Source organism: Siphateles boraxobius, unplaced genomic scaffold (genome assembly GCF_051911475.1).
Source record: "Siphateles boraxobius isolate OS27281-9 unplaced genomic scaffold, OSU_SipBor_1 3, whole genome shotgun sequence".
NCBI lineage: Eukaryota > Metazoa > Chordata > Actinopteri > Cypriniformes > Leuciscidae > Siphateles > Siphateles boraxobius.
In genome coordinates, this window is record NW_027508919.1 from 1,698,743 (window position 1) to 1,758,844 (window position 60,102).

Consider the following 60,102-nt stretch of genomic DNA (forward strand, 5'->3'; position numbering starts at 1 on the left):
ATACAAGGCGCTGCTGATGACAGCCGCGAGACTAGAAACCGCCCACCAGCCGCCCGAATTTAATTAAAATATTTTTTTTCGTCACGTCTTCCACCCGATCCGCGGTTTATCCGCGGAGTCCGCGGCTATAACCGCCAACCACGGATCTCTACCCTGTAGCCTAAGACTGGTTGCCCACTGAAGCTAAGCAGGGTTGAGCCTGGTCAGTACCTGGATGGGAGACTCCTGAGAAAACCAGGTTGCTGCTGGAAGAAGTGTTAGTGAGGCCAGTAGGGTCACCCTGTGGTCTGTGTGGGTTCTAATGCCCCAGTATAGTGACGGGGACACTATACAGTCAAAGAGCACCATCCCCCGGATGAGACGTTAAACCGAGGTCCTGACTCTGTGGTCATTAAAAATCCCAGGATGTCCTTCGAGTAGGGGTGTAACCCCGGCATTCTGGCCAAATTTGCCCATTGGCCTCTGTCCATCATGGCCTCCTAATCATCCCCATATATATATACTAATTGGCTTCATCACTCTCTCCTCTCGGCCAGTGAGCTGGTGTGTGGTGGGCATTCTGGCGCAATATGGCTGCCGTCGCATCATCATCCAGGTGGTGCTGCACTTCGGTGGTGGTTGAGGAGATTCCCCCTTCCATGTAAAGCGCTTTGAGTACCTAGAAAAGGTATTTTAATTAATAAAAAAATAATTAATGTTATGAAGCGACGAGAATACATTTTTGTGCGCAAAAAACCCCAAAAAAAACAATTTTATTCAACAATTTATTCTCTTACGTGTCAGGCCCTGTCCCAAATCGCACACTTCATATGGACTTTCGGTCTTGTGGACTTACAATGGCTGCCACGTGAGCGCGTCTGTTAAGACCATGAGACCGAAGTTGGGTGTCCCATTTGTCATTTTAGGTCTCAGAAGGGTCCAAGTGACTACAGTGGCTCAATCTTAAGTTTATCAAGCGACGAGAATACTTTTTGTGCGCAAAAAACAAAGAAAAATAACGCCTTTATTTGCAACTATTAATTTCCTTCTCTATGGGCCTTTAGTCAGTTAACGTAGTGTGATTGCGTAGAGCTACGTCACACATAGGCTCACTATTGGCCGACGCTGGTCATGTGTGTGATGCGTGTGACCAACAACAACAGAAGCTTGCGCTATTACACTAGTGAACTGACTCGAGGCCCACAGAGAAGGAAATGAATAGTTGAAATATAAATATTTTTTTTTTGCACAAAAAAAGTATTCTCGTCGTTTGATAAACTTAAGATTGAGCCACTGTAGTCACTTAGACTATTTTAACGATGTCTTTAATAACTTTTCGGGGCTGGCAAGTAGGGGTGTGCCATATCATACCGTCCACGATAATACCGGTATACATTTTTACATGATAAAAAAGTGTCATATCGCGATATCAATGATATAGCGACGCAATGACATATGGCGCATTTACGTTCCCTAGCACGCACAACAACAACACCTGTCTGAGCGCGAGAGCAGCCTGTCAGCCTCCGATGATGATTTAGCAATTTCACAAACAGCTTGAGTGTTCAGCGGGGCTGCCGACGCGCGTCTTCTCACACGCGCGTTTAGGAGTCGGGACATGACTGAATGGTCTCTTGCACAATCGGGCCATCAGTGCATCGTAACTAAAGTTTATAATTTTCAAGTCTTCTTAATTCTTATCTGTTTAAACATTCAAGCGGTTTTAAACTATCCAGTTAGCTACTCGCGCACTCTCTGAGAGAGTTGCACTGCGTGCATACATAGAGTACAGCTCGCGAGAAACTAAAGTTATTTTTCGCGGATTATATTGATCATATTAATGGGGGGGAAAACGCAAAATTGTGTAAAACTTCCGGTCTTGGTAAGTATACTCATAAACACAGTCGGTTATGTATAAAACGCATGTGACAGTGTGACAGACAGTATAATGAAAACAGCAATGGATCCGTGCACTAGCTGTAAAAGTGACAGCAGCCATAGGCTATGCGTCTGTCATTAATGTTGTCGTCAAAACAACAAAAGATAGCTTTAATTGTAATGAATGAGAATTATTAGCCTATGTATTTAATTTAATCAGGAAACAGAACTAAAAGACTATGTGTTATTTTACATTTGATTACTTTATTATGTTTCTGTAGTATTTCTGAATACTGGTGTTAGACCTACATTTAACATTTAATTCAAAGATTGAAATCAAGCTTCCTTGTGTTGTGTAAACTCGTAACAACAAAATTACCACATTGTAAAAACGCAATAAGTGAGCAAACATTTAGGCGAGATAAACATAATAAGAACATTTTCAACAACAACAAAAAAAATGTCTATATCGTCATAAATATCATTATCGCAAATATTCTTGAAATATCGTGATATAATTTTGAGGCTATATCGCCCAGCCCTACTGGCAAGTTTCAATCCCTGAAGAAGCCTATGGACTAGTATGGAGGAGTGATCCAGCTCTCATATTTCATCAAAAATATCTTAATTCCTGTTCCGAAGATGAACGAAGGTCTTACGGGGTTGGAACAACATGAGGGAGAGTAAATACTGACAGAATTTTCATTTTTGGGTGAACTATCCCTTTAATGCTTGGATAAAACAAATACGTCTTCTTCGATTAATAATAATGGACGTGATTTCGAAAAAAATAGCGAAAGTTTTGCGCAAGCCTGTAATGGAAACGTGCCTTTTGTCACTGTTCACGTTGTAAACACAGTGCACCGCTTCCGGATTGCGCTAACATCACATCCATTCACTCTGAGCAGAGTCTGACACAGAGGGACATGAGGGTGAGTCATTAATGACAGAATTTACATTTTTGGGTGAACTAACCCTGTAAGAACGTAAATATGGTCAATCTAATTCATTTTATATGTTGAAAAAAAGAACAAAAGATCTTAGATAAAACTCACCCCATTGAGTTAAATCATTATAGAAAGAGAGAGAGAGAGAGAGAGAGAGAGAGAGAGAGAGAGAGAGAGAGAGAGAGAGAGAGAGAGAGAGAGAGAGAGACACTATCGGGGAGAGATACTGAACAACACTTTCGGCTCCACTTCAATGAAGTGTTTATCGCACAAACCAAGACAAGACAGGATTTCTGGAGGACGAGTCTGGGATAATCCACAGCCCACGGGCTACGGTTATTATTTAATCAATCAGGCGCTTTAACCGGCAGCTCATCAGGAGCGTTCAGGCTTGTTCTGCCTGGATGAACTCGGGTCAGTGTCAGTCGAGCTGGAGTCTGTCTGTGGGAGTCCAGTGACACCTAGCGGCCGCTCTGACAACAGCTGGGACATCATGCTCTGCACGTTATTACTACTGGGGGTCAAAGGTCATATTGATTGTTATTGATAATCAATTAGGATTTTCCTGAAACGTACACTGTTAAATCAAAGGCCTGAGGTCAGAAGCATACTCTAAACCAGTGGTTTTCAAACTGGGGAGCACTGCAGGGTCTGAGGAAAAGTTGGGAGAAAAACGGTGTAAAAATGTAAAATAAATAAAAATAATAAAAAATAAACATTAATAAATATAGGATTAAAATAAATACATTATAAAGTAAATTAATCTAATAGTAGCCTACATTACTAAGAGAGGAACAACAATGTAACAATAGAAATAAATATTCTCAGATAATATTTTAGACTTAAAATATATATTTTTTTCATTGTATGAATTGGGTCTTTCAACAAAAAATGGTATAAATGCCTTTTTAATTCTAGGTCCTTTGCACAAAGATGAAATATTGCAGTCCGTGGCATCTAAAATATCGAAAACCACTGCTCAATGAGTTATCGTTAACTAAAACTACAACCATAAACATTTTCACTATTGAAAAAGACAAAAATAAAAAATAAAACTAAACTTTTGTTTAAAGTTGAAGTACTAAAACAAAAACCTAACAAAAAAAAATACTAGAACTTTAAAATAAAATAGTACAAAAATAAAATCAAATTCAAATATTAAGAAAAACTATTTCACGGATACTAAATTAACACTGTAACATACTGGATTGCAGTATTCAATGTGATTGTTTCCTTGTCTGACTTGTTATTCAGGTATGGTTAGCTTAATTAACTTTAACAAACCTGCTCAGGAAGATTTGCTTCACACCTCTGCTCATGACAGTAGTTGATCTGATCAGACAAAAACACAATTGCATTCAAATGCAATTTTGGACCGCGTCATGGAAATCCAGCTTATAAACATTTGTGCTCTTGTGTAGAGTATGTTTCAGACCTTAGACACACACACAACCAATACATCAACCATGGTCAAGTACTTTATTCGCAATATTTTTTCTTAAAAAACTCTCTTTTTTTAATATACAACACAATCTGACAAGACAATTCTGTTTACAACTAGATTCGGCCCTCGATGAGCAAGCAGGCAGAGAGAAAAAGAAACCAGACATTGAAAGACACAGACGTACAATGCCTAGCAGAACCAGACTGAAAACATGAGGCAAATTAAATAGAACAAAATCATAAAAACTAAAGACAAAAGAGGAAGAGGTATCAGAGCAGACAGTCATGCATGCTGACCACACCGCCATCCTGAAAAACAAATGTGTCCCTGGTCCTGAAGAGGCATGAAATCAACAGCGAGTGGGCAGAAAAGGCAACAGATGTCCTTAACCATCACCACTCTCTTTTCTTTTATTCCTGCGAGAGTTCGCAACTGTCCGAGTCTCTTTCTCTCACACAGCTGATCGTAAAGTCTTTCCTGGTTCATTTCCCTGTCCATCATCCATACGTCACTCCCAGAATCCCCAGCTTCTCCATAACAGAGTGATCCTTGTGTAGATATGAGCTGTTAGTAGTGCAGAGCTTGTGAGTACGAGATCATTGGTTTTCGGGTTATTTGAGCAGCAGTGGTAGTACAGATAAGGTTTGAAGCTGTCAACATCGGTGTGTGTGTGTGTGTAATTGTGCTTCTTTTTCCCACTAGATAAAGCAGAACAGCGTTTTGAATCTTTAGAGCAGCATGTGTCTGTGTGTTTGGCAAAGCATGGATCTGTGTAGGACAGAGAAGAGGAGGTGGATTCCTAGGCACAGTTCTGTGATGGACACGGCCAACAACCAATCAGCTCTCAGCTCTCCCAGGACACACTGGCACATAGAAGAGGCACCTGGAATGGAGAGACAGACCATAAACAAACAAACAAACAAATACAACATATGATAAATAAATTGAAACCATAATAACTACTACAATACAAACAAATTAATATTTTATTGCTTTAACAATATATACAATAATAATGACGACTATAATAAGCAATAATATGAATGAAAACTAAAAAGTATCAGACTAAATAGACCTTAAATAAATAAATAAGCTTAAGAAAGAATGAAAAGTTAATTGCAACTATAGTAACTAGCACAATATGAATAAATGAAAAAAAATCATATTTAATATGATATTGCTTTAACATAATAAATAAACATCAGCAACAGCAGTGCAGAGCCAGAGGAACAAAAAAACAAACAAACATCTGGTTCAGAAGTACGGGTGAGACTGAACTCAAAATCAACAGAAGTTCAGATGAGAAAGAACACAGAATGAACAAAAAACACATTTCTAATCCAAGAGGAAGAAAGATTTGTTCAACGCTTATCCAGGTACAAACACACATTCTGACAAACTGTTCAAAAGTTATGAGCAAAAAAAGCTATTTTTTAGATCTCATATCCTTTAGGTAGTGCTGTTCCCAAATTTGGCATGGATCCTCAGATTACGGTTATGATAAAGCATAAAAAATTTCGATTGATCAAGTTTGATCAAACTTTTGAAAAGTTTCGATTGATCAAAGTTTTGCCGCGATACAGCCTCTGAACCAATATTGGGTCCACATATTAAGTTCATGACACTTTTGAACAAAGATGAATTAAAATAATATGTTTAGCCATATCTGTGCGGCTCGGTCCAAAGATCATTTAGTGGAGTAGCATAAGAAACAGATTACTGTACTTTTCAAAATGGCTACTACTGTAATGCTCGGAGTCTTAAAGTAAAATGTTGAATGTGATCAGACCGTTGAGTGGAATCAGGTGTACTAAGTTTAATTTTTCTAGAACAACGTTTTCAAATGTTATAACCTTTTGAAAAGTGAATATTTGAACTGATGGTGGCGCTATAGAGTTGGTCAGTTTACCATTCATTACCATAACTAGAAGTGTGCCAATTCTTATAATTTTCCTACTTGTGGTTATATGGGATGTCATCGACTATATCCACCACAATATGAACAAATGAAAAAAAATGTTTTTAATATGTTATTATATCATAATAAAATTACTATAATAAACAATAATATGAATAAAAATTACATAGTTATAGAAAAAAAAAACATTTTAATTTATACATAAATATTTTTAAATTCTTTTTAAATAAAATTTCAAAATGACAAAATAAATTGCAACTATAATAACCACTACAATATAAACAAATTGATAGAAAACTAAAGAGAAAAGTGTTTATTAAAATGGGGGGGGGTGGAGGACAATTATTTTGGATGATCAGTGTATTTTGTCAACTAGAACCCCACAGAAGAACCATAATACATAATGAAATAAAGAGCTGGTGAATTGTTGAAAACTCTGGTCTGTGTGTACCTGCTATCTGGATTCTGGAGACGTATGTGTGTGTACCTGCTATCTTGAGACATATGTGTATGTCCGTGAGGGCGATCGCCCCTCTGACTGTCCATTGGTGGAGACATTCAGGAAGTCCCATATAAGGATTGTGTCATCATGGGAACTGCTTATAATCTGGAACTCATCAAACTGCAGTCGGAACACACGCCCAGAATGCTCCTGCGAGAGGTTGCCATGAAAACACACACTTAAAAGAACACAAAAACATACAGTACACACATGCAAACACACTCCAGAGGTTTGTCAGAAACGGTGAGTCCGGTGTTGGGGAGTAAACGCAGCAACACTGTTTAAATAATCACTTGGTTAACCTTTATGGAAATATATGTAAAACAGAATTCATAATTCTCAAATGAGGTGTCACCTAGGGTTGGGGAAGTTGGCCAAGCTACTAGAAGTACTAGTATTAAAAGCACAGGGACTGAATCGATTCTTTTTGAAATGGTTCACTGAATCGAACTGATCCACTAAAATAATCTGATTCCTCGCTATCCTATTTAATATTGAAGACAGGAATCCTATTCCTTCAGTGAATCAGTTTGTTTCAAAGTTTGTTTATTAGTAGATCTAGGAATCCTATTTTTTCAGTTTTAACGTTCCAAAAAGAATTGATTAACCAATTCATTTGACTCCTCACTATGTTCCTGTAAGTCCCTGTGGTTTAACTACTTGGATTTCTAATATCCTGCAGTTTCTCAAACTAGCTTCAAGGTAGCACTAGGTGACAGTTAGTTTGAGAATAACGAATTATGTTTTACATTCGTTTCCATATACATTAACTAAATGATCATTTCAAACTGTCTGAGGTAATTAGCAGTGTAAATAAACCTGCAGTGACCTCTTGTGGCTGTTGGTTTTATCATATGTGAAATTTACTTGCATGACAATGAAAAATGTATCCATAAGAATATGGAAAACCTATGGAAGCTTGTTTCGCCAATGAATACAAAAGTAAATAAACAGTAATTCCAATTGGGTCCTCACACCATCGGTGCTCGGGCCCTAAAAAGGTAATTGCAACATTTTATCTCACAATTCTGACTTTTTCGCAGAATTGCATGATACAAACTCGCAATTGTGAGTTATAAAGTCAGAACTGTGTAATATAAATCACAATTCTGAGAAAAAAGTCAGTCTTTTTACCTCAGAATTGGACTTTATAACTCGCAATTGCCAGTTGATATATCACAATTCTGAAAAAAAAAGTAAGATTTGCGAGATGTAAACTCAATTGCGAGAAAAAAGTCAGAATCGCAAGAAAAAAGTCCAATTGTGAGATGTCGCAATTGAGTAAAAAAGTCAGTATTGCGAAGATGTAAACTCAATTGCGAGAAAAAAATAGAATTGTGAGAGAAAAAAAGTCAGAATTGCGAGAGAAGTCAAAATTGTGAGATATTAACTCACAATTCTATAAAAAAATAAAATAAAATAAAAGAGTCGGAATTGTGAGATAAAAAAATCGCAATTATCTTTAAAATAGTTTTATTCCGTGGTGGAAACAAGCTTCCATACAAACCAGATAGAGAAATTTTACAAAACATAAATTAAACTATTTATAAATATGATAATGGAATTATTTTATTCACACACACACCACGAGTGTGCGCAGACATAATGTGCTGGCGGGGGCCCGAGGATCCAGAGCTGCCTGTAAATCCCAAACTTTAATTTTCCTGCAGAGGAACAGAGAGAATGTGCGGGTGAGTTATGGGTGCTCGATATTAACCAGGCTGACAGATGAACGGCCTGTCAGAAACAGATGGTGCTTTGACTGAGTGTGTGTATTCACCCATCATACGCTCCGCTCACGATCCTCTTGTTGTCGAATCTGATGCAGCGCACAAGCTCCTCATGACCCTCCAACACACGCAGACAAGCACCACACTCAATGTCCCACAGTCTGAAAACACACACACACGTATGTATCTACACTTAATCCGGATGCATTAGAGAATCTTTTTCTATATGTTTTGTCCTTCCATCCACATTGAGATGGCATTTTTGTCCTGCAAAAACTGAGCTTTTTTTCTTTCCAAGCTGTTTTTGTGTTGTAGTGTGGATTGACTATTCGAAAACGAGACACGATTTTCGTCAAAAAGATTTGTTTTGTAAGAAATTAGTACTTTAATTCCGCAAGGATGCATTAAATTAATTAAAAGTGACAGTAAAGATATTTATTATGTTACAAAAAATTCTGTCAAATAAATGCTGTTCTTTTTACATTTACATTTACATTTATTCATTTAGCTGACGCTTTTATCCAAAGCGACTTACAATTGCTATATTTCAGAGGTCGCACGCCTCTGGAGCAACTAGGGGTTAAGTGTCTTGCTCAGGGACACATTGGTGTCTCACAGTGGATTCGAACCCGGGTCTCTCACACCAGAGGCATGTGTCTTATCCACTGCGCCATCACCACCCCATTTTTAACTGTCTGTTCATTAAAGAATCATGAAAAATGAATGGATCATGGTTTTCACAAAGATATAAGGCAGCACAACTGTTTTTAGCATTGATAGAAATCAGAAAAGTTTCTTGAGCAGCAATTCATTATATTATAATGATTTTTGAAGGATCCTGTGACACTAAAGACTTGACTAATGATGCTGAAAATTCAGCTTTGATCACAGGAATAAATTACATTCAATTACAAAATATATATTCAAATATAAAACAGTTATTTGAAATTGTAATAATATTTCACAATATTATTATTTTTACTGTATGAAAAAAGTTAAACTGTATTGATGTTAAACACACATTTTCTTGAGGAATTAATAAGTCAAATATGTTTAGTATGGCGAGAACAATAACCATTGAAAAAAATAATTATTTATTGCAAACAGGCACAAAGATAAAACAGTTCAACTGCAAATCATACAGACACACATCGTCTCACCTGATGGTGTTGTCCGAAGATCCGCTGACCACGAGTCTGTCTCTGTACTGAAGGCAGGCGATGCCACGCTTGTGACCGTTAAGTGTCCGTACAAACTCACACGTGCTGGTGCTCCACACCTGCAGACACACACGCTCTCTTTTATCTACATCTGCCAATCATCCAGCGCTAAAGCTCCGCCCACTCACTGACCACTCCCACCCGCTCACCTTTATGGTTCTGTCTCCAGACGCAGACACGATGTATTTGTCGTCAAAGTCCACCACGTTGACAGCAGCGCGGTGACCCACGAGCACGCGGCGCAGACTGATGTCGGTGGCGGACGCCATGTCCCACACGGCGATGGAGCGATCTTTCGAACACGTCACCATAAGCCCGTTACAGAAGCGCAGGTGCAGAACCGCCTCGTTATGATGGATCAGAGTGTTGAGAACCTCACCAGAACCAACGTCCCATACCCTGACAGAGACAGGGAAAATATTACAGATTAGTGCACAAGATGAGGGAATGTGAGCTTGTGCACAGCTGAGACCTACGGTTATTATAACTAAGCTACAAAATAGCATAGCTACAAAAATGTGTACTGATTAAAGATTTAGTTAAATAAATAAAACACATTAAATGTGGACAATTTCTCATTGATCTACACTACTTTTCATAAGTTTACGGTTGTAGGATTTTTTAAAATGTTTTTTTGAAAAGAAGTCTCTTCTCAGCGAGGCTGCATTTATTTAATCAAAATACAGGAAAAACAGTAATATTGTGGAATATTATTACAATTTAAAATAGCTGTTTTCTATTGTAATATATTTTAAAATGTAATTCCTGTGATCAAAGCTTAATTTTCAGCATCATTACTCCAGTCTTCAGTGTCACATGATTCTTCAGAAATCATTCTAATAGGGTGAAGTGATGATGTACATTTGTAGGCCAACCCGAAGGTTTGCAGCACACTGGTTCCCTAAACAAAAACCCAATTGGATTTCTCTATAGGCTTTTGGATTATCGCAAAAAAAAAAAAAACTCTGTAGTCCCATTTACACCTATGTTAGCAACCTCCTCTTTCAGGACACGTGACATTAAATCACGAGTGGGCTGATAATGATGCATTTTATGTTGTAGAATAAAAACGTGAATGTATCTTGAGCTCATGATCACCACAGACCTTATTTCAGTCATTCAAAAAACCCATCAACCCTGGGATGATGAAACCGGAAGTGCTAACTCGTTTCCGAGTTTTGGACTACAAAAATGCGTCATCCCAACAGCACTATATGCTAATTTGTTGCTCAAGAAACATTTCTTAATAATCAATGTTGTGGAAACCGTGATTCTTTGTTTCAGGCTTCTTTGATGAATAGGAAGTTCAAAAGAACATATTTAATTGAAATAGAAATATTTTGTAACATTATAAATGTCTTAACTGTCACAATTTATTGCATCCTTTCGACACTTTGATTGCCCAGAATTTGCTTAAAACAGAACAAGCTGAAGGAATAACAGATTCCTTCACTGTTTTTCAACAGGTTTCATGTTTGAAAGCAGTAAATATCTCCTGTAATAACTGCTCCGCTTTATTAGCATAGCTGTTGGTAAAACAAACTGGACCGTAAATGACATGTGAACGACCTCACCAGCAGCTGAAACACCCTGCTCGAGCTGAACGCTGCCAACTGATGTGTTAATGCTCTTTAAACACGATCACATTACAAAGCCGTTTCCTTCTCCAGGTGTTAAACGTCCAGCCGTTCGCGCTTCCACTCCGAGTGACGTAAACCTGATTTATGCAGCTGGAGAGTTTGTTCCACAAAACTCTCTCAGGTGAGAGAAACACACACACACTCGCGCTGGAAAAGGTGACAGAGCTCCGGATGGAGCTTTAAACAGTTGCTAGGGAAGTGAGGTCATTGTTTTCATTGAGATTATTCAGCCGGAGGGAGCTAGTGTGTGTGTGAAACATTTTCAACTTGTTTTCTAATAAAGTTCTGATATATAGTTCTGTTATAGTCCTCATCTTTTTATTTGCATTCCTAAGGATTCACACACTTTTAGACTAAGGACTTTTCTAGTCATTCAGGATTACTGGATAAGGATTTTTTTAATCATTTAAAGACTCCCTGTGGTGAATGTTTTTAATGTTGTTTATATATCTATGTGGTGTTTTTAATATGCTTTAAGACAAACCATGTGTACATTCATAAATCAACACCATTGCGGAGTATTTTCTCCTTAAAACTGCAGTGAACCAAAAACACGAAAATCGCTGGTGTTTCTGACGTCACAAACTACCTTGTAATCAATCAGATCAACGTGAGTGGAGGCGGGGCTCATTTGCATATTCATAGAACTGCGTATACTAAAAAAGGCATGGGTGTAGTTACATTTAAACTATTTTAAGGCATGAAGAATTATTTAAGGACAAAATATTTAATTATGGCATTTTTTGTGATCAAAGATTAGTTTTGAGGGATAAAATGATTGACTACAGGGAGACTTTAAAAATATATACTTACAAAGAGTGTCCTCAGATCTAAAATATTTCTTTAGCCAGAAATCATAGGATTTCTTTAATCAATACACATCTCTTTTTAGCATTTATAATAAAATATTTAACATTAAATTTGGGAAATTTCTCATTGATGTACACTAGCATTCAAAAGTTTGGCTGGGGTCGGAGGGTTTTGTTAAGGTTTTTAAAAGAAGTGTCTTCTGCTCACCAAGGCTGCATTTATATGATCAAAAACACAATAAAAAAAACAGTAATATTGTGAAATATTATTTTAAATTTAAAAGAAAAGTTTTCTATTGTACTATATTATAAAATGTAATTTATTCCTGTGATCAAAGCTGAATTGTCAGCATCTTCAGTGTCTCCAGTGCCACATGATCCTTCAGAAATCAATATAATATCCTCATTTTAATGAAGAACCGCATTTATTTGAATAAATCTTTTGACATTATAAATGTCTTTACTGTCATTTTAGATAATTAATGCTTGATGGAAAAGTGTTAATTTCGTTTAAAAAATTCATACTGACCCCAATCTCATGGTGTTGTGTGTGTGTGTGTACCTGACAGTAGAATCAGAGGAGCCTGTCACTATGACTCTGTCATCATACTGCAGACACAGAACCGAACCAGTGTGACCCGTCAGAACCTTCAGACACTCCAGAGACTGTTTATCCCAGATCTGAGAGACAGAAGTTAAATGATGTACTATACACTTCTACTATGTACTATGTACTCAACTGTGCAGTGCATTAATATAATGTTATTTTGTCATTCAACATTGGAGGCTGATAGCCCCTCCCCCTTCGCTATGTAACAGTGCAACAGTGCCCACCCACTTTTTTAGTGGCGCTGGTTCCCGAAGTATTTTTCGCTTTCTTTTTTAACATAGGGATTTGAAAAAAGTCTTTGTTAAAGTATTATAAGCCATTAATCAAACCAAACAGCAACAAGGTGAATCATAACATTACAAACTTTGATTTGAAGCAAAAAAGTATGTCAGACAAAAGTACTGTGTAATTAACAGCTTTAGCGATAGAAAGAACAACAATCCCATGAAGCACTGAGAATAGCATAATCGAATTGAAAACGATTGAGAAATATAGAACTACTCATTTACAAAAGTTGCTTATTTATATATATATATATATATATATATATAAATTTATTTCAAGTTTATTGCAAAATATGGATATATTCAAATATGTATGTATTCTGAGAACGTAGGGACACCGACTTGAATACGTGATTCGAGGTGCTTCAACAAGATCTTTTGATGTGTTTTGCTTGTTTCGACTCTGATTGGTGGAATTTTTTGTACAGCATCAGGGGTAATATAGTTTTTCCCCCACGAATACTTCTGTTAAACACGATTATTGAAATAATACAGGATAACTTCTTCAACAGAAGCAAATACTGTAATTTGTCTTTAAAGGTTTATAAGTTATTGTTAAAAATAAATTTCCCTATGGAGAGTTTTCCCACTTCGAGAAAGCAACTGTTGAGTGCATGAAGTGTCCAACATATTTTGGAATTTTTAGTGCGAACACACTAATCACACACTATTTATACAACTAAATGGCACAGAATAGTGCATAAGTATACAAATTAGGACGCACACAATGTAACGACGATAACAACAGACATACAGATAGAAAGACAGACAAGTACTTTAATGGAGTTGTCTCGTAGGCCGCTGATGATCTTGTCATCGTCGTACTGAAGGCAGTAAACACCTTTACTGTTCTCTGACCGGCACTGAATCCGCTGAAGATTGTGACGCCCACAACGCCAGTTCGCCTCAATCGTCTAGAGAGACACAATGAGAAAACAGGAGACCGGATGAATGAATGAGGCTGGGTGGAGGGATGGATAGATGGATAAACTGACCACTGAATAAATGAATGAGTGATGGGATGGATGCTTACCTCAATGTCCTGTATAATTTTGGGATAGAGTGAATGGTAGTATGAATTGGGCGGGACCTCGTTTGTTCGGTTCTTAAATAAATATTTCTCCCTGGAGACAAAAAACAAAAAAGAAAAATACCAATCAGATACAAAGAAAGTAAAAACTATTTAAACAACCCAAATAATACTGAACTGATACATGATTTCATGATCATGAATCGGTTCACATTAATTTGATACTTCATTAATATTCTCAGCACATATTTTACACACAAACACACACAAGTAAAATACTAACAGCTTCTGCTAAGGATTGAAAATCATCACATGCATTTCTGGGTTTGTCAGAACTAATTATGTTTCACACTGATGCACGGATGTCGTCATATTTAGATCATAATAGATCATATTTCTACAGAAAAGTGATCAAATTTGTACCACTCCAGTCAACAAAAATTAGTTTTTAAAGCCAAAATTAGCAACATTGTTCTTAGCAGACTGATATTATCATTTTGAAAATGTTAGTACCTGACCAGGACAACAGTGTACAGATATTCAGCACAGCTCTGGCAGTATAACGTGAAGCATAAAAGTTTATGCATTGCCATTGATGTGTGAAATTAATTAAATATTTTTATGTATTTACCAAATGAAAAAAGCTATGATGTGTACATTTTAACAATCGAATCCAGATGGGATGTGTAAGAACAGTAAAGTCAGTTACACTGCAAATAGTGCAACTGACTTTACTGTTCTAAGTATTATCAAAGCTCAGCAAATATGAAAAAATATATATAAAAAGAATTGAGAAAGTTGTTACATTAGCTTAAGTCAAATCTGCCGCAATTAAGTTAATGTTATTATCATTAACTAAAACCATTTAAAAAAATTGTTACCTGAATAAAATAAACGTTAAAGGTAGGATAGACAATTTTTTTCATAAACACTTTGTTATTCTGGTTGAAACTATCTTCACATGCTGAGAAAAATCAATAATAGAAGTGGTCTAACTATTAAAACATGTACATATATCTTCTGTGGAAGACACAGGACCAAAACATGTTGGTCCAATCATCGCACACTCTCTCGTCTCGTGAAGCTTCGCAGACTCTGTGTTTGGGACGAGGCGTGGCTTTGGAGACACTCTGAAGGGAGGGTGGGATCTCACGCGTTCAAAGCTAGCTCGCTATTGCTAGCCTCTCCGAAATTGCCTACCCTACCTTTAACTGAAATAAAATAAAATATAAAAATATAATATTAAAAAAACAATATTTTTACAGCTTATTGTTTTACAGCTAGTTTCCAAAACAATATATACATATATAATATGTCACGTGTGTATATATATATATATATATATATATATATATATATATACACACACACACACACTATGTCATATAAATGTGTTGCTGAACCCAAAAAAAATTATCTTTTTTTTTTTCCATATAAGATTTTAGTGTTCATGACTAATAATTTTATTGAACTTGTCTTGTACAACGACAATAAAGAGTTTAGACAAAGATTGCACAGTTGTAAACACGTGCGTTCAGCGTAACAATGCAAATGAGCGTCTGCGTGTGTGTTTTTACCACTGATGCCGCTCTGACAGGCCTTTCCACAGCGGGTCCGTGCGCACCATCCTCTCGATGAGCTTCTTCCAGAGCATCCCGTCTGATATGACCCGCTGCCATTCTCGACAGACCAGCTCAGCTGAGCACAGAGAACGAGCGTCTAGAAACGAGAGGATGTTCTCCGCTATGTGATCCAGCCCCTGAGCTGGAGAAACAGAGAGATGTAGTGAGATTCAGTGGTTCAGGGGCGGCAGTGGCTCAGTGGTTCATGTAGGTTGTCTACAAACCGAAAGGTTGGTGGTTTGATCCCCGGTTCCACCTGACCAAGTGTCGAGGTGTCCATGAGCAAGACACCTAACCCCACCTGCTCCCGACGAGCTGGATGGCGCCTTGCATGGCTGACACCGCCGTCGGTGTGTGAATGAGTGAGTGAATGGGTGAATGTGAGGCAACATGTAAAGCGCTTTGGTGGTCATTGGGTCTGTGAAAGCGCTATATAAATGCAGTCCATTTACCATTTAGTGAGATTCAGTGTAGGTATGTGAAGTCACACATATCATGTTCACGAATTCGGTGAGGACGTGGGACACTGATGACTCGGCGACGTGAAAACCCCCTCATTGTACAGCATTACTACTGGTATTTGAACAACAGCAGAGCTGATATCTTTCTGACATTACTTGTAATGTAATTTAATGTAACTTATGATAAATACTTTGCTTGTTACATACAGTATACGTTAGGGCTGAACGATTAATTGCATTTGCGATAATATCGCGATATGATGAAATGCGATTTTGTAACCGCAAAAGCTGCGATTACACTGGTCACGTGACACGCAAAGAAAAGTAGTATGCAGATAAAGCATCAACTTGGCACGCTACGCATAGGTCTGCCATACAGGAAAGAACCGTTTATTGTTTATGTATGCGATACTGTGTTATTTATTCTCTCTCCAACAATTCTGGATCGATTCAGAGAATTTCAGAATCGAGTCTGAGCTTAGTTTTTAAACACAGATGCGTGGCTTTAGAAACAACAGTATTCTGCTTGCTTCCTCTCTCGCTCTCTCTCTCTCTCTCTCTCTCTCTCTCTCTCTGTGCATGCTGGGAAGTGGTAGGGTGTGGGAGTGTGATCACGGTGAGAGGGAAATTTGAAACTTTTTTCTTAACTATTCTTTTGGGAGCGTATTGGAAGGATTTCTATGTATTTTCTTTCGCAAAACTAGTTTGGTTTTAGTCTGTTATATTCTCAGTTTTTTTGGTTCGTGTAATAGTCTAGTAGCCTATTGCGTGACGGGGACGGAGATGGCGTCGCACGGGAGTGTGCAGACGTCGTCTCTGTCGCTCCGTCACGGCATCAGGTGTGTCACGAACGCTGGAGAGTCTGTGGAAGACGTGTTGTTGGATGTAGCTGAACGCGTTGGTCACAACAACATTGTTTCTGCATCCCGGATGAACAAAGCGGTGGTGGTTTTTCTCAAGGATGAACACCTCGTGAATCGTTTGATCGAAAGCGGGATCTCGGTAAGTGGTGCTTTTATTCATGTTCAACCGTTAGTAACACCAACAAGTAAAGTAACCGTTTCCAATGTTCCACCGTTCATTCCCAACGCTGATATTGAGCGCGAGCTTTCGCGTTTCGGTAAACTTGCTAGTGGGATCAAAATGGTTCCACTTGGCTGCAAAAACGCGGCTTTGAAACATGTGCTGTCGTTTAGGCGACATGTATTTATGTTCTTAAACTCGCAGACTCTTAATGTGTCGTTTCGATGCATGTATGAAGGCAAGTCGTACATGTTATATGCGACCGCAGGTGAGATGCGATGTTTCGAATGCGGTGGTGTCGGGCACGTAAGGTTATCATGTCCCAATAGAGCCGAGGCAGGCCCGAGTGGAATTGAAACTGGAGTGCAAATAGATACACATAAAGATCAGGTTGTTGTGATTAATGCTGAGAATATAAGGAATGATGAGGAAATTCTTACTGAGAAAGTAAATGACGAGGAGGTCTCTACTGAGAGTTTGAGGAAGGATGAGGAGTTGTCTGTTGAGAATGAACAAATGGATGAAGGTGGTGTTGAAGTACAGATGTCTGAAATAAATGATGACGTGGGGATGGAAGGTCAAAAAAGAAGAGATTGTGTAGTGACTGAGTCTGGAAGCACCGAAGATCAGAACAGTGTCAGAAAGGTAAATTCAGGTGAGCCTAAAGAAAAAGTACAAAAATTAGGTGAAGCTGAAATAAATGAGGCGGATGATGCGGATGATGAGGATGGTGTTTTATCTGATACTTCAGATTTGTCAGATATCTCCCAGGTACGTTGTGATCAGATTTACTCGTTGGATGAGATTAATTCGTTTTTGGATGAGACTTTTGGAAAGGTTGCTGAAGTAAAGAGTTACTTTTCAGATGTGAAGAAATTTGAATTTTCAGTTCTATATTGGCAAAAGAGGGTAGGAGAAGAAAAACTGAGTACACGAAAGAGGTTTCGCTTAAAAAAGATTCTCACTAAACTTAGAAAGGGGAAAACCCCAGTTAAATGTAAACCAAATTGATTTTGTGAAATGAGTTACAAATCAAAGGTGTCTTTGCAGTGCTTTCTGTTTTTTCTTTCTCTTTCTTTTCTCTCCTTATATCTGCTTATGGATATTTTGAGAATAGGATCTTTAAACATTAATGGAGGGAGAGATAGGAATAAGAGAGCAGTGATCTCAGAATATGTTCATCTCAATGATATCAATGTTATGTTTTTACAGGAAACACATTCAGATAATCAAAATGAAATTGAATTGAATAAATGGTGGGATGGTGAATGTATTCTGAGTCATGGAACAAATTTGAGCGCAGGCGTAGCGATTATCTTTTCTAAACATTTGGATTTAAAGATCCTATCTTCTATTGAATTAGAAAAAGGTAGGGTTTTAATAGCTATAGTAGAAATTAAAGAGTTAAAATTTCTTTTTATTAATGTATATGCTCCAAATTTAGGTTCACAAAGAATGGAATTATTTGAAAAGTTAAACAGTGCAATAAGAAAATATGATGATGGAAAAATGTGTGTAATAATGGGAGGAGATTGGAATTGTACCACTAATTTTGTTTTGGATAGGAATGGGCAAGAACCTCACTTACAGTCTAGTAATATGCTTCTTAAGATAACTCAAGAACTAGAACTGAATGATGTGTGGAGAAATAAGAACAAATTAACGAAACAATACACATGGGTTAAAATTTTAGATTCTACTGTGAAGGGAGCAAGACTGGATAGAATATATGTGAATAAATCAGACAATAATAGAGTCATGAATGTTGCTATATCCCCTTGTGGGTTTTCTGATCATCATATAGTGACTATTGATTTTAGTACGAAAAGTGTGTCACATCCAAGATCTTATTGGCATTTTAATGTCAAACTGGTACAGGATAAGTTATTTTGTGAAAAATGTCAATGTTTTTGGGAGAGTTGGACACTAGAAAAAGAACGTTTTGAAAATGTAATTCAATGGTGGGAGGTAGGAAAAGTCCAAATCAAGATTTTTTGTCAGCAGTTTTCTTGTAATAATACTGTGATTGTAAAGAGAAATATTGAATGTTTGGAGAAAGATATTAATGAAATGGAAAATGTAATTGATTTGAATGTTTCGGGTATGACTGAGGATTTAAAGAAAAAGAGATTGGAGTTAAAAACACTGTTAGAGGAAAGAGCAAAAGGTGCCTTAATCCGAGCCAGGATATCTTCCATTAAGGAAATGGATGCTCCAACAAAGTTCTTTTTTAACTTGGAGCATAAAGTAGTCAAACAAAAAAATATGCTTTACCTTCGGAAGGAAAATGGCACATTAACTTCAAACCCTATTGAAATGAGAAAAATCACAGTGGACTTTTATGCTGAACTTTTTGGGCCCAAAGATTGTGATCCTGAGAGTATGGATCAGTTATTAAAAGGACTGCCTAATTTAAAACCTGAGGACAGAAAAACATTGGACAAATTGATTACATATGAGGAACTTTCAGAGGCTGTAAAGCAACTGTCCACAGGACGTGCCCCGGGAGTAGATGGTCTGCCTGCTGAGTTTTATAAATCTTTTTGGAATATTTTAGGAGAGGACTTTTACATTGTAATTGGTGAATGTTTAAAAAAAGGTATTTTACCTAGCAGTTGTCAAAGAGCAGTACTATCACTTCTGCCTAAAACTGGTGATTTAGGGCTGTTGAAGAATTGGCGCCCTGTATCTTTAATGTGCCAAGACTACAACATATTGTCTTCGTATTGTAGACAATATTTACGTAACGTATATTACGTAACGTATTGTGTTCCAGGACGTACAATAATGGATAATCTATTTCTAATAAGAGATGTAATGGATCTTTCTATGAGTGATGATTTTAATATTGGGTTCTTATCAATTGATCAAGAAAAAGCATTTGATCGTGTGGGTCATGATTACCTTTTAAATGTGTTGAAAGCATTTGGGTTTGGGGAAACATTCGTTTCTTGGATTCAGTTACTGTACAGAGGGGCCTCAGTAATGCTTAAGGTTGGAGGGGGACTGAGTTGTCCAATACCTGTTAAGAGGGGAATTAGGCAGGGTTGTCCAATTTCTGGACAACTCTATAGCTTAGTTATTGAGCCTCTGCTAATTAAGCTGAAAAATAATTTGAAAGGTTTTCATATACCAGGGGATTTTAATGGGTTAAGTGTCTCTGTTTCAGCTTATGCTGATGATGTAACAGTGTTTATTACTGGACAAGAGGATGTTCAGATACTGTCTAGAAGTCTAGCTTTATATGAGAGAGCCTCTTCATCAAAGGTAAATTGGGCAAAGAGTGAGGGTTTTGTTGTGGGTCCCTGGAGAAATGGTGGGCCTCCTAAGCTTCCAGGGGGTTTACAATGGAATACAGAAGGAATAAAAGTTCTTGGAGTATTTCTGGGTAAAGAAAATTATAGACAAAAAAACTGGGAGGGAATGCTGGAGAAGGTGTCAGCCAAGTTGTCTAGATGGAAATGGCTATTACCTGAACTATCCTACAGGGGTAGAGTCTTGGTTACAAATAACCTGGCCGCCTCCATGCTATGGCACAGACTAAATGTGCTGGATCCTCCAAATGAACTGATAAAAGTTATACAGAAGAAATTTGTAGATTTTTTTTGGTCAGGGCAACACTGGGTTCCTGGATCTGCATTATACCTGCCTTTACAAGAAGGAGGACAAGCTCTGATAGACATCAGAAGCAGGATTATGACTTTTAGATTGCAAACAGCACAAAGAATATTATATGAAGAGGATCTGGGGTGGATTCGTGTTGCTTGTGCTATTTTAAGGACAGTATCTGGTCTTGGTTATGAGAAACAATTGTTTTTACTGAGACTTAAAGAACTGGACTTAAGTAATTTAACCCCGTTTTATCATTCAATGCTGAAAGCTTGGCTTGATAACTTCAATGTCAACAGACATTTTTCAGAACCAAAGGAGTGGATTATGGGAGAGCCATTGTTTTATAATCCACTGATACAAACCAGAACTCTGTCATCAGGAAGCTTGATAGACTGCCTGGCGGGAGCTGGACTCAAGAGGATAGGAGATCTGAGAGACCTTAAAGGATGGAAAACGGCTGCAGCTCTACAGTGTGAAACGGGTGTCAGATCTCTGCGTCTTCTGCAGCAGGTGTTGGAGGAGGTGCCGAGAGCATTGCCTGGGGTCGGCAGGGAAGCACTGGAAACTCAACCAGCTCAAGATCGGAGGAGAAAATATCAGTTCCCATCTATCAGTGTATCTGCAGCAGCAAAGGAAAATTATGAAGATGCTGACACAATATTAACTTTTAAGACCCCGGAGATGGGACAGTTTCGTGAAACAAGTAAAAAAGCGATCTACTTTACTTGTGTTAAAGTTGCCCATCAGACTGTGTTAAAACGAGTACGAGCAGGGAGGTGGACAGAAGTCTTTGGACCAGACTTTAAAGGATCCTGGAGGTCTCTGTACAAGCCTCCCATTGAGAAGCGTACAGCAGACCTCCAGTGGAGACTTCTTCATGGTGCTATAGCTACAAACAGACACGTGGCACACCTGAATCCAGCAGTGGGTAAAGAATGTCCTTTTTGTGGTATTGAAGAGACAATTGACCACTTATTTATTTTTTGTGTAAGGTTAGGTAGTCTTTTTATTGTTCTAAAAAATTTGTTTGAAGGTTTTGGTGAAGATTTTTCCAATCAGTGTTTTATAAGTGGTCCCAAATATACATATCATGAGAGAAGAAAAATATGCATATTAAATTTTCTGTTGGGTATGGCCAAAATGGCAATTTGGAAGACCCGGAAAAATAAGTTATTGGGTATAGGTACAGTAGATGCAGAAAATGCTTTTAAAGGCATGGTGGCTGCTAGAATTAAAATTGAATACACATATTTTAAATTGGTTAATGATATTCAAAGGTTCTCTGAAATATGGTCTGTGGAAGGAGTTTTGTGTGAGGTTTTGGATGATATGTTGGTTTTAACATTTTAAAGGTGTTTGAAGTATAAATGCTATATGTGTATATTGTATATTTATTGTATTTATTTATGTGAATTTTTGGATTATATGATCAGATAAGGAATATGGTTTCTGGAAAAAGTTAAATGTTCTAATAAAGTCGTGTTAAGCCCCTCTCTCTCTCTCTCTCTCTCTCTCTCTCTCTCTCACACACACACACACACACACACGCACACACGCGACACCGCTCGAACCTTCCGAAAAATAATCTTTCATAAAGTTCGGGATTTAAGCGAATTACAAGGACAGTCGCGGGCTTCATTGCACAGGTTTTGCCGCTTTGATGTTACTCTTGCAGTGCGCGGTCTTGGCCGCAGGAATTTTCCTTACAAATGCTCCACAAAGGCATTATTTATGTATTTTGGAATGCAGTTGGCTTATATATAAAAAATATGAAAATCACGGAGAAAGCTGCTTTCATTTTAAAATACTTACGCGCGCTTTGTAAAGAGTGCTCGTGCATGCGGCTGTGAGCGACTCATTGGTTAAATGTTTGCATCTCAAAATGCTTTTGACGCGAAATTAATGTAAACACGGTCAGTTATATCTTAAACCCACAGGACAAACCACATTTATAATTTCAAAAGAGATATGTGCATTAGTGTGAATGCAGCTTATCGTATAGGGGGAAAATCACTCCAGCTCGTGAATGGAAAACGTTCAGACAGCCTACTTTTAAATACTGAAAGCACTCTTTGTTTATTGCTTGTAATGTTTTTTTTGTTCCTCTTTATTTACTAGCTTTTATATTTTGAAGCTACATTAGTTTTTAGCCCATTTAAACTTGTAATGGGCTAAAAACTAAGGGCTTAACATGTAATTGGTTTAATTAATTGTGTTATTTATATATATATATATATATATATATATATATATATATATATATATATATATATATACACATGTAATTAAATACATATTTATGTGTTATTAAGATTAATTACTAAGAAAAAAATTAGATCGGATAATGAGCTGCCGAAAGATTCCCATCCTTACTGTACAATGATTTATTGCTTGTCTTTGTCGACTAATACAGGAGGTAAAGAACTTAAAGTAATCGCATATTAAATCGCAATGTTGGTTAAAAAAAAATCGCAATTAGATTATTTTCCATAATCGTTCAGCCCTAGTATACGTGCAACACTTCAGCCGTAAATAAATTATAAATGTTAGCTAGATTATGTTCACTACCTGTCTTGCGATGTGTGTTTATGCTGAAATATATTTAAAAAATGATGGTTTGTATTTTTAAAAACATCTGTTGTGTGTCGAGAGTTGGTTCATGTTTCATACTTCAGAACTTTAAGGAACAGTGAGCATTTTGCTGTCCCTAGTTTTTATGGTGCATTGTGGGACTTCTTAGGGTGCTTTCAGTGCAATGGAAGGATTCAGCGATTGAGACAGCCCTTAAAATGACTGACTCCCTGATCAGTGCCCTGACTACTGAACTAGGGAGCTGATTGAGACGCACACGCAGTCATACGGTGCAGGGATTCTTCACAAAGGAAGAGCTTCCTTGATGATTTGAGGAACGTCATAACAAGTGAACATTATATTCGATTTCATGACATCATACAGTTGCAGTCATATCTTGCACATTAAAAAAAAAAATTTAAGAAAAGGATTGTAAAATTTGCACTTTATTTTTAATTAGTACTGACTTGATTAAGCTATTAAACATTTTGTTGTTGTGCAAAATGCAAATTGTTGAAATATTTAAACATTTTTATTACTTCTTTCTTGTTAGTTTATGTGGTTGCAACTATGTTTTGTTTACATCTATGCTTTGTTACTCTTAATATTGAATTTGTGCTAAAAACAACAACAAGACAAACCTTGGGGAAAATATATAAATTAACATTTTGCAGATTCTGCAAGGTGCATATAAACTTATGACCACAACTTTATCTTAGGACTGTAAAACAATATATTTTTATTATTATTACTTAAATGCCTGAAGTCTGACCTCAAAGTCAATGTCTGCAGAACCATTTTTAAGTCATTATCCGTTTAAACTACCACTTTTATTGCACATCCTTTATTATCATAAATCATAAAAAGATTTATATGACATGTCATCAGATGTCTGTGAAAGTGAAGTGATGTAAGTGGGTTGTTCTGGCTGCATGCCGACAGTCAGATTTACTCTGCTAATGCGTGTGTTGGAGTAGGAGGATTTGTTATAGCCAATGTTTAAGGAACGTGTGCATGCGTTTAGTTACCTGGCAACGCAGTGATGAAGTCTCTCTGTAACATGGGTTTAAGGTAAGAGTTTATATGGCCGTGCTGGTAATGACACATGTGTGAGATCAGATGCTCCACGAACTCCACCTGATCAGATTCTGACCACTGATCAAACAACTGGATGCACAGATCTTTCTCCTTCTCGTAGTTCCCCTGAGACGGCCTCTTTCTCGATCCCGCCACTGAACCGTTCCCTAACTGGACACACGGACAACAACAGCACGACTGAGTGAAAGTGAGAACACAAGCTTGCCAAAACTTCACACTCAGTTCAAACCAGAGGTTGAGTTTATGTTTATGACATCAAGTTTCTTTATTTGCATATGCGGCCTGATTCGGACGGCAATTGTTTCTCATAGCTCAGTGATAAAACGATGATCCTGCGTTCAGATGAGGATTTATTCATGATGGAGAAGTGAGTTTTGTGGTCCAAAACCCCAGAAATGCACTTCTCATGTGGTCAGCGGTGTTAATTTAGTATTATAGACTATTATCGTTTTTAATCATATTTAGCATTAATTTTTATTTTTTCATTTTTATTTAAGTTAAACATTTTAGTAATTTTGTTATGTGTGTTTGTCAGTTTTTTTTAAAATATTACCGTTTGTTTTTATTTTATTTTATTTCATGTCAGTAATATTAGTGTTGTATCTCAACGAAATTAAAAATTTAGCAACTAACTGAAATGGTTTTTCTCATTTAATATTTTTATTTAATTTTATTTCAGCTTTAAAAATTCAAAAAAAATGTTTTAATAGTTTTAATTTTAGTTAACGGTAATAACCTGGTGGTCAGTCACATTTATTTATATATCCTATCTAATAATATGAAAATTGATACGCCATGTTTCAAATGTTTTTTTTTTTGTCTTGTATTTTCTCTTAACATTTAAAAATTTGGAAATGAGCAGAAATAAGTTAATGCAATCTCTTATTTGCATAAGAAAGAAAAAAAACATTTGGCCAGGCTTTGTCAACTTGTAAAATTAGTAGTAGTGAAACCCCTAATTTATATAAATTTATATAATACATATTTTAAAAATGTAATGCATATTATTCTTGTAAACAGTTTTTCAGAAATAAAAGTATATATTTAAAATACATGCATGCACATTACCATAAAGCACCAGAGTTACCGTACTTTGCTCAATTGATCCCTTCTTATAAATTCGGACAGCAATTAAATGACCACAGGACTTTGTCACAAAAACGGCAAGTCGTTTGGCCCGGAATTTTTAAAAACCATTAAAAATTTGATGGCTTTAGTTTTTGTTAATGATAATAACACTTATTTTTATGAGGGAGAAAAACACAGATATTCTGGATTCGAACAGCAATGAAATCACAGACTACTTCCTGTAAATGTTTAAAATACCTTCCAACCTTATGAGAAACAATTACTGTCTGAATAGGACTATTAAGGTGATAAAAGATGATGTCACTTTCAATGTTGAACTTGTGATATCTGAATTGGGTCACTGAGTGATTACATTTTACCAGTAATATACCAGAACAGATTTAACATCATGAAAACGGCATTAAATTAGGCATGTATAACAGAATCAGGCACATTCACACACACCTTGAACACTGTTGTCTTCTTTGGCGAGATGTCATCCGTGTTATTCTGTGACTCCATCACCGACATGTTCTACAGAGACACAGAGAGAGAGAGATAGAGAGAGAGATAGATAGAGATAGATAGAGAGAGAGAGAGAGAGAGAGAGAGAGAGAGAGAGAGAGAGTTGAGGTGTTAAACGTGTGTCTGACTGAATACTGGGTAGGGGATTCAGAAAGGTGCATTCTGGGAAAAACATTCCAAAAACATGTTGCACTCTTATAAATAACAGAATATGAGGGAGAGGAGGAGCTTGAATGCGAGTGGGAGGAGCTTCATTTTGAGCTGAAAATTGCTTTCATTGGGTGCTTAGTTCTGCGTTTAAACACACAGTGAGTCCTAATCACCAAGCGGTTAGAAAACGAACAAGTTCATGCATGTGCACCTTAAAAAAGTAAACACAAAGTTAAAGACAGAAAGCTGAACCGATGAAACCCGACGTAAATACACACGTATCACAAATAGACATCCTTAAACACATGCACTGTGGCCCTAAAAAACATCTGGCCATTTAAATCACACATGCAAACAAAATATCAGCATCTTCACTAAGTTTCAAGGTGTATGAATCAGCTTGTGTCTGTGATTTTTCAGTATGAAGTCAGTTCACACAGTTATAGAGAATCACATAAGGTGCGTTGGACTCGATCGGTGTGTGATATCAAAGTACAGCATGAGCGATTAGAGAGCAGATGGCTCCATATACTTCTGAAACGCTCTCGCTGTACTTTGATTTCACACACCGACTGGACTGTGCAGCAACGCTTCAAGTCCAACAAACACCTAGTAAATATCAACATGATCCAATAACCTCAAATAAACACTACTGAGTGCCAATTAACTTTTAATAAACTTTTAGCAATTGTCTGTGCGTGTTTCTCAATGGAAAAACTACAGAAATGAGATGGTGAGACTGTTGAAAACAGACAGGGACGGAGAGAAAGAGACAGGTGAAAGCAGACAGACAGACTCTCAGGCAAACTGTACTTCCTTTTCAATTTTCAATTCCAGATCTGACTATGACAACTAATTACAGCTCTCACTAAACTTGTATGAACATGTATGAACATCCCCTCCATATATATCAGTCGACCGCTCATCACATCTAGAGACAAGAAGCCAAGACACACAGACACACAATCATTTCATGAGACAGGGGAGAGAGGAGAGGAGAGGAGAGGAGAGGAGAGAGAGAGAGAGAGAGAGAGAGAGAGAGAGAGAGAGAGAGAGAGAGAGAGAGAGAGAGAGAGAGAGAGAGAGAGAGAGAGAGAGAGAGAGAGGGGAGAACAGGAGGAAAGCGGAGAGGAGAACAGGAGGAGAGGAGAGGGGAGAACAGGAGAGGAGAACAGGAGGAGAGGAGAACAGGAGGAGTGGAGGACATGAGGAAAAGAGAGGAGAGGAGAACCGGAGGAGAGGAGAACAGGAGAGGAGAACCGGAGGAGAGGAGAACAGGAGGAGTGGAGGACATGAGGAAAAGAGAGGAGAGGAGAACCGGAGGAGAGGAGAACAGGAGAGGAGAACAGGAGGAGAGGAGAACAGGAGGAGAGGAGAACAGGAGGAAAAGAGAGGAGAGGAGAACAGGAGGAGAGGAGAACAGGAGGAGTGGAGGACAGGAGGAAAAGAGAGGAGAGGAGAACAGGAGGAGAGGAGAACAGGAGGAGTGGAGGACAGGAGGAAAAGAGAGGAGAGGAGAACAGGAGGAGAGGAGAACAGGAGGAGAGGAGAACAGGAGGAGTGGAGGACATGAGGAGTGGAGGACATGAGGAAAAGAGAGGAGAGGAGAACCGGAGGAGAGGAGAACAGGAGGAGAGGAGAACAGGAGGAGAGGAGAACAGGAGGAAAAGAGAGGAGAGGAGAACAGGAGGAGAGGAGAACAGGAGGAGAGGAGAACAGGGGGAGAGGAGAACAGGAGGAGAGGAGAACAGGAGGAGAGGAGAGGAGAACAGGGGGAGAGGAGAGGGGAGAACAGGAGAGAACAGGCGGAGAGGAGAACAGGAGAAGAGAGGAGAGGAGAACAGGAGGAGAGGAGAACAGGAGGAGAGGAGAGGAGAACAGGGGGAGAGGAGAGGAGAACAGGAGGAGAGGAGAGGGGAGAACAGGAGAGGAGTACAGGAGGAGAGGAGAACAGGAGGAGAGGAGAGGGGAGAACAGGAGAGGAGTACAGGAGGAGAGGAGAACAGGAGGAGTGGAAAGAGGAGAGAGGAGAGAAGAACAGGAGAGGAGGGGAGAACAGGAGAGGAGAACAGGAGAGGAGAGGAGAACAGGAGAGGAGAGGAGAACAGGAGAGAAGAACAGAACAGGAGAGAAGAACAGGATAGGAGAGGAGAACAGGATAGGAGAGGAGAACGGGAGAGGAGAGGAGAACGGGCGAGGAGAGGAGAACGGGAGAGGAGAGGAGAATGGGAGAGGAGAACAGGAGAGGAGAGGAGAACAGGAGAGGAGAACAGGAGAGGAGAGAGGAGAGGAGAACAGGAGAGGAGAACAGGAGAGGAGAACAGAACAGGAGAGGAGAACAGAACAGGAGAGGAGGGGAGAAAAGGAGAGGAGAACAGGAGAGAAGAACAAGAGAGGAGAACATGAGGAGAGGAGAACAGGAGGAGAAGAGAGGAGAGGAGAAGAGGAGGAGAGGAGATTAGAACAGGAGAGGAGAACAGGAGGAGAGGAGAACAGGAGGAGAGGAGAACAGGAGGAGAGGAGAACAGGAGGAGAGGAGAACAGGAGGAGAGGAGATTAGAACAGGAGAACAGGAGAGGGGAACAGGAGGAGTGGAAAGAGGAGAGAGGAGACAGGAGAGGAGAGCAGGAGAGGAGAACAGAACAGGAGAGGATAACAGGATGAGAAGAGAGGTGAGGAGAACAGGAGGAGAGAGGAGAACAGGAGGAGAACAGGAGGAGAGGAGAGGGGAGAACAGGAGAGGAGAACAGGAGGAGAGGAGAGGGAAGAGGAGAAGAGGAGAGGAGAGAAGGAGAAGAGGAGAGGAGAGAAGAAGAGGAGGAGAGGAGAAGAGGAGAAGAGGAGGAGAGGAGGAGAAGAGGAGAAGAGGAGAGGGGAGAAAAGGAGAACAGGAGAGGAGAACAGGAGGAGAGGAGAAGAGAGGGGAGAACAGGAGAAGAGGAGAACAGGAGGAGAGGAGAAGAGGAGAGGAAAGGAGAACAGGAGAGAACAAGAGAGGAGAGGAGAACAGGAGAAGAGAAGAGGAGAACAAGAGAGGAGAGGAGAACAGGAGAAGAGAAGAGGAGAGAACAAGAGAGGAGAACAGGAGAAGAGAAGAGGAGCTACTGAAGAGAAGAGCAGAACCTGGTTGTGTGCGCGGGAGGAGGGGAGGCTCTGCAGGCATCTGAGAGCACACAGACTCTCTGCCACCGACGAACAACCCAGCCAGACAGAACGAGGCAAAGAACACTGTGTGAGAGAGAGAGAGAGAGTGGGGAGAGAGGGGGGGGGGGAAGAGGGAGAGAGAGAAAGAGAGAGAGAGAGAGAGGGAAAGAGGGAGAAAGAGAGAGAGAGAGAAAGAGAGAGAGAGGGGGGGATATAGTAGAAGGGAAAATAGAATGGGAATATGCCATAGGAGAGAGAAAGAGAGGCAAAACAGAGAAAAAAGGAGGAACGTATAAATTAATAAAGACCAACAAAAGAAAGTCAGAATGAAAGAAACAGCAAACCAATGGAAGGGGAAAAAAAGACAAAAGAAAAGAATGAACAATGGAAACAATAGGTAGAAGACAAAAAGAATGAACATGTCAATGAACAAAGAACGAACAAATAAGCAAACAAAGGAGATAACAAAAGAAAAAGAAAAATGAAAAAGAAAGAAAGAAATAAAGAAAAAGAAAGAAAGAGCATGCAGATAACAAAAGTGAAGTGAGGGGATCGAACAAGTGAAACAGCGTGAACAAGAGAAAAGAGGAGAGTCAGTGAGGAAAGTGAGGGGGGAAAAAACAGTATTAGACCAACACACACACACTGACACACACACACACACACACACACACCATCATGAGTGAGCAGCGCTGAGAAGAGGGAGTGACCTCATAAGCTCCTCCCCTTCTGTGCTCAAAAAATATGACCTAGTTTAGAGTATGGATAAGTGAACAAACATTAAACACTCAAGACATGCATGCACTAGAGTGTGTATTCCTGCACGCCAAATGTAAAGATAATCAATTTTTATCATTGTTTTCAATTAAATGTATACATTAATTATTATTACACTTTCAAAGTTTGGAATCATTAAAAATGTTTTATGAAAGATGCTCACCATGGCAGCATTTATTTGATCAAAATGATAATATTATTACAATCTAAAATTACTTTTCTATTTGAATATATTTTAAAATGGAATTTATACCAGCCATGATCTTTCAGAAATAAGTAATTTATTTATTACTTATTAATATTATATTATGTTGATAATTATTAATATAATATGGGCAATTCCGTGTCAAATCAATCAAATTTCAGAAACTTCCCCCTTTGTCAAAATGACAAATTTCACCTGAGATTTGGTGCCGACTTACAGGGGGTAAAAATGACTTTAAAAAGTTGGCAGCATCAGTATTTTTCCTTTAATTAGTCAAATCTGTTGACTTTAGCTATCTTTGTTGCATTATATGCCAACGGTGACAGTTCAAAGATGGGAAAAAACCTTTTTGTGGTTTTTTTTTGCCCGCAGTTTGCATGCATGCAACTCAAGAAGTATTAAAGATCTCTTAACATACTATTCTTTTGGTATCTTAATTTTTAAGGCCCAATATGGTTCATTTCCAGAGTTATGGGGATTTCAATGTGGCTCCATGAGTAAATTGCACATCTTTTCAGTGGTCAAAATCCAAACGTGGGTCACTTCGCATACAGTTGATACTTTCTTCTTTCAAAGAGGAATATCGAAAGGACAAATAATGTTGAAACCAGAAATGCATCTCGGTTTTTTTCTATCGACACAATTGCATAGAACAAACCAGTCTGAGTGCCATAAAGTGTCTTTTTCCAAAGTTTGCGTGGCCGTAACTCTAAAAGTATTAAAGATATCTCAATAGCCTTCTAGATTCTCAAACTTTTCTTTTGTAATCTTCATTTTTAAGGCCCTATATGGTTCAGTCCCATATATATGGGGACCCAAATGCAACTCCATGTCCAAATTGTATCCATTTTAAATGGTCAAAAAACAAACGAAGTCACTTTTCAAACAGCTGGTTATAGTTATTGTGTTTAAAGAAGAATGCCTGAAGAACAAATAATACTGAGACTACAAATGTATCTTGTTTCCCTCTATTAAAACAACTGCATATACAACATACCACATTGTATTTGTTTGTTGTTTTTTGCCGGGGAGGTGGAGTTGACCAATATATTAATAATTCATATTATTTCAATTTATAAAAGAATATAAATCAAGCTAATTAGATAAAATTGGTTATTTAAACCTTAAATTGAAGTGAGTCAATTTGGGCATTTCATGTCTTACCATCTCTGATCTTACTAGTTCACAAACTAATAATAACCGTTCAGAGATCTGTATCCAAAACCTGTAATAAAAGAATAAACTCTAAATCCCGTTCAAAACAAACCAGGCAGTGTTTCTCCAGGCAGCTGGCCTTGTGGCCTAACAGAGAGGGTGTTGTTAGGCTTAACCTAACATGACCCGAGACGAAGATCAGCATAATCACGACAGGTCTGGAGAGACCGAGCTGGCTAGCCTCTTGTGCATCGTTTAGATTCATCTGTGCAGATGAAGACTTAGGCGGGACAGACATGTAGAAATAGTTTGGGAACTAAATAATGTAAACATTGCTAATCAGTCATTTAGTAGATGTATTATGCGCATGCACAAAATCATACTCACATTAGCATCGTATAGACTGTGTAACATGATGCACATATAGATATTATGTTATATATGAAGTACGTCTATAGAATATATAGACTATAATAGAAATATACTGTACACACAGACTGTATATGATGACATATGGGACAGAAAAGTGGCATTAAAAACATATTGGAAAGTTATTGAAGGGCATATACTGTATGTTGTGAAGGGTTTATTAAGCACAAACAGATTCTGAATATTTGGATTCAGCATGTAGATTGTGATATAACAAGTTGGTTTCATTTGGATAGCGATTTTCACAACTCTGTATGCATGAACCACATGTAAAGACTAATAAATGAAGCATAATATATAAACGGTGTAATGAAGAACATATAGATTTTATCATATATGAAGCTTATAAACACTGCATGTGGCACATAAAGATCATAGACTAGGTGATATATGAAACACATAAAGATTGTTTAATATATGAAGCACATAAGAAATTGTTTAATAAATGAAGCACATTTAGATCATTTAATATATGAAGCACATGGAGATTCTTTAATGTATGAAGCACATAGAGATTATTTCATATAGGCTAGCACATTTAATTATTTCATAGAAGAATCACATTTAGATTGTTTAATAAATTAAGCTTGTATAGACTATATATGTAGCACATATATATTATTTAATATATGAATCATATCATTTAATATATGAAGCTCCTATAGATTACCGGTATGTGATATATGAAGCACATAGGCTATAGATTGTTTAATATACGAGGCGTATATTTGAATATACAAAGTGCTTATCGAATATTTGTGATACAGTAAATAAGGCTCATATAAACTATACGTGATATATAAGCTCATATATATATATTGTTTAATAAATGAAGAGCATATATTGTTTAATATATGAAGCCCATATAGATTATTTAATACATGAAGCCCATATAGCCAGTGTGATATATGAAGCTCATATGTAATACATGAGGCGCATATAGATTGTTCATTACTTGAAGCTCAAGGCAAGTCACTTTTATTTATATAGCGCTTTACACAATACAGATTGTTCCAAAGCAGTTTTACAATAACAGGAAAATTATTCAATGATGCAAACATAGCTTATACAGACTATATAATATGATATATGAAGCGCCTATTGAATGCTTAATATATAAAGATTAATTGTGCAATACATGAACGCCAAACAGACTGTGCTGTGCACAACACATCAAGTGCATATGTGTATGCCATATGAAGCGCATATAGAGATATATGATATATGACGCAGCGGTGCCGCAATGACTCTCCGATCCTCCAAACGCTTCCTCGACATTCATACGCGATGTAACGTTACTCGTCAAATCGAGAGCGGAAAGTCGGTTTAGTGACAAAACTAAAACAAACCATTATATCGCAACATGATAACAGTCGAATGTTTTATATCGATTCGGGCCGCTGTTGTGTTTTTGTCCTCCTCCCTCTCTAGCCCGCGTGATACTGCATTATAATAAAAACAAACACCACACCAGCAGCACGAGTATCATATATTCAGACAGTGTCTTATTTGTTGGTCCTCACGTACCATCAGCTCCAGAGTTTTGTCCTCCATGTCCGGATCCATATTATTATTGTTGTTCTGGTTGAATCCAACCGTGAAAATGGAAACCCGTCCGTGAACCCGAGTGAAGTGAGAAACAACATTAGCCTACATTACATGGAGACTCAAGGGAATTAGAGCAGAATAAGAGTCCTACTCCACAGTCCACAGCTTCGCACAAGAGCATTTGTTTTAAATGCATTCATAAAATATATTATTTTACTTTTTATATATATCTTTTTTTAATATAAATATAATATATACAATATAAATATATACTATTTTTCTGTTTTGATTTGCTGTTTGCTTGCAATATATGTGTGTGTGTGTGTGTGTGTACTATATATATATATATATATATATATATATATAATTTATTTTATAATATATTTTTTTCCAAACGGAGATGAGAAATTTTGTGGTGAAGCATGCTTTCAGGTGATTGGCATCTTCTGTTTTGGGTCTTTCCCCATCAGTAGAGAGAGTGAGCAAAACAAACAAACTAATCAAAACGCGTACATTTTTTAAATACTTGTGATCAGACTATAATTACTTTTTTATAATTTCATGTTACTCTGGCAGTAAATTATTCATAATTAATTGATTCTCCTTATTACTTTTTTATCTTTTAATTTTTCCTTTCTAAAAATCGACTGTTTATCTATGTTCAGGTCTTCCAGGTTTGTGGAATTGCACACAGACCAGCCATTAAAAAAAAAAAAAAAAAAAAAATTAAAACACGAGACCGACACAGCTTGATCACTGGATTTACAGAAATCATTTAGAATTCAAAAGAATCATGTAGAATTCGAAAAGCAGCCAAACATTTAAACATTTTCATCTATAAAATGTCAATTTATAATGTGAAAAATATGCATAAAATATTAATATTCTTTCTATTATTTTTTCTTAACACTATATTATGATAATATTAGATGTATTTATTTAATAACTTTCATTTTTAAAAAAAAAATTTTTTATTCCTTGAAATAAAATGATCTTTTTTTTTCTCCCCCCACGGAAACTCACTTCTCTTCAATGCTATTTTACTAGTGCCAGGCCCATGTATTGGTATTACAATCGGCCCTTTGCCACCACTCATATAAATAACAGCATCAACATAGGCTATTTTAACCCATACTGGTCAACTGCCAATAGTAATTGTATTTCTTAGCTGATGTAATAATAATAATGAGAAAAGTCTTTGCAGTCCGGGACAGAAAAATAATTCTGATTTTTCCATTATTCATAAAACGTAATAATCTAGAAGCACAAGGTGAGATTTCAGAGAATAATTGAATATAGAGAGCACTCTTAAGTAAAACAGGACACACAGAGAAGTTTCAGCATTTTCAAATTTATTTTGTTTCTCCCCCATTCCTTACATAAACCCATGTAAAAAATACCACACTGTCATAAAATACAGCAGCAGCAATTGCCAATAAAAAAAACTCAAAAGAAGAGAACTAGTGGTGGATTTAGGGTGGAAAAAGATGGGGGGGAGAACAGAAAACAGAGGATAAAAAGAAAAAGAAACATTTCAAAATGAGTCCAAACAGTCTGAAAGATATTTTTACGAATTTAATTCAAACGGGAAGAGAATAAACAAAATGAGTCCTGTCCAATCAGAATGCTCTAAGGCGGGGCTTCATGAATTTTGTTCATGAATGGCTCTGTCGTTCACTTGATTGACAGACGACACACTTCTCTTCTGAAACTGTCTGTTTTTTTGTTTTTTTTAGTATTGAGTGCACATGTTTTCGGTAAGAAAGAGACATTTTTCTTTCTATAATTCCTCAAACCTGCACTTATTTCTCTCTAACTTGGTCTCGACTACCTAGTAGTCATCCAAGTCAAAAAACTCATCTTCTTCTCCTTGGTAATCCAACCCCTGGAAATCCACTCGGTACCGCAAAATACCTGAGAGAGCAAGACATTTTGTTTAAAAAAAAACTTCTATATCAACACCTGACATGATTATATATAAATCACCAAAAACCAGAAACAAATGAAATAAATCCAGATGTAGTGTCACCTCCGATTCCTCCGAAACCCTTGACGAACTGCGACCCCTCCTGACTTTTATCAGTCACGATCTCCAGAGTGGCTCCAAACTTCTTATAGCTGTTGGCGAACCACTCCAGCAGCGGCATGACCTCGATGAGCTCGTGTTCCTGACCCGTCTGAATCACAAACACAAATCAAACAAATGATCAGTGGCACAGGAAACATTATACCTGTCCATCCACTGTTAGAAATGAATGGGCCGTCAACTGTGTAACAGTAGCTGCGTTTACATGGACCCTTATAATCGGATTGACGGACTACAAAACCTTCATGTAAACGCCTTAATCGATCTGATTGAGCTCGATCCGATTGGAATTTCGATCGGATTGAAAGGTGTGGTTTATTCCTTTTGTAATCCGATCGAGAGAACATGTAAACACTTGATCGGATTGAAAACCGAAATTAAAAGGATTGCGCATGTGCAGTGACGTTAAAATAGCTTAATGACGTTTGACGTACGGAACGAGCTGTTCTTCCTGTTGAATAAAGTGTCATCTAAATGAGCGTCCCGTTATTCTAAAATTCTCATTTCACTCAGCGTGTGTGAAGTGGAGCAGGACAACGTCACCAGTCCTTGTTTCAGACTCTCATCCACAGACGTCTGGGTTTTACGTCGTGATAAATATAAGCAGCGGCAAAATGGTTCTTATGCTCATTGTCTCCAAATCATGACCGGAGACGGATAAATATTAAGTCTGCCGTTTAAAACAAATACAGAAACAATAGAGGAGAATAGTTATGCGCGAACAGCGGCAGTATTCGTGCAGTGTGCGCATGTCAAAAAAACTGTCATTTGAAGTTTGTGACATAAACGCGTACATCAACCCGATTACTTTATTTATCGTTCATGTAAACACCGTGTTCGGATTCATCAGTCAGATTGATTTCATTCCGTTTGAACCAAAAGGTGTCCATGTAAACGTAGCTAGTGTTAGGGTGGTTAATCGCGACCTTTAACACACACACACACACACACACACACACACACACACACACACACACACACACACACACACACACACACACACACACACACACACACACACACACACACACACACACACACACACACCTCTTTGTCTATGAAGTGGGACTTGTCCTTCTCTTGTTCAGGGGTCAAATAAATGACTTTCTCGTCTGAAACACAACAGTGTGGAGACATTACAGAAAACACTTCCGCTTGACACAATCTGTTGAAGCAACAACCTGCAGTAAAAAAGACTGAATGCAAGTTTAAAACTCGTGTTTACACCGAACACACTTCAAAACAGTTATACGGGACAAGAGGAAACAGTGAATATAGTTCTTTACAATAACGTCTGATTGTATAACATTAGTTAATGCATTAACTAACAATGAGCAATACATTTGTTACAGTATTTATTTATCTTTGTCAACATAATACACAATATACTTACTCATTGTTAGTTTGTGTCTATTAAATAATATTAACAGAATCATTTTAATAATGTATTATTAAATATTGAAATTAACATTAACTAAGATTAATTAATGCTTTAAAGATATTTTGCATTATTAGTTCATGATAAATTGTACAGTTATCTAATATGAACAAATGAAATCTTATTGTAAAAAAACTGCCATTATGTTAAAAAAAATCAGCAATTTCACATTTTAATTTAGTTAACTTTATGCTTTATAGTATGTACAACTGAAACAAATGAACCCTTTAGGCGCCAGAGTTTTTTTCCTAAAACGTTCGATCTTGACATCTTAATTTCAAAAGGCTGTATCTTAAAAGTGATAAAAGATAGAGACTTTCTGGAAATTAGAGAAATATTAAGGATGACCCAAAGTTTATGTAGGGATTACATTTTCCTATCTAATTTGCATATTATGACATCATATGGTGGCGGCCACCTTGGATTATAGAATTTTCAAGAAAAGTCACGTTTAAATGATAAAATGCAGAACTTCTTTCCCCCCCAAAATGTCCCTCACCTTCTGTATGCTTTATTGCACAATACTGAATGCTCAGGTAAATAGTAAGTAGTGAACAAATCAAAACCAGTGTAAATCATTACTAATGAATGGTAGAAACTAGTGTTGTCAAAAATATCGATATTTCGATAAATATCGATACTGAAATATCTGAACGGTACCAATACTAATTTCCCGAAGTATCGATACACCAATACTAGCCGAGCAGTCACTTTCACTTCTCTCCAAAGGCGCGTTGACAAACACCACACGTGACGCACTCGTCTCATTCGCTCTGGTTAAATAGCAAAAGTGAATGGAAAGATGGCGAGTGCGGCGTCCCCGCGACCGGCTTTGGTTGATTGATAAAGAACACCGCGAGCGGGCATGTCGTAGTCGGAGAATGGCGTGGACAGGACACGCGCTACACACCGCGAGCGGGCATGTCGGAGAATAGCGCGGACACGCGCTTCACACTGCGAGCGGGCTGCGGGCACCCAAAAGATTGTTTGACTATCAATATCCCTCTCATCACTCATTTTGTAAAATTATTTTATAGATGAAAACATTTAAGGAATTGGCTCCAGGGGTACCATTTAGCAAGCATATGCTCAGCATCAGGGGTGTTTGTTTTTTGGACAGACCTGCACCACTGCTAAAAACATCCTAAAACACTGTAACTCTTCTCATTTTAACTTTTCTGAAACATTAACCAAGATGGCCTAGTATTGTTGTTGATATGAGTCTGTGTTTCGTTTTTTCACTGTAATTCTTAAAGTTAACATAATCTGACTGAGGAATCGTAGACAAGTAAATATTGTAACTGTGGTCAGATGTAAATTAACTTGTGTCTGTTTAACTTTATTCAAAAATTATTATTTAATTCTGCAATTTGCCTTCATTAGCGATTATCATCAATTTGATTACACATATACTAATTAAACTAAACTGAGCTAGACAATGGCATCTCTGAATTCAATAATGAAATGCCTTTAACTGAAAATTGAATGTTTAACCTTATTATTATACATTACTGACACTCTATCCTCCAATTTGATACAGTTAAGTGCTTCGACACAATCTGTATTATTAAAAGCAATATATAAATAAAGGTAACTTGACTAGATGCTGATCCAGTGAGCATTGTTTCCGCGTGTGATGCACACACGTTTGCGTTTAAATCTGTTCATCAAATTAAGTTAATGTATTAACCAGCATTTATGACCGATGACCAATGCATTTGTTACAGTATATTTTAATCTTTGATAACAGTAGGTAATAAAAACACAACGGATCATGTTAGCTCTGGTCCAAGGAAAAAATATTAACAGATAGAACTCAGGACATTTTTGTTCATGTAAAATATACCTCATTGTCATGTTCTAGACTTGTAATATTTAGCTTTAAATAAAAAAAAGACCCCCTTAATATTGTGGCAATTTTTTTCTCTGTGGTATCGAAAATGGTATCGAATATCGATATTTTTCAAGGTATCGTATCGAAGTTAGAAATTCTAGTATCGTGACAACACTAGTAGAAACAAACCATATGCATGTAGCGGTTTGCCTTTTGCTGTAGAGATTTTCCATTTACTACATAGAGTAGGCACTCTGATTCATATGCTTATATATTATTCATATGCTTGTGATAGACTATGCATAATAGCCCCTCTGCCCGGAGTCACACCGACTCTGCTCCTGCTACGAGCAGCGCGGCCAGATCTGCCTCACGCGCGCGCCGAGTGTGCACAGCTCGGACTACTGTCATTGTGACTCCCCACCCTGCCTCCACGTTGCCCCCTAACTGTCCTATGAATACTTCGACCTCGTCTAACATACCCAGTGGCATTAGGCAAAGTCTCCACCACAATACTGTCGCTGCGATTGCGGAGAGGCACACGGTCAGAAGACAAATCTACGTGGCTAGCGCGGTAAAAAATCTCCAGCCTCATTCCCCACAACACTAACACGCCTGCTAACTTCGCGATGAACACTCCGACCCCGGGAAACATTGTTCCACCGGCAAAGGATTCACCGTTTGTGCTTTGTGTAGGGCTATACTTTCACTTTCAGAATCACCGTCATCTTCTGAATGCAGATATTCCCCTTCAGAATCAGGGTCCACGATAAGACCCAACACTTGCGGCTAAGCTTTATTGATGCCATTAGATAATAATAATAATAATAATCTAATGCAAATACTCGCTGACATTGACAATATTGCTCTGATAAAATGGCTCACTCGCACACTAGCTCCGCTTTTGTTTACACTGATTCAATGCGCTCTAGCTCGAAGATTTTGTATAGAACCATGACGTTTTTTTGAGTCAGGGATGAAGTATGACATGTCTGCCATCTAGTAGAGGGGAGGTCGAACGAAATTTGACACACTATTTGACAAAATCGGTCGTTTTATTCAGTGCCGCATCTTGTTGAGTAAACTCGACCGTGGCGCCATAAGGGTTAATAAAATCTATATAGACATTTAAAAAAATGATAAACAAAAAAAAACAATTATAATTAAAATCTATAACAGTATCTCAATGATATTAAAATAACAGTGATATTGTCACATATAACTGTTACATCATCACTGGAAGACTGGACTGACCAATCAGAAAACAGGAACGAATGTGTCCATATTATAATTCCTGAAGTGATTTAAAGCTTATTTGAACTGCTCTACAAGTGCTGACTGACAGGAACATGAAAGGATCTTGAATCTGAGACTATGTGTTCGTAATAAACGTGCGTGTAAGATTCTCGACCAATCCCATGTGTGTGTTCATGTACCGTTCTCCGAGTCCGTGACCTCTGCGCCATGCAATCTCAGGACGTATCTCATAGTCTCCAAATTTTCATAGACAATGAGAATTTCAACGGCTCCCATTTCTAGCGCCTTCAGTGTGTCCTCCACGCCAAAGCAATACTTCCCTGTGTCCTGACTGATCTCGTCGAAGTATCGCCCTGAGACAGACAGACAGCGCCACCATTAATGCTTTCAAATACACTTAGGGTAACACACTTGTGAAACATTTCCTTTAGTTTTTCATAAGCTTCATCCTACATTGTCTTTTAAAATGTCTAAAGGAAACAGGGTAGTAGAAGAGTTGAATTTGCCAGAGAGGAATTAGAAGATCTGGTGTACATCATATGAAGAACCCGGGTTCTTATTAACTAAAACTAGTAAAACATTTTTGTTAATTGAAAACAAAGTGTAAATAAAATACAAAAATTAGATGAAAACCATAATATTAGATTAATACAAAATTATTATTTTCTTGAAATATTATTTTATTATAATATGTTTAAAGAAATGCAATAAAAAGATTATTGTGCTGAAACTAGTCAAATTTGTGTAATTAATCTGTTGTGAATAATGTTCTTAGTCTTTACTTCCTGTGACGGGCAGCCAAGAAAGTTTACATTGAATTAATCGGCAACTCGTTTATTGTGTTACAAAACATGCAAATAATAACCAGGGTGAAAAAGCATAATGCAGAACTTTTAATTATAAACAAGCCTTTAATACACCAGGACTCTTATTTTGAAATGACACTTCTTGACTTTGAGCAGTGCACACATTTAACAAATTCAATCGTCACCTTTTGAAGTTTAATATTCATATTAGGCTGTATCACGATTCCCAAATTTGAGATCTTTTGATAGGATAATTTAGAATTATTCCATTTAAAACATTTAAGTGGCCTTTTTATGGCCTTAAATTTTATAAAACTAAATGTAACAATTTTTAAAGACCCACGTATGTTTGCACATGCAAAACTACTGTTGCTTGGATTTCAGAATGATTTCTGAATGCAGAACTAGACTGTGGTCTTGTTGCAGACTTTATTGATACAGGATTGTATGTTTATGAGAATCGATATTTACCTATCAACTTTTTCTCCTGTATGAATTTGACGTTGGACAGGACTTCAGCGGAGAGCTCAATGGCCTGATTGAAGCCGTTTTCTCCTCCGTAAGAGATGTCGACCAGCTTCAACACTTTCGCTTGCAACCTCTGCAACCAATCATAGACAACCAACTGACGTTAGAGAGAGCCAATCACAAAAAACCTGCAATTTGTTCAGATCCAATGATAAAAAAAACAGCATACTATTGTTTTTTCTGCAATATAATGTAATGTCGATTTACACACTATGTTTTAATTATGCAGTATTCTGAATTCTATTGGAAATTAAGCCATAATAGAGTTTCTACAAGGACTTTTATTCAACGAATCAGAGTCAACAACAGGCAACCGACACACTTTCTTCTTACCGGGTCGAACATGTCCGATTGGCTGAGCTCTGTTTTAAAGTCAGCGGATCCGGCCAGAACCATTCCGGCCACGTTGACTTTATCACTGGACACGAAAAGCTGCACGGCCGTCTCTGCCACTTTCCTCACGTAATTGTGTCTTTTCTCCATCCTTAACCGAGCGAAACGCAGCGCGGACTGACCTCCTCTTCCTGACACACAAAGTGGAATATATATGTTTATATATGCACCACTTAAAGGGATAGTTTAGCCATGAAAGTCATTAATCATTCACCCTCAATTTTTTTTCCAAACCTGTAAGACTTTCGTTCATCTTCAGAACACAAATGAAGATTTTATTTTATGAAATCTGACAGATTTCTGTTTTTCTGTGAGAGACTCTGACTGTCAAAACTTTCATAAAGAGATGTTAAAATAAAATCATATGAATTGAGCAGTTTAATTAAAGTCTTCTGAGGAGATACAATAACTTTATATAATGAATAAATTTAATTAAGGCTTTTGTTCACAAATAAACATTGAGCAGCGAACAATGTTTACATCATTCAAATTTGGTCACGGAATCTCAAGCAAGAGAACCAATGAGTTTCATTCTCGTGTCACACAACAATTTATATGATTTTATTTTATATCTCTTTATGAACATTTTGAAGTGTCTTTTGAGTGAATAAATCGTCAATAGAAGGACAGAAATCTCTCAGATTTCATTAAAAAGATCTTCATTTGTGTTTCGAAGATGAACGAAAGTCTTACATGTTTGAATGAAATCACATAAGAGTGAGTAAATGATAAACTAACTTTCACTTTTGGATGAAATGTGCCTTGAAGTTTAACAAACTAGTGAAACGTTTACTTTAGTGTCTCAGTGTGAGAACTGGTCATCTTCATTCTATTCTTCAAAAAAAATGTAAGACCTGAACAAATACAATTAATACTATATGTCCATATAGAACATAACACCAGACAACCTCAAAATAAATCATGCATCTCTTTTACTCAAACTTTTACAGTATGTAATAACATATCTATACATAAGAATAAAAGGTTGATCGATATTGGATTTTGCCGATAAAATAATGTTGCGTTTAAGGAAAGCCAATAAAAAGCTTATTGTGCTGATATAAGCAAAATCTGTATATTGAATGTGTTAAATAACATTCAAGAGCAGAAGACCAGAGAAACATGAGAAAAGATTACACTGTTACTGGACAATATGGCTAAAAAAAGAAGTTTTAATAATTATGCATTTATTCTAAAATTAAAAGGGAAATAATTTGAAACAAACAAGTTTTAAAATGTGTTATGCAAAAAGTAAAATAAATGCAGTCAAATCTTGTTCCGAAAAATCACGCACATTTTCCATAAAAAAAAAAACACATAAAAGAAAAATAGGAAATCATTTAGATTTATATACAGCAATTAACTTGTAACTCTAATAGTCAGCGATATTTTCCAACAGGCATTTTTACGGAAACATTTTCTAAAATAAAAATGAGTGATAATGCAAATGAATCATCTTTATCAGTTCGAACACTGATTTATCTGCTGATGTTTAAATGAGAGACGCTATTAAAATGTCTATGATCTTGTAGTCATGGGTCTCGAGACGACGAGAACGGATCATGAAACTATCTTTAGGAACTTAATGGCTAAATAAATACAAAGTGCATCAAAACCATCTTGATTTTATATTGGCGAATCTTACATATAATGTGAATATAGTCCTAGAAAACAAAAACATCAAGGTTAAGTGTCTAGGCATGATTACCGTGTTTTTTAGGAAGGTCCACAGTAAACTTGTGCAGCACGTCTCTGGTGTTTCCCTGTAGAGTGCCGAACAGAGCTCCACTACCATCAATGACTATGAACCCAAACTTACTGTCATCCGACAATAATGCCGTCAGAGCCTAGAGAAAGACAAGATTATACAGCGTCTGGAACACGATGAGCTTTATGAAACGCTTCATTTGGATTGGGATTTACCTCCGTGTGGAACTTGTTGTCACAGAGGTACAGGGAGGTGTTGATGGGTTTGAACGGCTCAAAGTCGATGTTCACTTTCTTCTCTTTGCCTTCATCCGTCACTATGGTGCCGCAGTAAACCACCAGACCATTATGGGGCACTGCAGGAGACAAGAGACGCCAAACACACCGAAACCATCAATACCGGATGAATATGTCATGCGTGTTATGCTGTCTGACATTGGCTGGACTCTGGCTGGGGTTGGTGAAGAAAATTTCAGCAAAAATGACATGAAATGGCTTTCACGACCTATTTTTTTTCTGTGCAGACACACATTTCTGGGTGAACCAGAATTTTCAATGAGATAAAAAAAAAACATGAATTGATCGTATTTTTCTCAAATCTATCATTATTTGCCATTTGCTGCCATAGACTTTAAAGCATTAACTGTCTGACATTAAACTGCTGTGTTAACTATTGGACATAGAATTTTTTCCCAAAACACTGAAACCGCAAATAAAGTTTTCATTTGGCTGAAAATCGAAAAATACAAATGTATTTAATAATCAACTCTAAGCAAAAACAGATTTGTATATAAACATTTTAATTGTACGTAAGGAAGTTTTTATGTCAACTTCTTAATTATATAATTATGTTTCTACTCCAATTCGTTTTAAACGGAACACTTGTTTTAATGACTGATTTATTCAAGCAATTGACTGGTTAAGTTAAAATATATAATGAATAGATATATTAATAGTGCATATATTAAGCAAAATGCTCCTTTCTAGAATTAGTTTTTCGGCCTGTTGAATTTCTGGCTGAATATTTTTGGTCAACTAAATTTCAGTGCATCACTAACCGGCAAGATTTCATAAAGACAACATGAACAGTAACAGAAAATAATGACTGAATTGCCAATTGATTAATGTTAATTTCCCATCTACAGCATATGCCCTAAAAAAAGCTACATTTTAAATAAACATCACTAAAGCCGAACTAACGATCAAATACTTCAGATCTTAGCCTAGAATCAGAGGAATCTAAGGATTTTCAAAATTTGCCTCAGACGGCCAAAATCGTACAGTGTGAACCCAGCTATTTTTTGCTTTGTAATGACATGCACAGATGAATTGTGCACAATAAGATCATGAATGTGCATTCTAAAAATTATTTTGAAGGGTCAAGTTGACATTACATCCCATCTTATGATCAAAACAAACCTTTTAACCATTAACACTATTATAGCTAGCAGAGCCTCTAACAAAACTGCACCAATTTTTCCATCATAAATATGTCAAGTATGCACTTAGCACTAAGTTTTCTTAGAAAGCACAATGTTAGGGTTTCATACACAATTTGAGTCTATCAAACCTGTTCTCATATCATCAACTCAATAACTCTCTCAGTGATACGCGAGCGGTCAGAACAACACAGGATTTTGTCTCAAATGTACTCTTTAAAAATGCAGGCGTTTGACTGTGATTAAAAAGAACACACTCTCTCAGACACTCATTCACACACACACACACTCATTCACACTCATTCACACACACACACACACACACACACACACACACACACACACACACACACACACACACACACACACACACACACACACACACACACACACACACACACACACACACACACACACACACACACACACACACACACACACACACACACTCACACACTATCTTTATGGGGACTCTCCGTAGACGTAATGGTTTTTATTCTGTCCAAAATGTATATTCTGTTACACTAAACCTACCCATCACACAAAACATTCTGCATTTTTACATTTAAAAAAAAAAAAACTCATTCGGATTATAAGCTTGAGTAAAGATGACAGTTACTGGTCAATATGGCTAAAAAAGAAGTTTTGATAATTATGCATTTATTCTGAAATTAAAAGGGAAATAATTTGAAATAAACAAGATTTAAAATGTGTTATGCAAAAAGTAAAATAAATGCAGTCAAATCTTGTTCCGAAAAACCACACACATTTTCCTCTAAATAAACGCATAAAAGAAAAATATGAAATCATTTAGATTTATATATAGCAATTAACTTGTAACTCTAATAGTCAGCGATATTTTCCTACAGGCATTTTTACGGAAACATTTTCTAAAATAAAAATGAGTGATAACGCAAATGATTCATTGAGTCAGAGTTTGAAAATGAATCATCTTTATCAGTTCGAACACTGATTTATCTGCTGATGTTTAAATGAGAGACGCTATTAAAATGTCTATGATCTTGTAGACATGGGTCTCGAGACGACGAGAACGGATCATGAAACTATCTTTAGGAACTTAATGGCTTAAGTGCATTAAAATCATCTTGAATAAATGTCTTTGTGGGGAATTTCCATAGACGGAATGGTTTTTATACTGTCCAAACTGTATATTCTGTCCCTTTACACCAGTGTTACTCATTGCGCGGCTCGCCAAGCTTTCATTTGTGGCTCGCATGGCGGTAAATAATACAGTGATATGATCAAGCAGTCACTACAGATATTTCATAAAAATATTTAAAAAGAAGCATGACTATAACATAACCCATTAAAAACTCAAAGTGTCAGCTCTATTTTCAAATAATTTTGATCGGATTGAAAGGGGTGGTTTATCGAGAGAACATGTTCACTTGATCGATTGAAAACCGAAACTGAAAGGACGCCGTCCGTCGCGCTGTTCTTCTGATGAATAAAGTGTCGTATAAACGAGTGTCACGTCGTTCTATAATTCTCCTTTCACTCAGTATCTGTGAAGTCAAGCAGGACAACGGCTCACCAGTCCTTGTTTCAGATTCTCATCCACAGACGACTGATTTTGGGCATTTTTACTGCGTGATCAATACAAACAGCACGGCATAACGGTTCATAATAGTCTCCAAATTATGACCAGAATTTGATATTAAGTCTGCGGTTTAAAACAAATAAAGAACCAATGTAGGAAAATGGTTATTACGCGACAACAGCGGGAAACTTTGTATATTTGTGCAGTGTGCGAATGTCAAAAAACCTATTCCCAATTTGAATCTTTTGACTTATAAACGTGCACATCACCCCTATCATGCATCATATCACGATGTTAAGCATTCATGTAAACTACAATACATTCAGATTAATCAATCACAATGAATTCAGACCGATTGAAAAAAAGTTGTGCATGTAAACATATCCAGTCCCTGCGGAGTTGCCAGTTATGGCGGTATTTCCAGCTCTTAACGCCGCATGTGCTCTTGGATGATTAGATACATGAGGGGCTAATGTAGAAAAAAATTACTTAATGTCATTCTGGGATGAATCTATTCTGGAAATCCTGCTTTTTTTGTCATTAAGGGAAATCATCTAGTCTCAGTTACAAATTTGACTGGTAAATCATTAAAAAAAATGTTTTCTATTGCATTGCATATTGAATGTTCAGGGGTGACATATTAATAAACAGACATGGTATTTATGATTGGATGTAACTTTTTATACTTTCCTGTAAAAATGGCTCTCCTACTGACTTTGTCCTATCAGTGCGGCTCTCATGAAAAAAATAGTGAAGACCACTGCTTTACACTAAACCTTCCCATAACATAAAACTTTCTCCATTTTTACATTTTCAAAAAAAAACTCATTCTGTATGATTTATAAGCTTGTGTAGCCGCAGTTGGTGACACGAGTCCCCATGAGTCTGTGTGCATTCAGGTTTAAGTCCCCACCGGGATAGAGAAACATGTACACACACACACACACACACACACACACACTCAAACACACCTTTGTTATAGAGTTTGAGTCTCTGCTGGACTGAGGTAATGGCTCCCAATACTGACAGTCGGTTCACTCGACTCTTGATGTTTGACGCGGTCCCGAACTCATCCGCCAACATCTTGGACACCCTGGAGATCTGATCTTTAGGAGGAATGATGAGCGAGATCATGCTGGTCCCATTACTGACAGAGAGAAACACACACGGCCATGTTATTCAGCTCAAAACAACCGTCAAACTGACATATCACGGTCAATTCAATCATTTACAGAGAGAACAGTGTCTTAATTCCAAGATCTAGTGAGCCGTGAGAGGTTTACTCTTGAGAGGCAGCATTTTAACCCGTTTAATGCCCTTTTTAAACTACAAATGGTTGTAGTTCATGAATGCCTTGGAATACAGACCTAAAGTCTCTTATAAAAGAAGACACTCAGCAGGTTATTGCAGAAGTGAAAGCAGCTTCAAATAATGGAAAGTTATAGAAGTTTAATTTAACTGTAAAGCAATGAACTGAACAAAACATTTATTTTATGCCAAATCTGTATTTCACAAAATAATGTGCTATAATATCAGACCAAGTTGTGTTCCAAATTTGAAATTGATATCACAAAATGTAATCCTGCTAAGTGGTTTAAAGTGGTTTCAATGGTAACACACAATATCCAATTTGAAAACATTTTTTCAAAGTCGTTTAAGCTTTTAAATTATGCCTAATTTATGATGATTACTAAAATATTTGATAGGGAAAAAGGGAATAAATAAACCCGCCAGCAGGACACAGAGTTACAGGCAATGGAAGAATCTTAACTGAAAATTAACCTCATAAGTGGCTGATCTGGATCACTACATAATCAGCAATACTTAATATGCATTAACGCAAAAGAGACTCTCAATTTGAATATTTCAGAGTGTCAGATTCCACCCTCTGAAATGAGGCCTGTAATAAACTCTTATATTAATTACAAGTGTCAGATTGACTTGGATGAATGCTACAGAAATAAGTTATATGAAATAAATCCTGACTGCATTTTAGAATTTTGTCTTGCATTAATGTTAAATGTCTTATATATATCGTTTTTTTTGTTAACTGTATGACTTTTGTTATTTTCGGTTTGCTCCCATGAAAACAGTTTGACATTATAAATAACATAACAGCACATATCACACAGAAATATCGTTTTTTTAATCATTACATTTCTGTATTAAGTGTAACATTTTTCAGTTTGTTTGCTATCTTGGATGGATTTTTCCATCACGATGCATTCTGGGATTGCCGTCTCTGAATGTTATGGATCAGCTTTTGTGAGTCAAAGAGTGTTAGAGACACAAAGAGGTCAAAGGCCTCAGTACTGTCAGCTGACAAAAGTGGCATTTCTAGATTTCTCTTACGCAAACACACATACATACACACACACACACACACACACAGCTGCTAAAACAGAGACTGACTTCAAACATTCAGTTTATACAGTCCACACTGAGATCTGAGGTGGAATCAGGGTCAAAACACAGAGAGAGCAGAACACACTTCAGTTTATTTACACACAAACACGTGGCATGAAGGTCAGCGGCACTCACGCATGGAAAACAAAGAGTTTCAGGTTCTGATGTGGGATTCGACAATTCATTTGTGCATGAGAGCATGAATTACTACCATCCTGCACACACACACACAGAGAATTTACCCTTGAATGAAGGTCTGTATTGTTGGGAAGCTCAACTAACTACCTGTCATAATGAAAGCATGAGTGCCAAACGTTCATGCCGATGACGCATTTACACGCTCTGTAACACATGTAGTGATTCTTCAAATAGACCAATGTACACAAGCTTCAGCCTTGATACAAAGCTCACAGATGTATTACCTCCATCCTAACACACGCCAGGTGTATGAAGTGTAGAAAACAAGCATTTCCTTCCTCTCCAACTCGATTTTAAAACCCATGCCTGACAGAAGGTCGGTTGTAGGATCAAATCCAGCACAAGCTGATCATGAACAATAACAGTTGTGTCCTTGAATAAGTCTCCTATCTGAACTTATAATGAGTGCACTGTTTAATGAGTAATTATGGTTATTAGGAGGTCCTAACTAAACACACCTGTTTGAAACTCCCTGAGATTTAAAACTTAAACGCACACAGATCGTATCAGAGAGTCTCATGAGAGCTGCCCGGACCTGCGGCTCGAGGAACTAGTTATTGGCGGTTTTACTACGGCAGGAATCAACATTACTATTGCTCATGCTTGAATGTTAGGGATTAGGATGAAATCTCAATTGAACTATCGGTGTCGGTGTCTGTGTGTGTGTGTGTACCTACTTAAAGGTGCAATGTGTAAAAAATTTGAGTATCTATTAACAGAAATGCAATATGACATCCATAACTATGTGTTCAGTGGTGTATAAAGAACTTACTTAATAAACCGTAATGTTTTTATTACCTTAGAATGAGGCATTTATATCTACATAACCGCGGGAATCCCCTTCTATGAAGGTCGACATATTGTGACGTCATGTTTCTACCGTAGCCGACAGCGAACAAACAGCGTTACAGAGCGCGTTTCGTCACTACCTTGAAAGAGAAGCTGCAGAAAGCTAGAAGCTAGCCATAAACACCGTGAGTAGTGACTTTTCCCTTGTCAGTGGTGTAAAATATGTAGTTGGATTGTTTCATGTAACTTAATTCTTCTCCCTCGCTGTGTTATGGCTTTGCTATGTGGGGATAAATGTGCTGGTTACGTTCGTGAGACAGCTGATTAGTACTCTTGTCATTGACCGTAAAACAGTTACAGGAATCACCAACCCGTCGATCTGGGAAGCATTTTAAGTCGATCGAGTTTCCAAAATCAGAGTAAAAAAGCCTATTGTGTGTAGTAAATGGTGTCTAGGGGATGCGGAGGCGCGCGCGCTGTTACAATCACGTTATTTTTGCCGCACACACCTTTGGGTTCATGCGGACGCGTCCAGTATAAACAAGGCTTAACGCTTTAACCAGCTCAGCCACAGTAACAGCTCATATTAGCCAGCTAAACTTTTACTACCCTGTTAGAAAAAATATATAGTTGCATAGTTTCATGTGGTTCTTCTCCCTCGCTGTATTATGGGTTTTCCATGTGGGGAGAAATGTGCTGGTTACGTTCGTGAGACAATCAACTAATTACTATTATTATATTACGTATTAAGACCCTTGATCCTCACCTGACTATGGCTTTGTAAACTTTATCCATGATGTGGTTTATAATGGACTGTGGTACAGAAACTTGGTTTACACTGGCTATTCTCTGCCGTCTCAGACGACGATGTTTGTCCCGTTTTCGCCACGGTAGCTTCTTCGAAAGGGAGGGGTGAGCGGTGCGCTGAGCCCTTAGTGTAAACTAGCAACCGACCCGCTAGATGTCGCTAAAAGTCACACACTGCACCTTTAACTATATTTTGGAGCAAATTTGTACTTAGAAATGACCAAAACCTAAAAAAATCCCCCAAAACCTCCATTTTGGGACGTCCTCATTTGTAAATCTGGTATAAAGATAAATGTAAAACTGCAATAAAACTGTAAAACCATTACATCTATGGAATGTCCCCATTTGGATAGTTAAGTAAACGTGTGTGTGTGTGTGTGTTTGTGTGTTGTTCTGCAGCAGCGTTTGTGCTTCAGACATGAATGACATATACATATATATATATACACACATATATATATATATATATATATATATAGCTGTACCAATCAAAATTTTGGAAACATTACTATTTTTAATGTTTTGAAAGTAGTCTCTTATGCTCATTAAGCGTGTACTTGATCAAAAATTAATAAAAACTGTTAATATTGTGAAATAGTATTACAATTTAAAATAACTTTCTATTTTAATATACTTTAAAATATAATGTATCGCCATGACGCAAAGCTGAATTTTCAGCATCATTACTCAAGTATTTAATGTCACATGATCCTTCAGAAATCATTCTAATGTTGATTTGATATTCAATTATTATAAATGCTAAACAGTTGTGCTGCTTAATATTTTTTTGGAACCTGTGATACTTTTTCTAGATTCTTTGATGAATAAAAAGTTAAAAAAGAAAACCATTTATTCAAAGTAGAAATCTTTTTTAACAATATGAATCTTTACTATCATTTTTTTTTAGCAATTTAACATGTCCTTGCTGAATAAAAGTATTAATATATTTTTTTAAAAGAACAAACGGTAGTGTATTTTGTTACAGAAGATTTCTATTTTAAATAAATGCTGTTCTTTTTTAACTTTTTATTTATCAAAGACACGAAAATGCATATATACACACACACACATATAAATATATACACACATATATACAGTAGTCAACATTTGAAGTGGGTCAAAAAAGTTCATCAAAGTTGTCCTAAGACAAGAACGGGTATTGTTCAAAATGCATGTATAACTTTGATAAAAGGTTTTGATCCACTTCAAATGTTGACTACTGTATATATGAAGTGGATTATATATGCAATCATATGGTTGCAGGTAATGAATGATCCATTGTGGTGGTTTGAATCTACAGCCTTTCAGTTGCCATTCCAGATGTAAACCACCGTACTAACTCACATTTAAAACAACTTTAAGACACCTAATCATCCTGTTTATCTCCAAAACACGGTCGAACACACACTTCGACACGAACTCTCACCCTCTCGCCGCTTCCAGACTCTTGATGAGTTTCTTGATCTTCCAGATCTCAACGTTTCTGTCCGCCGCGTTCGGATCATCTGCCATCTTCAGTCCTGCAACAGCGGAAAGAAACTCCCGTTAAAACCGGGACTGACCCGTGTGTGAGTGTGTGTGCGCGCGCGCGCTCGTGCGTCTGTGTGTCCTGCCCGGATGAGTGCGTCCACACGAGCGCCTGATGATCGGTGATTTCGACACCCTCCAAGGACGCACCAACAAAAACTACAACAAAGTACCATGGTATTACTCTGCTTTCCGAACGTGTAACACGGCCGGAGGTGTTATCCTATTGTTTGAAGTACATTTGAGTACTATATAAATACGGTAAACGTCGAAGTACAGCATCAAAGTATTCAATATCATATTTAAACACCCATATAAACCTCTATGTTAGATATCTGATCATTCAAAATACCTGACTCTCTCCCTCCGGTTTCTGTCGGTCGGTCTGTCTGTTCCACACGCGTCACGCCGCCGCCGGTTCCTGCGGATACACGTGGGAGGAGGAGCTTCAGTGGTTCACTTCCTGGTTACCTGCATAGAAACCACTGGGCCCCAAATGATTCTAAATGAGACATACCACAGTTGTTCCAGCAGGGGGCGCTCGGTGGCCCAGAGAACGAATCCTCCATTGAGCCACATTGAAATATTAGATGGTTTGTGTAAGTAGGACGTTAGGAGAATTCTTTCATGAGGGAAAAAAATGAATATCCATTCTTGCATTATATATATAATAATTAGGTAGAGATACTATCCGCGCCGCTCTAAACCCCGCCCACTTTAGTATCACTTTCCATTCTAGCCTCTTATTCTATTTCAACGGTGGAAACAGCGTTTCTTCGTTTTGATTGGCTAAGAGTTGTGATGACGAGTCGGGTCCTCCATCAGGACCCCAAGCGATCCCATTGGCTCAAACTACTTTTATTAGGTACTCTCTTTAACGCCTGTTTACAATTCCTTCAAAATCGTGTTATGATAAATCCTGTTTGAACTACGTTATAATGCACATTAATATCAGTATTAGTTAGCCTGTGTACTAGCATAGCATACACATAATTTGTAATTACATTAAAGATGAGTGTGAATACATGTAATATGTTTAATTACATATTAATAACATGTATTAGAAGGGGTGGATTGGAAATGTAGATGAATGTTTTTATGCCATTTAAAATAAATGATAGGATTAAATAGAACGATACATAGCATGTTATTCTACTCTAACGTAGGCTATATAAAACATGCTATGAATCAAGTGTCCAATAATAATAAAGCATTTATAATAATTATAATAACATAATAATTAGATCCTTACTCTAATTCTACCGTTTCTTGTTGTCATTTGTTTTGTGTTTGGCGATATTGTATGTAAACACAATTATGCCAATAAGGTACTTTAAAATGAACAGTAGTACCACTACCTTTATGTTTTTCGTAGTCATTTTAATTACATAGCCTATTTGCAGAGTGTGAATTACCCCAGCATTATTGGGGGGTACTGCCCCTTCACTTCTTCTATGACCATCATGGTCCACTACCATATCAATCCCCACCGTGATCGCCAAGTGCAACATGTGTTGTGCAACACACATACAGTACAAGGTCTAAACATGCGACAAACTGATAATCAGTAGGCTACAGAATATCTCATTGTTATTATATATCCAGAAAAGAACTGTTTTGATCAACTCCCAAAAGTTAGAAGTTAAGTGCACTGAAATACCATTCTAATTACTAGTAAAAGTAATACCTTTTCAAGAAGCCTATTGCCTATTTCATGAAATATTGATTTGGTTTATTTTTAGATTTCATAAGACCTGGAGGTAAGACCCAACCCTCTCATATACTGTATAAACAGAAACCAATTTTCCATTGTAGTCTATGGTAGTCAGTGTCAAATCAACACAATCTTTAATGTGATTAAGGAGCATACTATGAAAAACCATACTACCACCTGGGGTGGCAAAGGGGTGGCATGAGGTTTCAGGAAGGGGGCCATGGACATTATTCATAATTTAAAATGCTACGGTTTTCATTGAATGTGTTTTGTTCTCTACACTACATTACACGGAGTGGGAGTCAAATCAGAGATGTAACTGGGTTTTTGGATGGTGAGGGTCTTAATTTGTGAATTGTGGACCCTTTCTCTGTGTAATCACTATCAACAGTCTGTGTAGTCTATAATTAAATTGTACTTTGTGAAAAAGCAATTCTTGGGGGTTTGCACCCCAGGAGATAAAAAAAAAAGACCCCTCAAATGATGTCTTCTAGTGAGTTTTGAGGAAATATGAACAGATTTAGTCATTGGACACACACACACACAGTTCGATCGCGCCCGCGACTCTCTCTCTCTCTCTCTCTCTCTCTCTCTCTCTCACACACACACACTCACACACAAACACACAGTTCAATCGCACCCGCGACTCTCTCTCTCTCTCTCTCTCTCTCTCTCTCTCTCTCTCTCTCTCTCTCTCTCTCACACACACACACACACACACAGTTCGATCGCGCCCGCGCCTCTCTCTCTCTCTCTCTCTCTCTCTCTCTCTCTCTCTCTCTCTCTCTCTCTCTCTCTCTCTCTCTCTCTCACACACACACACACAGTTCGATCGCGATCGCGCCCGCGCCTCTCTCTCTCTCTCTCTCTCTCTCTCTCTCTCTCTCTCTCTCTCTCTCTCTCACACACACACACTCACACACACACACAGTTCGATCGCGCCCGCGCCTCTCTCTCTCTCTCACACACACACACACACACACACAGTTCGATCGCGCCCGCGCCTCTCTCTCTCTCTCTCTCTCTCTCACACACACACACACACAGTTCGATCGCGCCCGCGCCTCTCTCTCTCTCTCTCTCTCTCTCTCTCTCTCACACACACACACACACACACAGTTCAATCGCACCCGCGACTCTCTCTCTCTCTCTCTCTCTCTCTCTCTCACACACACACACACAGTTCGATCGCGCCCGCGCCTCTCTCTCTCTCTCTCTCTCTCTCTCTCTCTCACACACACACACACACACACACAGTTCAATCGCACCCGCGACTCTCTCTCTCTCTCTCTCTCTCTCTCTCTCACACACACACACACACAGTTCGATCGCGCCCGCGCCTCTCTCTCTCTCTCTCTCACACACACACACACACAGTTCGATCGCGCCCGCGCCTCTCTCTCTCTCTCTCTCTCTCTCTCTCTCACACACACACACACACACACAGTTCAATCGCACCCGCGACTCTCTCTCTCTCTCTCTCTCTCTCTCTCTCTCACACACACACACACACAGTTCGATCGCGCCCGCGCCTCTCTCTCTCTCACACACACACACACACACACACAGTTCGATCGCGCCCGCGCCTCTCTCTCTCTCTCTCTCTCTCTCTCTCTCTCTCTCTCTCTCTCTCTCACTAGTGATGGGCGATACTGCAAATTTCTGTATCGATCCGATACCAAGTAAATACAGGGCCAGTATCGCCGATATCGATACCGATACTTTTTCATTTTAAAAGCATGCATTTGAACTTGTATGCACTTACAGCAGTGTGTCATGATTTATGAGGTGAATGCATCATTAATATGCTAAATCTGAACACGTTTTCATGACTACTAGGCCTAAATATTTTGTGATCTGTGCTCTCAACTCCCCTTTAATTAGTCAGTGACTTTTACAAAACTACCCAAATTATAGTACTAGCCTACTGTTCAAAAGTTTGGGGTCTGTAAGATTTTTATTTCTCTTAGTAAAAACTGTAATATTACAATTTAACAATTTAACATAGGCTCTCTGTTTTCTATGCCATAGTAAACTGTAATTTATTCATGTGATCAAAGCTAAATTTTCGGCATCATTACTCCAGTTATGATGATAATTCATTTTAATATGCTCATTTGCTGCTCAGGAAACATTTCTTATTATTATCAGTGTTGAAAACAGTTTCATATTTTGTTGGAAACCATGATACATTTTATGCAGAATTATTTGATGAACAAAGTTGAAAGAACAGCATTTATATGAAGTAGATTTTTTTTTTTACAGTGTAAAACCCTTGACTGTCACTTTTGATCAATTTAATGTATCGATCATTGTTGAATAAAAATATTAATTTAATTAAAAAGGTCTTACTGACGTCAACATTTTAAACCATTATGTACAGTTTTGGTTTGTTTATTGCGAAATAACTCCCGATTGTTTCTCTGTCATCTAAGCAAGGCTTCGTTTCCCAAACGCACTGGGCCTGTGAGCTCAGCGAAGCACCAGCATCGAACGCTCTCTGTGATTGATTGGTTTCGTCTTGTATACAGATGACTAGGAGAAAAGGTTCTATCCTACACAATTACCCGCTAACATTCGCTTATTTTTCCACTTAGAAGCTTATTTTAGGCACTGAATTGCATGCTAAATTAATAAAAAATTACTGGTAAAAAAAAACACACATTTGGATCGATATTTTTGTGTGAGGATCGATCCTTTTCGATACCACGTCAGTATCGATACTTCAGGATCGATCCGCCCATCACTATCTCACACACACACACAGTTCGATCGCACCAGCGCTCTCTCTCTCTCTCTCTCTCTCTCTCTCTCTCTCTCTCTCTCTCTCTCTCTCTCACACACACACACACACACACACACACACACAGTTCGATCGCGCCCGCGCCTCTCTCTCTCTCTATCTCTCTCTCACACACACACACACACACACACACACAAACACACACAGTTCGATCGCGCCCGCGCTTTAGCAATTATCTTGCTACCTAACCTTGCTAACTAACCTTGGTAACTAAGGTCCACTTAACTAGCCTCAATGGGTAAGTAGCAGGTAAGTAGCCGGTAATTCAATGTATGAAGATGTGATATGAGCAATGAAAGAACAAAACACGTTAATAAATGAAGGTTGTAAAATCAACAAGCTAGACGTCAGCTAGCAACTTACATTTATCCATGCAGGTCAGCAGCAAACCGTTCTCTATCTCCGTTGCTTCTAGCCACGGTGGTTAAAAATGGTACGGTCCACAATAGGGGTGTCTGAAATCGCTTAAAATGTTCCTACAGTGAAAATAGGAGTTGACTTGTAGCCTATTGTAACTCTAATTATATTTTTTCACAATATCAGAAAAATTATCTGACCCCCCCCAAAACTGATATTTCTGTCCCTTTGGGAGGTACTGGGTCTTCATTGGGGGGTATAGTACCCCCCAGTACACCCTGTTATTCGAACTATGCTTATTTGTTTCACTAAAATCGTAAAGTAGGCTATAACACAAACATGCAACTACCCAGAAAGGTAGTGAAATACGAATATAAAAATTTAATAACTTATTTTCAATTTGCTTATTTTTCTCGTAGGAGGTTGAAGGGGGTATAATTTCTCCCATTTTTCTGTTTTTTTTTAAATTATTAATATAGAGAATTCAAGTACAAACAATTAAGGCATAAATCAACAAAACATTTGTATTCATGTTGATAGATCACTTAGAACAAAAACATAGAACAAAAAAACAAAGGGGTGAGGGTCCAATAACATAATCAAATCCAAAACAGAAAGAGGTTCCAGTGAATTTCCATCATCCAATGAAGAGATTTCACAAATAGCTTCAAGTCATTCTTCCATCCATTGAAATGGGGTTTGTTTTTTAAATATTTACATCTGTGGATGAAGTGCTTACCTAAAACAATCAGACTGTTTATCAAAAAATCTAAGTTTTTATCATTCAAAAACACTACAACTTTTATTGAGCTCACATTCAAAGGGTGTAGCGATATGTGTCTCATTCGGTCTCATTGGCAGCGTACAGGCTGTAACTTTCAGGAGTGACCAGCAGAGGGAGACATTGTCTGTCACAATGATATATATCACTCTCTCACACACACACACACACACACAGGCACGCACGCACGCACACACACACACACACACCCGGTTTATTATCTTTGTGAGGACTCTCCTTAGACGTAATGGTTTTTATACTTTACAAACTGTATGTCCTCACTAACCCGACCCCTAAACCTACACACAAAACTTTCTGCAGTTTTACATAAATTTAAAAAAAAACTAATTCTGTATGATTTATAAGCTTAGGCCTACTCACGGGGACCTTAAGCCCCCACAGTGACACGAGTCCCCATGAGTCTGTGTGCATTCTACCCCACCGCGATAGAAAAACATGTCACACACACACACACACACACACACACACACACACACACACTCACCGTATATGTATATATAGCCAAACCTAAGCTATAGCTGATTATTCATGGCATATCCTACTTTATTGTGTGATTAAGTGTTAGTGTTTCTTTTTTTTGCCTTTTGATTGTCGTCCACATTGCATATTGAGCTTGTTGTCACAGTTCAATCATAATTCACAAATAAACTGTTTTTCCTTCTTGCCTTGTAAACTACGGAGCCCCTAAAGGGACGTGGTGGTGGAAAAAAAATTAGGATGGGAGAATTATTTTTTAAAAATCTTTTGCGTTCCCTCGCAAAACTTTTGCGTTCCCCCGAGAAACTTTGCGTTCCCTCGCAAAGATATTTGCGTTCCCACGTTAAACCTGTAGTAAGCTCGGACAGACACTTCCTGTTCAATGTCCCGCTGGCAGTGCTTCAGAGCTCCGTACGTTAATGGAGCCTTTTATAGTGTTTGAACTTGGACTCAAATATAAAGAAATGCGGTCAGTGCTTAACTCAAGGAGCTTCCCGGATCAATATTCTTGAGCTAAACGTTGTTAAAACGCAAACGACACCTTTTTACAATCACAGTAACTTAGACAACTAGCTACAACCCAATTTTCCTCAAAACGAGCTTTATAATATAGGCTAAATGGATCTTTATGTGCAGGCGGCTGAGAGACAAGTCAAGGGACCACCTGCAAAGTGCAATATAACCCAAAAAACAACTACAGCATCAACTCATATTCAAAAATACAAAAATAGTCATTAACTTCAATGTTGCAAACTGTAGTGCCACCCAATTCCGTTTACACATCAATGGTGACCCACTGGTCATACTATACTGCTTTTGCACATTTTATATTATGAAAAAATATTCAATAACTTCACTGTAACACACAAAATTTAGTTCACACATCACTGCTCTAATATTGGTTATACAACACTTTGTCTTCCAAATGCATAACTGTAAATGTAACTCTTATCCGATGCATTTACATTCTTATGAGTTTTATTGCTCTTCCCTGGGAATCGAACCTATGACCTTGGCATTGCAAGCACCAACACTCTACTGTTTGAGCTACAGGAAAGCTAGTATGGGTAGTAATTGCACATGAAAAATAAGTAGGCCTATTATTTACACAAAATTATATTGGACTGTGCGCAGCTAGCTACAATCATAGTTTATGCATTATATTTACATACTGAATTTCGATGGCATTACACTGTATAACAGTGTGAAGTTATTGATTTTATTTAATAAAAACTCATAACAATAATGCTTTTTTAATCAAACTAAGTATTGTAGTATAACCAGCAGGAGAGCGGTGATGTGTGAACTGAATTTGGCCACAGTAGTGTCATAGTGAAACTATAAAATATGTTTAATGATATAAAATGTGCAGAAGGGTTTGGGGATTTGCACTTTGCAGACGGCCCCTTATTTGGACTTGTCTCTCAATCGGCTGTTTAGAGATAAATTTATAATATGAGGAGAATTAGCTCGTTGCCTAGGTTACTGTGCTTGTAAATAGGCGTCGTTTGTGTTTTAACAACGTTTAGCTCAAGAATATTGATCCGGGAAGTTCGAATAGCCTATTTGAATATTGACATTCTGACCGCAATTCTTTATATTTGAGTCCAAGTTCAAACACTATGAAATGCTCCATTAACGTACGGAGCTTTGAAGCACTGCCAGCGGGACATTAAACAGGAAGTGTCTGTCCGAGCTCATAACAGGGTTTGCGTGGGAACGCAAATATCTTTGCGAGGCAACGCAAAACTTTTGCGTGGGAACGCAAATAAATTTGCGAGGGAACGCAACACT

General features: G+C 37.7%; 2 protein-coding genes across 3 annotated transcripts; both read right to left on the reverse strand.

The window, feature by feature from the left end:
• Positions 1-4,269: 4,269 nt before the first annotated feature.
• Positions 4,270-33,528, reverse strand: fbxw11a (F-box and WD repeat domain containing 11a). 2 transcript variants are annotated; one of them, XM_077247338.1, is made up of 14 exons: positions 33,359-33,513; positions 29,245-29,349; positions 25,912-25,980; positions 24,309-24,528; positions 15,569-15,755; positions 13,995-14,085; positions 13,738-13,875; positions 12,630-12,748; positions 9,768-10,017; positions 9,559-9,677; positions 8,449-8,559; positions 8,254-8,332; positions 6,654-6,818; positions 4,270-5,131 (listed from the first exon to the last, which is right to left on the reverse strand). In XM_077247338.1, the coding sequence occupies exons 1-13, from the start codon at positions 33,395-33,397 to the stop codon at positions 6,657-6,659; spliced, it is 1,689 nt and encodes a 562-aa protein (XP_077103453.1). In that variant the 5' UTR covers positions 33,398-33,513; the 3' UTR covers positions 4,270-5,131; positions 6,654-6,656. The 2 variants fall into 2 exon arrangements, with proteins under 2 accessions (XP_077103453.1, XP_077103454.1); XM_077247339.1 differs by lacking the exon at positions 29,245-29,349 and having other exon boundaries at positions 33,359-33,528.
• A 1,182-nt stretch (positions 33,529-34,710) lies between these two features.
• etf1a (eukaryotic translation termination factor 1a) lies at positions 34,711-57,085 on the reverse strand. Its single transcript, XM_077247340.1, has 12 exons — positions 57,036-57,085; positions 52,508-52,640; positions 52,055-52,148; positions 47,400-47,575; positions 43,645-43,784; positions 43,430-43,568; positions 41,662-41,852; positions 41,272-41,401; positions 40,174-40,347; positions 36,513-36,577; positions 35,409-35,556; positions 34,711-35,293 (listed from the first exon to the last, which is right to left on the reverse strand). The coding sequence occupies exons 3-12, from the start codon at positions 52,138-52,140 to the stop codon at positions 35,211-35,213; spliced, it is 1,332 nt and encodes a 443-aa protein (XP_077103455.1). The 5' UTR covers positions 52,141-52,148; positions 52,508-52,640; positions 57,036-57,085; the 3' UTR covers positions 34,711-35,210.
• Between the last annotated feature and the right edge of the window lie 3,017 nt (positions 57,086-60,102).

Coding starts and splice junctions, on each gene's coding strand:
- etf1a (XM_077247340.1), bottom strand. CDS start 52,140: ATGGCAGATGATCCGAACGCGGCGGACAGAAACGTTGAGATCTGGAAG. Junction 36,578..40,173: donor GGTCACGGACTCGGAGAACG/GTACATGAACAC, acceptor GTTGTGTTTCAG/ACGAGAAAGTCATTTATTTG. Junction 35,557..36,512: donor CCCACTTCATAGACAAAGAG/GTGTGTGTGTGT, acceptor TTTGTGATTCAG/ACGGGTCAGGAACACGAGCT.
- fbxw11a (XM_077247338.1), bottom strand. CDS start 33,397: ATGGATCCGGACATGGAGGACAAAACTCTGGAGCTGATG. Junction 8,560..9,558: donor TCTTCGGACAACACCATCAG/GTGAGACGATGT, acceptor GTGTGTTTTCAG/ACTGTGGGACATTGAGTGTG. Junction 8,333..8,448: donor GTGAGCGGAGCGTATGATGG/GTGAATACACAC, acceptor GTTCCTCTGCAG/GAAAATTAAAGTTTGGGATT.